At 40.5% G+C, this 72,089-nt stretch overlaps 3 protein-coding genes and 2 long non-coding RNA genes across 6 annotated transcripts; 3 read left to right on the top strand and 2 right to left on the bottom strand.

Annotated features, from left to right (window-relative positions):
• Positions 1–16,686: 16,686 nt before the first annotated feature.
• LOC144716176 (uncharacterized) lies at positions 16,687–18,049 on the bottom strand. The gene is made up of 3 exons (XR_013584834.1): positions 17,655–18,049; positions 16,947–17,049; positions 16,687–16,824 (listed from the first exon to the last, which is right to left on the bottom strand). It is a non-coding gene; the product is annotated as an uncharacterized LOC144716176 (long non-coding RNA).
• A 1,156-nt stretch (positions 18,050–19,205) lies between these two features.
• On the top strand, positions 19,206–24,971 carry LOC144716250 (arginosuccinate synthase family). Of its 2 annotated transcripts, XM_078591355.1 has the most exons (10): positions 19,206–19,386; positions 19,511–19,569; positions 19,656–19,737; positions 20,677–20,833; positions 21,931–21,979; positions 22,129–22,311; positions 22,773–22,847; positions 22,941–23,126; positions 23,208–23,296; positions 24,231–24,971. In XM_078591355.1, the coding sequence occupies exons 1-10, from the start codon at positions 19,332–19,334 to the stop codon at positions 24,781–24,783; spliced, it is 1,488 nt and encodes a 495-aa protein (XP_078447481.1). In that variant the 5' UTR covers positions 19,206–19,331; the 3' UTR covers positions 24,784–24,971. The 2 variants fall into 2 exon arrangements, with proteins under 2 accessions (XP_078447481.1, XP_078447482.1); XM_078591356.1 differs by lacking the exons at positions 19,511–19,569; positions 19,656–19,737.
• A 1,362-nt stretch (positions 24,972–26,333) lies between these two features.
• LOC144716251 (cytochrome b-c1 complex subunit Rieske-4, mitochondrial-like) lies at positions 26,334–31,947 on the top strand. Its single transcript, XM_078591357.1, has 2 exons — positions 26,334–26,691; positions 30,998–31,947. Exons 1-2 carry the CDS (start codon positions 26,514–26,516, stop codon positions 31,648–31,650), a joined length of 831 nt encoding a protein of 276 aa, XP_078447483.1. The 5' UTR covers positions 26,334–26,513; the 3' UTR covers positions 31,651–31,947.
• A 22,742-nt stretch (positions 31,948–54,689) lies between these two features.
• LOC144715991 (uncharacterized) lies at positions 54,690–55,944 on the top strand. Its single transcript, XR_013584801.1, has 2 exons — positions 54,690–55,243; positions 55,845–55,944. It is a non-coding gene; the product is annotated as an uncharacterized LOC144715991 (long non-coding RNA).
• A 3,601-nt stretch (positions 55,945–59,545) lies between these two features.
• LOC144715990 (Sec14p-like phosphatidylinositol transfer family protein) lies at positions 59,546–63,326 on the bottom strand. The gene is made up of 6 exons (XM_078590962.1): positions 63,091–63,326; positions 61,364–61,622; positions 61,250–61,286; positions 61,049–61,154; positions 60,063–60,173; positions 59,546–59,968 (listed from the first exon to the last, which is right to left on the bottom strand). Exons 1-6 carry the CDS (start codon positions 63,205–63,207, stop codon positions 59,852–59,854), a joined length of 747 nt encoding a protein of 248 aa, XP_078447088.1. The 5' UTR covers positions 63,208–63,326; the 3' UTR covers positions 59,546–59,851.
• Between the last annotated feature and the right edge of the window lie 8,763 nt (positions 63,327–72,089).

Below are 72,089 nucleotides of genomic sequence, written 5' to 3'. Positions count from 1 at the left end.
AGTCAAAGCACTTGCTATTCTGTGGCTTTTCGTATTCCATGGCTTTTCATATTCCATGGCTTTTCGTATTCTGTGGCTTTTCGTATTCCGTGGCTTTTCGTATTCCGTGCCACATGTACATGTCAAAAGGACAAAAAACAAAAGAAAAAAATCTCTTTCTCGACGCTGACATGGCGGCGCATCGGCACGCCACGTCACCCTATGCCATAAAAAAACCAAAATACTTAAAATTTCATATTAAAGCAAATAAAAGCCCAAAAAATGCGTAAAAATACATATTTTGACTCTGAAAAATCATATCTTTCCAAATTTAATATCCAAAAATTCCAGAAAAAATCATATTCTGTCTCAAAAGTTATATTCTTTTAGAATATACTATTAGAAAATCCTAAAAAATACAGAAAATTCAGAAATTTGTTCTAAAAATAGATGTAATCATTTTAAGCTTGATAACATGCAAATATGAGCAATTTAATGCATAAATACACATGGATATAATAATATAAGTCACTAGAAATGCATGTCATCAGGTTCTTGTTCAGATCACCACTTCTTCAATCATTCAACTCAAAATACTAGAACAAATTTTAATTGAGAAAATCACTCTACTAATCACAATTAGTAAAAATATCTGAGGTGTTTTTTTATAAAAATTGGAGTCTATTTATGGATCCAAGGCCATGGATGGATCGAGGAGGTAAATACAGAGCTACCCTACAACTTTTAGCTCAAAAATCTTTCTAGATCGCTAGATACTGTGACTTGAAGTTGGAAGACATGGGCTGTTTGATTCTTCTCTCATTAGGATTGCCAGAGTGGTGTGGAATCCTGAGATTTCTCAAAGATGCAAAGTTGTAGTCTATAGTTGAGGAGACACTACAATAACACACTAACATGTGACCTTTGATTTATTTGAAAAAATCATCCAATTTCTTAATTTTTCAAGCTTTAAATCTGATGCGGACATGTGTCCTCAAACACATAAAGATTGATTAGCTTTAATTTCTGTGCAAAAATGACTATATTTAATTTTGTGCTTCCAATCCCTTGGTGCCACGTGAACCTGAAAAATGTGAAATGCTAAATGCATTTCAATGTATTAAGTACTCTTTTTAAATTTAGGCAATCACACAATTCCACATGTATCCACGTCGTTAAGAAAATTTGGTGCATCTTTAATTACTAAAGGGGATCTTTTTTCATTGGTTGCAAGCTTGCTGAGGTTAAAAGTAATATTTAAAATTACCTTGTAAGAAATGAGTTAATCATTAGCCAACTGCAATCATTAGCTGCAATCCTAACAAATTGGATTGCATTATGTGTAGGATCAGATTAAATAAAATAAATTTGGCAGAGGCAAGTTACGAATTGTAAAAGATTGTAAATATTTGCCTAAAATCAAAAAGTGAGGTCCTGGGAAATGACACCAATTTGATGGAGGCAAACTACTATGTTAATTTTAGTGTCATTGTAAATTTAATTCCCCCAAATAAAATACAATTTTTAATTATATAAACTCAGTCAAAAATATGTATAGTTTGAGTGAGGTTGTCTCCACATGGACTGGCCTTTTAAAAAGATGGATCTGTAGTTGAGCGAAGGCTAGGGGAAATAAGATGGTAATAATGATGACAAGAAAAATTATTTAAAACATGAATAAGAAAAGTGATAGTAATGATAATCAATAAAGTGAAATGGTGAAGATAAGTAAGTACAAAGAGGTAGCTAGGGAAATGGAGAAATTAAGAATATATATAATAATAAGTAGTGATTGAGAGTAGTAGTCAAAGGAATAGGTAAGAGAGTTATACAATAGGGTGTGAACTATATCATTTCTTAGGCTTAGTAGTTTTATGGATATTTGATATAGTAACTAAGAAGATAATGAAACTTATTAATAGTATTCTAATGAAGGGTTATGTTAATATAGGTAGTGGAAGAGTTAATTAAGATTAATAAGCTAGAGAGGATAATAATATTCTATTCTTAGTAGAGGAAAAGAAGTTTATTTACTGTAATAAATATGTTGGTTATATTTAAAATAAGAGATATATAGGAGTGTTTATTTTGTAAAGTCTAATGAAAAAGAATATCGTGAAATATGATGAAAGCAATTATAAATATTACGGGAGATAGTGGGAGGATATATTAATTTGATTTTAGAAAATATTATTTAATTTGATAGAGATGGAGAGGATAAGAAATGATAGCGAGAGGTAATAAAAGTAATTAACAGTTGAATGTTTGTAATATTATATGATTAATAGGTAGATTAGAATATTATAAAGCAGCTTTTTAATCTTAATTAACTCTTCCACTACCTATATTAACATAACCCTTCATTAGAATACTATAAATAAGTTTCATTATCTTCTTAGTTACTATATCAAATATCCATAAAACTACTAATGAATTTATAATATTTGATAAGTATTTTATAAGGTAAAATCGATAGTAAAATGTGATAAATCAGAGGAAATTCCTTAGAGTCAGATACGTGCTCAATAAAATGCCTCAAATAGGTGGTGCTATGGAAACATGATGAAATCAAACTCGGTAGATTATTTTAGCTCCATCCATGAATCTGAGTATGATAAACTTGTTTAAAGATACTAAATGGGGACCAACAACTTACCTGAATCAGCCTGATTCAGGCGGATGGAGATTGGGGATGCAAATCACCGCCCCCTAATATCGGTATTCACCTCTACTTGACTTTCTCCATGTGGCAAAAATCCACAACAAGATGGAGCTCCACCGGTGCTGTCCTGAGCTTCCCAAGCCTCAAGGGAGCTGTCAAATCCCTAGATGAGTAAGGAAAACCCAAAAATGGGTCTCCTGTCACCACTAAGTGTCTCCATCAGAAAATGAAATTTGGCGACTATAGACCCCCTTTTAAGGCTCCAACACGAACTCCAATGACCGTGGATGGCGTGGACCGGTCCTGGGGTTCTGATGTAATACAATTCCACCGGGATCGATGGTTCGTATTACGTCACAGTAAAGATAATGAATTGAGTTCGATAATTCTGTTTAGGTGAAATGAATGTCGATGGAAAAACCCCAATGAGCAATAAGAGACGTCTATGACGAGGGTGAACGGTCGACGGATTTCCGATGAGAGAGAGATTGATCAAGCTAGACTCCCAATGACCCTTCAGACCAATTTAAGACGGCTACGGTGTAAGGGGCATTTGACGGCCCTGAATTTTTCCAAGCCTAAGGATCAGCGAGTAATCGTTTACCCCAATGAGATCCTAACTCTCGACAAGTGGCTATCCTATATCGATGGTCGTCGTCGTCTTAGGCAGAGGAATTGATAGGGGAGGACGGCACTGCAACAAGTAATGATATTGAAATGTAATGGGGGGGGGGGAAGACGAGAAGATACCTGATTGACGGAAGTCCACAGAGGGGTATTCCGGTACAGAGGGATCTAGTCGATGGTGAAGCACTGACGGCGAGACACCGATGGTAGGACACTGGACAGCGTGCTGGAGGACCGGGAGTGCGTGAGCACAGAGCTGAGCACGCGGTTGTGTTGGCGCGGGGCGCGCGAGGCTTGAGCGTATCAGCGCGCAGATGTGGGCGCAAGCACGCGGGCGTGTGCGCGCGGGGCTGCGGGCGCGGGCGATGCGCGGGCATGGGTGTGGCGAGTGCGTGCGGGAGACGCGCTGGCTTGGGCGTGCTGGGAGACCGCGGGCGTGGCAGGTGAGGACGCTTGGGCACGCGGCGTGCAGGCGCGCGGTACGCGGGCGCACGGGCGTGCGGGGCACGGGTGCAAGCGGCGCATGCGCTGGCGCGTGCGGGCGCGCGCGCGGAGGGCGCGCGACGCGCAGGACGTCCGCAAGATGGCAGCGGGGCGTGCGGCTGAGGACCAGCGCGCGGGCGGGGTGCGGCAGTGTGATGACAGCTGATCGCGCTGGTGGAGCAGGGAGCTGGGAGGCAAAGCACTGGCGTCGGCGTTGTTGGCGACGGCGGCAGATCAAGAATTCTGGGTTACTTGAAAGTAACCGCTCAAAAACTCCAAGAGGGGAAGGCAAGCGTTTGAATCTTGGAGGATTTTGTTGGTACGACGACTGGCTTCTGGTGGGAAATGGCTGATGACGGCGGGTGACATCAACACGTCCTCGGAGTGATCTCGACGAGGAAACAAATATGACATCAACGCCCCAAGAGCTGTAAATCTTGATTCTTCAAGAACTGTTCCAGAGTGATCTCGACGGAGACGTGTGGTGACGACTCACGGAGTGATCTCGACGTGAGAACGTGGGGCGGAGACTCACGGAGTGATCTCAACATGAGGAAGGGAGCAACCACGTTGCCTCTACTTCTCTAACTTCTATCTGAATCTCCCTAACACTAAGATAGAAAGAAAACACAAAGTTCAATTCATCCAAAAAAGTCCCTTTCACTTGGGCATGCTATCCCCTTATATAGTGAGGATAGGTGCCAAGTGACGTCATTTAGAGGAGGAACCGTCGCAAGATGTGGTTCGTCCTCTATTCAATGGTTACAAAAGAAATGAAAAACAACATGGACAAAGCCCAAACACCAGCCTAGTCCGTAAGGTCCATAAACGAAAATACAACCAAACAAAATACAGCGCGAAATGAAATGATACTTACGTGGAGTACTTGAACCCTGGTTGGTGAGCATCGGCACGAGCAGCCTGGTGTGGTTGGACTCGTCCCGTCCTGGCATTGTCTGAACGGTCCCCCATCAGCTTCCACTTAGGCCGTTGGATCATGTGTGGCCAGTCGTTGGATCTGGTCTAAGAAGGGGATAAAGAGCGTGGTTAAATCACATCCTTGAACCCCGTGGAACTTATTGTGTACACTTCCTTGACACGTCGGCCGCCATATCAGCTGCCTTATCAGCGACCAACCTCCTAATTTGCAGATCGTGCGGCCACACCATCTTTATCAGCATCTGCTAGCAAATTATAAAACTGCGAGAAGAAGAGAAAGAGTATAAAGTTGTAATATTTTAAATATCACTGTCCAATCTTCATTTAAGAAGATCAAATGAATAAGATTACATCAAAAAACTTAAAAGAAGCCTATAATGACGTGGGCTTTGGGCCAGCTTGGCTCGAAGCGCGTACATAGTGTCTTGCCATATTTCTGAAGATCTTTCCCCTTTGGGCCTCGATCCTTGTATTATCTTTTGAATGACCCAGCCAGCCTGGGGTTTACAAAGCATATAAAAGTTAATCTCATATGGAAGAAATTTAAGACATGTATAAAAATATAAATTTCACATGTTTCTCTTATATGAATTGATTTTACCCTTCCCTGTGTGCATACATAGGCATTGTTGTCTATCTGTTGGGCCTCTGTGTGTTTGGGTTCTATGTGGCACACCTTGTGGGCTTCTTGTGTTGTGCTGATTGGATGGATGATGCTTGCACTGGGTGCTGGCGCTTGCCAGCTGCAGGTGAACACCTAGCGCTCGCGTGCCTCCAAGTGGCTTGAGTGTTGCCGCGCTTGGCTTAGTCCATGTGCTTCACTACAAACCAATTTTTTTCTTTCTTCTATTAGTTTTTTCTCTCTTTTTATTAATTATCAGACTTCAAAGCTTCAAAGTATAAACTAACATACTAGAAAGAAGAGTTAAATCCATCAAAATTAATCTTGCTTTAAACATATCTCCAATAAGAATTAATGGGTCTGTAACCAAATGGCTCATTTAATTTATGGAATGAGAATTAATATCAAAATCAACATAAAATAAAAATAATGCCAAAATAATTGTAAAATATGTATAATTTGATACTCCGTTTGAGTTCATCACATGCATAGGAGCAGTTTAAATCAAATAGAGTGCATTAAAAACTTTAGAATATTTAATATATTATGCTTTATAATTTTTTTTCAAAATATATATCGTGACTTATAAATACCAGAAATTTGGTAAAATATGGAATATCATTCTCAAAATATCATACACTAATAAAATTATTTACATTATATGAAAATTATATATTTGAATTTTTAATGTAAGAAAACACCATAAAACTATAAAATAGGGGAAATTAAAATCTGATTATTCAAACATAAACAATTCAAAACTTTAATAACATGCATTTATGATCATTTTAATGAAAATGAAAACATAAGCACATGAATTAATATGAACTAATATGTAATTTTGGAATGAGAAACTGCACAAATTCTTTATAAAAATTTCTTTTTCCCTCTTTTCTCCCTCGAGATTGGTGATCTTGAATATCATGCAATTTTCAGTGCTGATTTTATGTATTTAATTTTCTTATTTCATTAAAATGATTAGAAAATCATGTTATTAAAGCTTAAAATGATTTATCATAATTTTTAATGAATTTCTGATTTTTCTTGATTTTGTGGTATTTTAACATAATTTCGTGAATAAAATAGTTTTATAAGTTTGAAAATAGTTTGATTTATTTAATTTTAGGGTTTTACTGCTATGTCTATTTTTCTTGATTTTCTAATATGTCGAAAAAAGTATGTACTTCTTCTTGCACTCTATGGAATTTCTTGATGTGAAATTCATAGAGAAAATAATTTAATAATTAATAAAATATAATTTTGAATGAATTGTTTAACTTGTCCACTCCTTGAATTACTTGCGTTACAGGCAATATGCCACATAAATCAGAGGATACAGAAAATTTCATGTCTTAGATTTCTCCTAATTCAAGCAATGATATCTTCATTTTTTATTTCACAAATAGCAACATACCAAATTAGATCTCTTAAATTATCTATAATGTATTCTATCATATTAAGTCTTCTACTATTTACTCTCTTATTATAAGGCCGTTTCTCTTTTGAATAAGGAATCCAGTAATTTTATGGATTCCAGTGTGAATGTGCTGCCCATCACGATGACTTCAAGCTACATCATCAGGCAGTGGTGGAGTTAAAGGATTGCACGTGTTGTTCTAAAGCGGAAAGTCAAAGTTTTTGGAGGCCACCCAGAGAAAAGATCATAGATTACTTTCACTCTAATGGACAACTCGAATTACGCATGTGAAATATGTAGTGGCATAAACTCTGCAAACAAAGTTTACTTAGAATGAATTAGAGATAAGTACCCATTTTTCGTGAAACATCTAGAGAAAGTGCATCATAAGCTACATGATGAACTCAAAAGCATAGGGAATTCAAAAAAAATCTATTGCAGAATTATTTTCCAACATGTCATCGACAACACAGTACTACACTGGCATCACCTTGGAGGATGAGAAGCATGATATTCTACAAAAGCCCTCTTAGTTAGCAAATGATCATGATAATGTATTGCCACGGTCATTTGCTAACTTAGAGGGGTTTTGACGGGCATGGCAATTCAGAGCACAGGCAAACATAAAGAATTATGGAGGGTGGGTGACTGGTACGAGACTAATTAGACCAAAGGTGGCGCTTGCGCATTGGTTAAATGATATACACCATGTGCGCCTCACAGTGGAAGCTTGGGCTATGAAGAAGGATTATGACCTTTTAGGCATAACCCCCCATTGGATTGATGCCGAATGAAAATTTTAAGAGCATTACAGGAGACAATGACATGGCTCGTTGGTACACTCCTAGAATCTTTCAGCCTTCAATTGAAGGTGTGATCAAATTTATTATAATTATAGATCTTTATTTAGAAAATATGAATATCTAAAATTTCAATAACATTTAGGTCTGTATTTTCACCACCGACAACAATGTGAACACCATGAAAATGATGCATCTTCTAGCAACTAGATTATAGCCTATGAATTTGACATTCATTACTAACTGACATTGCCATGTGTGGCACACCTCTTGAACTTGATTGTGCAAGCGGGCCTAAGAAGCCTTTGTGTGATTCAAATGGACACACAATAGTATGTGTGTGTGTGACAGAGAGATATTCAATTGACACATCATATTGGCGTAGCGTGACCTCCCTTGGGAAGGTAGTGGCCCGAGTTTGTGACCATGTAAATTTTTTCTTTGACTCACCTTAGAAGAAGGCAAGCTAAGTTTAGATATGGAAGAATGTTGAAGTGCCAAACACCAAAAAAGTTGATGTAGACTCCTGATAGGCCAAAAATAAGGGTAAAATTTGCAATTTTATAATCCCTTGTCGTTGTTAATTTTAGCTTGTACAATAAAATTTATAAAACCTTAACTTAATATGTATAATGATAAGTAGAAGTACCGTCCAAGGGAAGCTAGCATGGAATTCAATTAGTGATCTACTTGAATAATTTGATCCTAATTAGAGTTAATTCAACCTTCAATGAAGATAATATTACCCTAATTAGATTAAGAATTTAGGAAGGAGGGTAGAGGAGATGAGAGAAATAGAAGTAATAGGGAGCTCTAGATTGAATTCTTTGATCTGATAAAAGGATCAAAGGGGTCAATTAGAGGGGATAAGAATAAAATCTGATTTGGTTTTATTTTCTTTTGGGGGGATTTGGAAACCAAATTCATTAACCATTATATCACAAATAAAATCTAATTTATCTAAGAAATTAAACCTTTTTATAATTTTTTATTAGTGTGCAAATGGAGTAGCTAGCTCACTTTCATGATCTCTCCTCTCAATCCTAGTAAGGGCTTGTACATGCCACTCAAGCCAAGCAATTTAGAAACACAGACTAAGTTCAAGAGGAAAAATCACAAACTTCAGCAAAACATAATCCAAATTGCACTAAAATTCAAATACAATAAATAAAAAAGTACCAACCAGGGTTGATCCAGGATGAAGCTCCTCTCTGTCTTGCAACTGTGAAAGACCACCTCTAGAATGACCTCCTCCTCTGGAAATTCGGCTTTTATACTTAGAGTACATGATAAAATTTACCAGTTATCCCAGTTAGTTATCAAGATTAATCCGTCAATGTAGGCTTGATCTTAATGAGCAAATCGTACAAATAGAAATAGGAAGTCAAGACGAGCAAATCCATAAAAATCACATCAATTGGACTTCAGGATCAAAAGTTATTAATAAATGAAAATCAACCAATCTAAGCCGTTGGATCAATTTACATTTATTTAAATTAATTTTTTGACTACACGCAATGTTGTGTCGCTCGTTGATTGGCTGATGCATTTTGAACTTCAAATGGTGGGTTCATTCTTGGCGCCACGTAACCCCTAGAGAAATTAGAGAGAAATAAAAAAAGGTAAATACATATCAAATGCACTTACCTGTGCGTTTTCATTACCGCTATCCAATCCGAAGCGTCCACATCACCTATTGTGCCCGTGTTTTGTATGCGTGTCACAAGCCGTGAACTTACCGGTCTCAAACCAAAAATTTCTCTTGGTGTTTTCTCTTAAGTTCTTCCTATAGATTGTATGCGGAGTTTGATGCCGTCAAAAAGTATTTATGTATATGCCCCTCCACTTTCTCTCTCCTCCATTTTTTCCTAAAAAAACCATTAAAAATCCTGGTTAATTTCAATAAAACCCTGCAACTAGTTTAATTACCTGCAACCTTGACTGAGAGCTCTTTTAAGGGCATAATTGCAACAAAAATTTAAGAAAAGCCCCTCCGACTTTAGAAATTGCTTAAAAACTCTTATTTCACTTATAAATTATGCTTTTTTCCATTTAAAATTTCATTTCTTCCTTTAATAAATTCCACAAAAATCCAACAGAATGCTAGAAAAATCTAGAAAATTCAGAAATTTGCCCCCGCATTAATCAACATTAAAATTAATTGTTAAAACTGGCATTTTCATTTAAACACAATTATTCCAAGCTTAAATAAATCTCAAATAATTCACATAATTAACAGAAAATTAGGGACAAATCAGAATTCACTTAGAAAAATTAATTAGCATGTAATATGATAAAAACCCTATTTTAAACTCTTTAATGCATTAAACTGTGCTAATTGCTTGAATTAAATAGAATTTAGGGTGGTATCAACTGCCCAACAAGGTGCAAGTCAAACATACACTTTATTGTGTGGTGCCATAAAAGAGGGAGGTTCTTGTTCAAATGACAAGTGAGATCATCTATATGAGTTCGAGAAATTACAACATTGAGCTTCAGGATTGGGTATGTTGGAGGGTTTTTGCAACATAATGGTGACATCTCTCGAGGCAACTTACGAAGGTGGTCACCCCGAAACCATGGATTCTTGTCGTGATCAGGATTAAATCAAATCATATCGACAATGTCTTGGACAGATTCAAGAAGGATGACATTTTTGCAATGATGGAGATGTTACCAAACTCAGTGAGGGAATCCATTCAGGATGCATGCACGGTCATGAAGCATAAATTTGACAAGTACGTGTCTGTTATACACCATAATGAAGGCGTGTCACGAACATGGTTCCTTGACCCATCAACAAAGCTAGCTTTGAGTGAACCCCTAAGCCACGAAGACACTATAGCATATATATGATCTTGTCTCTAGTATTTACTTAAGCACAATGACCATCCCACTGAAAATGGGAGAGAAAGTGTTCAAAGGTAGTCAATGACATACTCCTAAAATTACTAAGATGATCAAGGAGGTCAAAGCTTGTGTCAAATCTTGGCCGAAAGCAGAACCCATGTAGGAGCTTTAGGCCTACATCTTTGAGTTTTTAATTGGTGACAGCGAAAACCCTTTGAAATGATGGATGGACACCACTGTGAAGTGTGCGATCTTATCTACATCTTGCAAACTTGTCAATGGAGTTCCTCTCTTTGCAAACAACAAGTACGCTGACAGAACGGCCCTTCTCATTGGGTGATAACATCGTGATGTGGAGAGTATTGAGCTGCTGAGTGCATTGCACTAATTGGATGTACCATGATGTGTCTTCATCTGAAAATGTGAACGAGTTAATAATTATTTCTGACTGATTGATCAACATTTTAACTTTTATATAAATCCACTTCTCTTGGTCATGGAATTATACTTCTAGAAGGCATGCCTAAACATTGAGCTTCTGCAAGCATTCATATAAGCAGGACATCCTTCACAAATATACATTTTAATTTTATTATTTTGGGTGTATGACTTGTTTTCAGTTGTAACACTTTGATCACTATATGTCAAAATTTTAATTGTCCGCACAATTATTCTATCGCCGGGGTCGTCCTTAACGATAGCTGTCATCATTAGTCATTTCTAGCGACGACAGTCATAGGTGGTCATCCTCGTCATTGGCGGTCGTCATCCTAATCATTGGTTGTTGTCGCCCCATCTTTGCTGACCATCATCCACTTCCTTGCAGACCGTCGTCCCTGTTGTCAGTGGTTGTCATCTCCATCGGCTGATGTCGTTCCCATCCTCGATGGTCATCGTCCCCATCATCGAAGATCATCCTCTCCATCCTCGACATTTATCATCCCCATCCTCGGCGGTCATTGTCCCTACAATCGATTGCTGTCATCCCATCTTCGCCCGTTCTAGCTAAAACAGTAGTTCTCTCTGTCCTTAATGGTTTTCGTCCCCGTCCATGGTGCTCGTCATCCCTAATCCCTATAATCAGCGGTCATCATCCTCATTGATGGTGGTCTTTATCCCCGTCCTCTATGGTCGTCATCCCCGTCATTGATAATCTTCGTCCCCATCTTCTTTGTCTACGGAGATACTTTATATATTATTTTTATTTAACAAATATTTATTAAAATTTTTGTCATCCCAGACTGTCATCAGTCATCCTTGTCATCTGTTCGGTCATTTTTATCGTCAGTTATCCGTCATCTGTGACGGATGACTGAATGCAAGTCGTCTCATCATTCGTCCATTACTTCGGACAATGGCGGATGACGAATCGTCATCCGTCGAACAAGTAGCCCTTTGTCTCTATCTCTATCTATTTCTCTCTCTACTCTATCTCTTTCTATCTAGGGGTTATATCACGGTGTGGCCCGAACTTTTTCAAAAATTCGAGTTACAGCCCTTACTTTTTTTTGCCGCGACACAGCCCGAAGTCCCATTTGGTCCGCAGCCTGTGACGTGGAGTCTACGTGGCTTCCAGGTGGAGTTCCGGCGGAGTCCACCTAGGCGGAATCCACGTGGCAGCCACGTGGATTCCACGTCATAGCGCGATTTGAAGAAAGAAAGATTTTAGCCCGCCTAATGTGAGTCACCCGGGAGAGAGCTGAGAAAGGCGACGAAGGAGAAGGAGACGGTGGAGAAGGAGGAAGAAAGGGCGCGAGGGAGAAGGGGCTTCTTCTTGGCTACGGGAATCGTTGCGAGCTTCTTCCTGGCTACGGGAGTTCCATGAGGTAGGGTTTCTCTGTTCCATTCATGTAACTTTCTCTATCTCTCTCTAGATTTCATGGTTTACTGCTTTTTTAGCTACGTGTGGGTTGCTTTCTCTCTCTCTCTAGATGGACATACATTACTGCTTCTCAAAATACAGATGATCTTCTATCTTTATCTTGAAGCCCATATTTTATTGCTCTCTCTTCGATTCATGTAACTTTCTGTGTCTCCCTCTAGATTTCATGGTTTACCGCATTCTTTAGCTACATGTGGATTTCTTTCTCTCTCTCTCTCTCTCCAGATGGACATGCATTACTGCTTCTCAAAATACCGATGATATTCTCTCTTTCTCTTGAAGCCCATATGTAACTTTCTCTGTCAATTTTAAGATCTTGTTCAATGACATTTTAAAGTTCTTCTCTCTGTCCCTCTCTTAAATAAAGATTACCCAGGGCTGCTATTAATTTTTAGCATTCTGTTCAGTAACATTTGGAAAATTGTGCAGTCTCTCTCCCTTTAATGAAGACTACCTTGGGCTGTTTGGTTGTCTCTATGTAAAACTTTCAAACTCCATTCTTGCAGCTTTCTCTCATTTTTCACATCTTGTTTAGTGACAGTTGAAAATTTTACGATCTCTTTCTCTCTTAAAGGAAGATTTCCTTGAGCTGCTCTTTTGATTAACAAGACATTGGGAAATTGCAGTCTCTCTCTTAAATGAAGAATCGCTTGGGCTGTTGTTTTTTGTCTCCGTGTAAAACTTGCAGACTACAGTCGTGTAAATTTCTCTATCAGTTTTGACATCTTGTTCAATGACATTTGGATAATTTTAGTCTCTCTCTCTCTCTTCATCGAAGATTATTTATGACTGTTATTTTTGCCTTCATGTAGAACTTTCACACTCCACTCGTGTAACTTTCTCTATCAGTTTAAACATCTCATACAATGGCATTTCAAAATTTCAGTTCCTCTCTGCCATAAATGATGTTTACGGTGAGCTGCGTTTTTTGACTCGGTGTAAAAGTTAACTTTCTCTCTCTTCTTTTCATCTTACCATGTTTATTTTTTAAATTTGTGTCTTTCTCTCTCTTGCATTCGTATAAGTTATCTCTCCCGCATTTCCTTTCTCTCGCTTGGGATAAATGTTTTGAGTTCACTCGTGCAATTCTCTCTTATTATGTGTATCATTATTCTCTCTCTCTCTCTCTCTCTTTATATCTCTTGGATGAATAAGATTATTTTCATGACAAAGATGTTGGTGTTTCTCTATTGATCACGGAGGATATGGTGTTTCTTTCTCATACTTATTGGTGAGAACAAGAAGTGTGATCCCTATTTTATTTATTTTGAATTTGTTTTGCTTTCTGTTATGAAAAATATGAAGAGTTGTCCTCTTCTCATCATAGTCATCTATTTTTTGCGCTTTTAGGCGTTCTTCTCTTCTTCGACAGTGGACGCTTGGATTCAAGTAATGTAAGATTTTATTATCTATATTTTTCCTGCACGTCTTATAATTTTAATTTTTAATTATTTCCAATGTTATTTGAGATATATTTGTACATCGCGACACTAACCCTCTTCGCGTTGATGATTCAAATTATTTTTAAAATTGGTAATGTACTTTTTTTGGCGTTGAACTCTCTGCAGAGTTATAAATATGTCTGTGGGTTGTATAATCTTTTTATAAAACCTGCATGACGAAAATTTATGGTGTTAACGCATGTTCTATTACTATTTACCATTCGTCACTTAACAGGGCCGATGACGAGTGCAAAGTGTTCGGTTCTGAGTATAATAGCGATGATGACTCAGAATATGATATCTGTAAGGAAGTTGAGGAAAGTGACGTGTATTTAAGTGCACCAGACGAATATTCCAGTGAGGAATGGAATGACGAATTGGTAGATCATAGCGAGTATGACGATTCAGAGGATGATATGTTAACCCCCGATGGTACCGATGACGATGATGAAAATCGAAGGTACAGATACATGGGCAATACGTATGATCCGAGATGCCCCACTGAGAGTTTTATATTTCAAGTGGGCATGAAGTTTGAATCGGCGTTGCAATTTAGGGCAGCTGTGAAGGACCACGTTATTTGGAACGGATTCAACATCACTTTTTCGAGGTCCGGTGACCGGAAAGTGGAGGTCGTCTGCAAGGGAAATTGTCCGTGGAGGATATATGCTAGTTTGGATGTTAGGAGAGAGGCGTTTGTTGTGAAAACGCTTAATGATACTCATATGTGCAGCAGGACGCCGAGGAATAGCCAAGCTGATTATCACTGGGTTGCGAAACACTTCTTGGAGAAAATTCGACTGAATTTGGATATGAAGGTGACAGATATGATGCGGGAAATAAATGATCTGTTCGGAATCAATGTTTCAAAACAAACATGTTATAGAGCCAGAGCCGAGGCACGCACGAAGCTTCTAGGAACATTGGACGACCATTACCACATGATTCCCGCATATGTTGCCGAGTTAAAGAGGGTAAATAGGCGTGGTACTTTTGAGCTGGTTCTCGATAGAGCGACCCCAGATTCCTTGGTTAGGTTTAAGAGGCTCTACATATGTTTCGATTCGATAGCAAGAGGGTTCCTTGAAGGCTGTAGACGAGTCATTGGAATGGACGGATGTTTTTTGAAGACCGAACTGAAAGGCCAACTATTGAGTGCTGTTGGCAAGGACGGGAATAATCAAATGTTCCCCATCGCCTGGGCGGTAGTTGAAGGTGAAAATCAATCTTCGTGGACGTGGTTTATTCAGCTACTGATGAATGATCTAGGAATGGTGGACGGAAATGGCTGGACGATTATTAGCGATCAGTAGAAGGTACTTAATTTATTTCTTTGGACTCTTATCGCTTATTGTCAAACACGTGTAGTACATTAATAGATGTGTACCGTCTAACATTGTGCAGGGACTAGAGAACGCAGTGTCCTCCTTATTGCCCAATGCGGAGCATAGGAATTGTGCTCGGCATATCTACACGAATTGGAAGAAGAAAGGACATTCCACGGCATTTTTGAAGAACTTATTCTGGAAAGCTGCGAAGGCCACCACGCACGAAGATTTCCAACGGCTGATGAGGGAGATGAGCATTGTGAACCCACAAGCCGTGCAAGACTTCCAAGATATAGGTATAAAGAAGTTTTGCAGGGCGTACATTAATGAGGACAGAAGGTGTGAGGTGATCGACAACAACATTTGCGAGTGCTTCAACAACTACATCATGCAGGCCAGGTCTAAGCCAATCATCGACATGCTGGAGGAAGTCAGAGGTGCAGTAATGCAGAGGGTAGCAAAAAAAAGGGTGTTGTTTTCAAATAGAACTGATACGTTATGCCCTCGAATAAGGGAGGTTGTCGAAGAGAACAAGAAGAAGTCCAGGAGATGCACTCTTAGGCATGCAGGGAAGTATCAATTCGAGGTCACAGACTTGGGAAGCAGGTTTGTGGTCGCTGTACTTCACAGAACATGTAGTTGCGGATATTGGGAGTTAAGGGGCATTCCATGCCCCCATGCTATATGTTGCATTCATTGGGTCAAGGAGGACCCGTCATTTTTGTCAGTGAATGGTTCAAGAAAGACGTATACCAATTAGCTTACACTTATGGTATCCCGCCAATGAACGGCAAAAACCTATGGAGTGAAGTTGATGGGAACTATGTATTCCCTCCTCTTGTGAGGAGACAACCTGGAAGGCCCCCAAGCTGAAGAGGAGGATTGACGTCGCTGAGAAAGAACCCACGGTACATAGATTGTCGAGGAGAGGCCTGCACATGACGTGCTCCCTCTGCCACCAAGTTGGGCATAATCGGAAGACATGTACCCAACCAAAAATGGAAGCTGGAGGCCAGGTACAGTTTCAATTTTATGTCTAACTTTGTTTACATGTGTCATCGTTTTTTTCCGAACGTTAACCAATTAACTTGTTTCACTAATCATGCAGGGATCTCAAGAAGCTACATATCTGCCAATTGTCGAAGACCATCACCGGTGAAGTTGCAATTCGGCTACGAAACACAACGCGCTCAAGCTTATTAATCGCTCGCCCTAAACAAACATTTGTAGAACAGGATTCAGTTCTCGGTTGATGATACAAACTTTGTTATCCAATTCCAAAGAATTCTCGTTCATGTTCGCCGTTCTGAATCACCGTTGATTAATCCATGCATTTTGGTACTTATTTGTCCTTCCTGTTCGCCCTTCTTCTTCGTCGTGGCCCATGTTTTCACAGTAAAACAAAAGGTTCTTACGAACTAAATCGGCCAGTGTCATGCCTACTTATAGTACGTATTCTCCAATAAACCAAGAAATTGTCTTCCAATAAAACATATTTCATTATGTTCCTCGCGACCTCAAAATTGAGTCACAGAACAGAATATAATTCACAAGTCTGCGAAAATGGTACGTCCTCATTCACAATTCGATACAAGTGATCCATCATGCTTGCGAGATGTCGGAAAAATTGATATGGCCTCATTGAACGCCAAGCAGTCCACCTCCGGGCCACCTCCGGTCCGTGCTGGGTCAACCTCCAGGCATGGTCGAGCTGCATGCTCCCCGTCATTAGCTCTCTGATAAGCTGATAAGCTGCATGCTCCCCGTCATTTCAATGCCTCCTTCACCGTCCCCTGCTCTCACCCAGCAAGAACATATTTTAAATTCAAATTGCCAATCAAGAATAATGTTTAACTTTATTGAAATGCTGTTTATTAATAATAAACGCATGGTGCAATATAGTTGTTCGTCTCACCTGGCACAGAATGCAGCCCGGCTGTGGGGAACTCAGTCTCCTACGTTGGAGTTTTTTATCTGTGGGGAACACAGAATCCAGCCAACTCACTTGCTTTTCTTGCCTGAAAATTTCGGTATCAACCGAGATAGGAAATTTGAAATATGTTTTTCAATAAATTCTCAAACGACATAGGTGCATATCTAAAAGCGTTAAATGAAAGAGAATAAAATAAAGGCAGGTTCACATCTGTAGGAGGAAAAATAATGTTCAACTGTAATGCGCCTTGGCCAGATCTTGGGGCTGTAAAATTTCAATAGCAGAACTAAGTTATCGTTCATCGACCAGCTCAGAAATCTGCGACTGGAGAAAATCCTTAGTGACACTGCTCAAATAAAGATGAGATTTCAGAATCTCAATCAGATGTACATCATCAGTCGTCTGGGAAAGGCAGGATAAGTTATTCTAAGGTGTTTCTCCTTTTTTGATTGATTCTGCTTTCTTCTGGAGGGCTTGGCGTTCCTCAAGGTAATTTCTAGCAACAACATCTTCAAAGGTGCTCGACAAACCATGGGAGATTTATGATCTTTCTTTTGCCTATATTGCTGCAACTGAATAGAAATGAGGATAAAAAATGAGAAAAATAGCATGAAATATCCGTAAAGAGCAAGAAACTGATGCTTGGAACAATGAAAAAGCAACATGAAAGGGAATTGGGGCAAGAAAAACCTTCTTCCGTCCGGCGGCTAATAGATCCGTCGTGTTCTTCTTTCTTTCCATTAGATCTTGCAGCATAGGCCAAGAGGGAACTGGGGGGTCAACGATTCAATCCTCACAAGAATCTGCTATGCAAAGAGACCCACCAATTAAAGAAGCAAGAAATTGAATCCTGAAGCAGCCTAAATCCATGACGACCGCAAGAGAAAAGGCACAGATCTACCAAGAGAAAAGGCGACGCGGAAAGAAGGCGTCAAACCTAGGACGAATCAAACTAAGAAGCAAAACAGTCAAAGATGAATCTGTTCATCAACAAATCCATCCGCCGGATAACTGTACTGCTTAAAATAAATCTTGATTCAAATCACGAGAAACCAAATTTCCAACAGAATTTGACAAAAAAAGCATATGAAAACAAATTCGCTGCGTCTGGAGAATTGATTTCTTGGCAAATTGAAGACAATGCTCGATCCATGGAATTCTTCTTCCCCCCCTTCTCCTTCATGCGAGAGTTCTACAAAGAGAGAGATTGAAATTTGAGATCCAATCAGTCCGCAGTCTACCATCACTCGTGGATCAAAGCAAAAAAGAATCGGCGAGGAAGAAGAATTGAAGATCAAATTTCAATGAACCCTAGAACAGCAAGCGCAAATGAACGAATGGGTATGGAAGAGCATGAATTTAGCTCGCCCATCTCCTCTTTATCCCAAGGCACCTCCGTGGCCCGAGAGCAGGCGTTGATGACGGTGTTGTAGGTGAGGACCGTCGGCGCGACAGAGTAGGGCGGCCGCTTCAGCCGATCGAGGAGGGCGAGGGCGAGGGCGTGCTCGCAACGATTCCGGCGCCGATGGCATTGATCAGCGCGGAAGCCCCTTCTCCCTCGCGCCCTTTCTTCCTCCTTCTCCACCGTCTCCTTCTCCTTCGTCGCCTTTCTCAGCTCTCTCCCGGGTGACTCACATTAGGCGGGCTAAAATCTTTCTTTCTTCAAATCGCGCTGTGACGTGGAATCCACGTGGCTGCCACGTGGATTCCGCCTAGGTGGACTCCGCCGGAACTCCACCTGGCAGCCACGTAGACTCCACGTCACAGGCTGCGGACCAAATGGGACTTCGGGCTGTGTCGCGGCAAAAAAAAAGTAAGGGCTGTAACTCGAATTTTTGAAAAAGTTCGGGCCACACCGTGATATAACCCCTTCTATCTATTGGTGGACAGACGGATGACGCCAACTCAACCTTCCATCACTCTGGACAATGACGGATGACGAACAGTCATCTGTCGAACAAGGAGTCCTTTGTCTCTCTCTCTATCTCTACCTATATCTCTTTCTCTCTCTACTCTATCTCTTTCTATCTATTGGTGGACGGACGGATGACGCCAACTCAACCTTCCATCACTCTGGACGATGACGGATGACAAACAGTCATCTGTCGAACAAGGAGTCCTTTTTCTCTCTCTCTCTCTCTCTCTATCTCTACCTATATCTTTTTCTATCTATTGGTGGACGGACGGATGACGCCAACTCATCCTTCCACGAACACTATTTATCTTGAACTGAACCTCAGTAACAAATTCAGTCAAGATCTGAGATAAAATCTTAGCTAGAACGCGCGGTTCTCCAATCTCGCATCCGCGCAGAAACCTAGGGTTTAAGAAGAGGAGTTGTTCGTCGCGACTAGCGATCAGCATTCCATGGCGAGCCTTCAATCGGTCTCCGGCCTCCGCTCTGGATCACTCGGAACCAATGGTATGTCGATTTTGCCGTTTTTCTGGTAGTTTCTGATCCTTACGTGCTCTCTGCAATGATTTTTTTGGTTTTTTCTTGAATTTATGCAACGATTGTGCGTTTTTATTTGCATGTCGACTTCCAGAAAATGCTGCTACTCGTGATAGTATTTGCTTCTCGAGGATATCATTTTCGCGCGGAGAGGTTCTTCTTCCTTTATCCCTGTATCTCGTGATTAGTTATGTGCGCCGATCAAGTTCGGAAATTTAATCTAATTAGACACTCAATAGGCAGTCGCCAATTCAAGTGGACTTCATCGTGCTTTTAGAATTTGTTGTCCTGAACGCCAGTTGAGGGCTTCCCGGCGTCAAGGTATTGTGTTGTCTCTTCAACCGTCGCGTTTGAAGATATTTTTTCCCGCATGAAGGCTTTTTTTGCTCAAGTTCTGTTGTGTTCTACTACATTTCAGAAACCTCCTATTTTAAGTTTTAGAATTTCGAAAATTTTTTCCTGTCGTTGTCTTTTTCTCAACAAATCACTGTGGTTCTAACAATGTGCAGTCCCCGTTTTATTTATTATTTTCTTCTTCTTTTTCTTGTCAGATTTTGTTTCTCGCAACAGAGTAATTATAAAGTAGATCTTCTCCAGAAATTGGTGAAGCAACCTCGAATGTTTCCAGTGAATTAAGTCAAAATATTATTAAGGAGCACACGATTTAGACAAACTTTTTTGCCTTAATCTCCAAACGAGAAACCCAGAAAATGACTGTTATTTACACTTTACCCACGTCTGCTGCTGATTCAGAAAAGGAGAGTTGTGATGGACCGGTGGATAATATCTGATCAAGTATTCTAAGAAATCTGTCATTTGTATGAATTTTCCGTGAGAGTTTTATAAACCTGCATCTATCACCGTGGGGAGGATTTCTATGTGACACCTAAGTGGATCTGGGCAGACTTTAATTGAATGCATTAGTAGATTAAAGCTTTTAATAATTTCGATTTTAACAATTATAAATTCCTCAGTTCAGCTATGCCTTTTTTAGATACTATTCGTCCGTGTTTTTTGAGCGAATCAAGTTATCAAAGAATTTAATTCGATCATATTTTGATTACTTTTTTCGTAGTTTGTGAATCTGAGTAATGGACCAGTTTAAAAATAGAGTTTTTCCTTCGTGACCTTTTTTAGCTGACCGAGATATTTTTAATTATCATTTATGGTTATAACTATTTATTATATGCACCTTTTTGTATCTGTCAATCTTGATAGCATCATATTCTGTTTTTACTTATTATTTATTTAAAACTTTAGCCACCCAGAATACTCTCTTTGCGGAAAAGGACTCATCAGCAGCCAGACCTGATTCATTTGGGGCTTCAAGAAACCAAGGCCTTCGCGGCAAACTGAATAAAGTTGTCTTAGCCTATAGTGGTGGTTTGGACACATCTGTAATTGTTCCTTGGTTGAAGTGAGTCTCCAATCTTTTAACTCATTATTTTATCGTTTCCTATTCATACAGCTCCCTTTTCTATTATTTTAATAATGCTTGCAAGTCTTCTAGTCGGCATTTTTATGATACCCTAAGGTTCGGATGCTGTGTTTTTATCTTAGTCTTTTACATTCTTAGACAGATATGAAATTATCATTGAAAAGACAGTGAGAGCTGTCCCTATCCAGGGAAGAGGGAGAACCGATCAGGAGTCCTCATCATTATCTGAATTTCTTCTCTTTCATCTTCTTTTTTGTTACAATCTACTCCCTCTAGTAAGCCCACTAGGGGCATTACCGTCTTTCCCTTCCGTCTTACAATTCCCTTTAAACATGTAGCCCTCCTTGATGGAGGGCAGGATATGAATTTACATGTTATTGTTCCCTTTCGGTATCTCCTCTCTCTCTTGACAACGTCAAATCTGTCGAGCCCCATTCCCTCTGGTGACGCCCACTCTGCCGCGCCTCTGACGCCCTCGTCCCCTTGGCACCGTCCATTCTGCCAGGGCCAGCCTTTCATGATACAATCCCCGGCTGAGATCGTATCATTGGTATCAGAGCCATAGTGCGCTGCCGTTGCTGCACAGCTGATGTTTGCTACATGTTTAAAGGGAATTGTAAGATGGAAGGGAAAGATGATGATTCCCCTAGAGAATATCTTCTCTCTCATCTTCTTTTCCCTGCGACTTGTGATTTTGACATTGATCCACTTCGTCTTACTTCATTCCATCTCCATTGTTGATTCTCCCGTGGTGTTCCATTATACTCTTCTCAACAATTTTGATTGGCTAACGACCGATGTCAGGTTTCTGTTACACATTTCGTGGAAGATCTTCTTGGATCTGATCAATGCCAAAGAATGTTTGAATCGATATGCGTCTCCCATCTCTTGGTTGTTGTCTTTTTAGTTTTTCTTTTATGAAAATGTCCAATATATAGGTATAAGTCATAAAATCTAAAGTACTTCGGTTAGGTTTAACTTTTGATGTTCTTGCATTAGATTTTCACATCTCCATTTTCGAAAAATGAAGATTCAAGGATTGCTTTCTCAACCTTTCCTCCGATATCAAATCCCAGGGAAAACTATGGATGTGAAGTGGTCTGTTTCACCGCTGATGTGGGCCAGGTATTTATGCCTAGATAGGTTAAAAGTTTGTATTATATTTCCTTTTTTGAGATCGCATGTTTTGTGTCTTTGTCCTCGAAAAAAAATATTTCTTCTATTGGGGATTCTTTGCTTATTTTGTCTATCACTCTTTGAATCACGACCTGAAGGGGGACATGGAATTGGAAGGCCTGGAAGCGAAGGCAAAAGCGAGCGGCGCGAGTCAACTCGTTGTGAAGGACTTGAAGGAGGAATTTGTACGCGACTTCATCTTCCCCTGCTTGAGAGCCGGTGCCGTTTACGAGAGGAAATACCTTCTCGGGACATCCATGGCCCGCCCTGTCATTGCTAAGGTCAACAAAGCTCTCTCTTTCTCTTTCTCCTCCCATCTCTCTCCCTTACTCCTTACCACTCTCCCTTAAGCACGCACTTTCTCCCTTCCTCTCTCCTCTTCTCCCTTTCTCTTTTCCTCTCTCTCTCTTCCCTTCTATCTTGCTTTCCCTCCTTCTTCTCCTCTCTCCCCTTTTCCCTTTTTATTCCTCCCTCTCTTCCCATCTCCCTTTGTCTCTTTCCCTATCTTCCTCTCTCTCTCTCCCTTCCCCTCTCCCTCTCTCTTGTCCTCTCTTTTCTCCCTCCCCCCTTTCTCTCCTTCCCTCTCTATATCTCTTTCTTACTCCCTCCCACTCTCCCTTAACCACCCTTTTGATTTGCACACTATCTCTCTCTCTCTCTCTCACTCTCTACATTCCTTTCTTACTCCATTTCAATCTCTGTTGTCCGCCTTCCAAATGTGTTGATTTTATTGGGCGTTCAGGCTATGGTCGACGTGGCCAAAGAAGTTGGAGCCGATGCGGTGGCGCACGGATGCACTGGGAAAGGGAACGACCAGGTCAACCCAAACATTCTCTTTTTTGTTTTTCTCTTTTTGCCCATCGTTGTTGATGTGTTTTTGTGATACCCGTGTTGATGTTTGTCCCATCAGGTGCGATTTGAATTGACTTTCTTCGCACTGAACCCTCAATTGAATGTCGTGGCTCCCTGGCGGGAGTGGGACATCCGAGGGCGAGAGGACGCCATTGAGTATGCCAAGAAGCACAATGTCCCGGTCCCCGTCACGAAGAAATCCATCTACAGCAGGGACCGGAACCTCTGGCACCTCAGCCACGAGGTCTGACACTACAAATCTCGACAAACTCAGTATTCATGTTTTGGGGCAATTTTTAAATCACGAGCTCTTAATTATCTTAAGGGGGATATTCTGGAGGACCCGGCCAACGAGCCCGCTAAAGACATGTACATGATATCCGTTGATCCGGAAGACGCCCCCAACACCCCAGAGTAAGATCCTCTTTCCCTTGAGTTTAAGCCCCACTTGAGTCATAAAAGTTGTGGATTGAGTTGGAGGATGATAATGATTCATCATTCACCAATTTAACCGATTGATGAGAAGGGTGATGGTGCTGAGGAATTTGTCGATTTCAATGACAAATATGAAAATAGGATGCCGATGATTATGCTGATTTTTCATCGTCACTGTCTACTTTCCATCATTACTGTTGGCACGAAACTAGAGTTGGTGTGTAATGATGGATTCATCATCCTCATCGTCATCCGCTAACCTTGTCATCATCAACCCTATTTGGGCTGATGATAATTTGCCATTTCTTCGAAAAATTTATCATTGTCATCCTCATCATAGTCCACTTGTCATCATTGTGGTCGGTGCTGAACTAGGGTTGGTAGACGATGACAAATTTGTTATCGTCATCATTCCCAAATCTCATCATGATCATCAACATCATCGTCATCACGACACTTTATTCAATTATCAACATCCTCGTTTGAGCTGACACAGATGGGACCAAGGGATAGCAAATCACCATCATCATTACACTGTTGATGTCTAGCCGTGGTCGTTCTGTTCTGTTCGTTTTAAACAAACAAAAAATTCGCACAAAAGAACCGCACAGGGCCTTGTTCTTTGTTCTGTTCTTTTTTTTCAAAAACGAACAAAATTCGCACATTCGCACAAAACTAGAACAAAATTCGCACAAAGCGAACAAAAGAACCGCACACGGGTCTGTGCGATGTTCTGTTTGAATTTGTTTTTGTTCTGTTCTGAAAACAGAACAGGACAAACAATTTGCACAAAAAGAACAGAACGACCATGTCTATTGATGTGAAACCCAAGCTCTCTATCTCTCTCTTTCTCTCTCTCTCTCTCTCTCCCATGTAGAGAACTTGGGATTGATCTGGGACGGTGGATTTGCAGGTACGTACAGATTGGATTTGTGGCGGGCCTGCCGGTGTCGCTCAACGGGCAGGAGCTGTCCCCGGCGGCAATGCTGACGGAGGCCAACGAACTCGGGCGACGACACGGGATTGGCCGCATTGACATGGTAGAGAACCGGCTGGTGGGCATGAAGAGCCGTGGCGTCTACGAGACGCCGGGGGGCACAATTCTCTTCGCTGCCGCCAGGGAGCTCGAGTCGCTGACCCTAGACCGCGAGTCCGTTCAGGTGAAGGACTCCCTCGCCCTCAAGTACGCCGAGCTCGTCTACGCAGGTCGCTGGTTCGACCCGCTCCGCGAGTCGATGGACGCGTTCATGGAGAAGCTGACCGAGACAACGACCGGGTCCGTGACCCTGAAGCTCTACAAGGGCTCGGTCAACGCAGTCTCGAGGACCAGCCCATATAGTCTCTACAGGGAGGACATCTCCTCCTTTGAGAACGGGGATATATACGACCAGGCCGACGCGGCCGGGTTCATTCGGCTCTACGGCCTTCCCACCAGGGTTCGTGCCATGCAGTCGTCTGGCCTTTGAGCCGGCAAACGGGTTAGTCTCCCCCCTCTCTTTCTCTCTCTAGACTTTTTTTTATTTATCTGTGGAGGTTAATTAGCTGGAGGACTGTTAGAGTAGTTTGGAGGTGTTTTTTCTAGGGACCATAAATAATATGCTCCATTTTTCAGTATTTTATTTAATGCTGAAATCTCAGTTTGTTTGCTTGATTATGTTCTTTCTCTCTCTAGACTTTTCTAGTCATCTGTGTTGAGGAGAAGGTTGTCTGGTTCTTGGACAGTTTTACTTTTTCTCCATGGTATGGTTCACATTTACACAAAAAGCTGTTTGTCTTCTAATTAAATTGGAAGACCTTTAGAAATATTTTCTATAATTAATCTGTATATCATGATATATCTACTATAAATCTATAACAAGAGAGAGAGAGAGAGCAAGAGAGAGAGAGAGAGATAGAGAGCAAGAGAGAGAGAGAGAGATAGAGAGCAAGAGAGAGATAGAGAGAGTGCAAGAGATAGAGAGAGCAAGATAGATAGATAGATAGAGAGAGAGTTAGAGAGAGAGCAAGAGAGATAGAGAGAGAGCAAGATAGAGAGAGAGAGATGCAGAAAAAAGAGGATTATAAATGGAAATGAGAGACTGAGGAAATAGGAGAGAGATAGGGTTAAGAGAGAGGCAGGGAGAGAAACATGAGAGGGTTATAGGACAGAGTTAAAAAGGAGAGAAATAGATAATTTAGAGAGAGAAAAAGAGAGAATATGGAGAGAGGGAGAGAGAGGAAATGAATGAGAAAGAAGATTACAGGGGAATTCTGCAAGAGATGAAATGAGAGATAGACAAGAGTGAGAAAAAAATTGTAGAAAGATAATGAAATGTGAGGGAGGGAAGTAAGAGAGATATGATTAAGAGAGTTGGAGATAGAGTGAGCGAGAGAAATCAAGAGAGAAAGAGAGAAAGCAAGAAAGAGAAAGAGAAAGAAAACTAAGGGAGATAGAGAGGGAGGAATCAATTAAGAAAGAGAAAGAAATCAAGAGAGAAAGAGAGAGAGAAAGCAAGAGAGAAAGAGAGAGAAATTAAAATAGAGAGAAATCAATAGAGAGAGAAGTCAAGAATGGTCAAGAAATCATGAGAGAGATGTCGAGTGAGAGTGAGAGGAGTCAAGAGAGAGAAAGTAATAAAGAGAAACAAATCAAGGGATATAGAGAAATTTAGAGAAAGAGAAACTAGTAGAGAGAAGTCCAGAGAGAGAAATAAATCAAGAGAGAGATAGAAGGCAAGAGAGAGAGAAAAGTCGAGTGTGAGAGAGAGACAGAAGTCAAGAGAGAGAGAGAAGTCGGGTGAGAGAGACAAATCAAGAGAGGGAGAAGTCGTATGAGAGAGAGAAATCAAGAGAGAGAGAGTGAGAGAGAAATCAAGGATAGAGAGAAACAGGAGAGAGAGAGAGAGAGTGAGAGAGAAATCAAGAGAGAGAAATAAATTCAATACCATTAATAAGTAATAAACAGAACCAGGTCTTTTCTCTCACTACCTCTCAGAAACCCGTTAATTTGGGCCTCCAATTGCCCAAATTCTACATCCGGCCTTTCCCCCTCCACTTTCTCTCTCTAAATTCTAAACCCCCTCTTTCCTTCTCTCTCTCTAATTTCCTCTCCCCCATCTCTTCTTCTTCTTCCGGGCAGGGATAACCTAAGCTCGAGAAATCCAAGAACAGCAACAGGAAGAAGGAGAAGAAGAAGTCGAAGAAGAAGAAGAGAACGATGCAGAGGATCGCCGCAAGGAGGTTGTCCTCCCTTCTCGGCAGGCCGGCTCCCATTTCTTCCTTCTTTGGGAAGCATCCGATCCCCTCCGATGCCGCCCCCCAGATTCCTGAATTGTCTCCCGTCGCTCCTCCTTTCGGATTCGGGCGCGAATTCCTGTTTCCTGCTTCTTTCAGAGGTCTGATTCTGACCCATTTTTCCGATTTGTTGGTGTCTTCCTTCCTTGAATGATACGCTTCGATTTGGGTTCTGTTGCTATGAAAAATTCCCTCTTTTTGTGTTTCTGTAGTTAGTTTGGTCTTGTTGTTTCGCGACGAATTATTTTCTTTCTGCTTCGTTATAGGTTAAGAAAAACGTAGTTTTTTGTTTGAGAGAGAAGGGTTATTTTCCCTATTGATTCATGGGTCTCAGATATATTATTATCTTAGGAATTTCCATACAAATATCTGCATACCCTAAATGAGGAATTCTCCATCCCCCATTTTGTAATTTAATTTTGTAAGATTAGAAGATTCCTTCCGAAAAAGACGAAGTTATTCCAGCTTTTTTAAGCTATAAACTCTGACGGCCCAACGAGACTTCTATTAAAAGTTGGCCTTGATCTGAATTCATTTTAAGGGAGTTAGTTCCTTTGAGTTTCTCTTGCTTTGTTACTTTGCATACAAAAAATTTCTCTCTCGTTGGCGTTCTCTTTTGAATCATCTTCTTCCCTTTCGGTTTTCGTTGGGGGATTGTTTGCATTTTTTGGTATTTGTCTTTTATGCCCATCCATATGAGGGACATCAGCAATATGGAATCTAAGGAGATTTTCCCTCGTGAGAGTGTGTTTTTTAAGAAACTTGATGGAACTCTACCTCTCTATATAGTTTTGGGACACAACATATTGTTAAAATATGTAATTCTCGATTTAGATTCATAGGTGCTCTTTATGCCCATTCCTTTTGGCGACTGATTCCTTAGATAATAATATGTTTTTTACGACATACTGCAGATGCTAATAAAGATTAAATGCTAACGTATTAAAACCTTGTGACCATAAACATTAAAAGCTGATAATGTTATATGCGACTAATGAAAAGTATTATACGTGATAGTCAATTTTATGAGAGTTGTAATAGTTCTGTACGCTGGGAACGGGAATTTCGGTGTCAATCATTCATTTTTCTCTTTGTTTTTTAATTTTTCGTAATATGTATGTTCAATTCATGAGCTTGGTGATTGCAAAATCTGTAAGTATTATCTCAGTATTTTTCTGCATGATATTGCATATCTGATATATTCTCCAAAGAATCTGGCATGTACCCGTCTATAATACAACGTAATCTGCGTCTTTTTCCTTGCGTTCTTCATCATAGGTTTGCCCATCTTTTTGGTTTCTATCCAACAAGTTGGTTATTGGAAGGCTTTCCCATTATCAATGACTTCCATTGGCACTTGTTGGTGAGATCCCTTTTCATCCTCCTTGTTTGTTGTAGGATAACTCATAATTTTTTTTTTTATCTATAACAAGGCATGAACACCCGACGAATCGGTGAACCTCCCATCAGGACCTTACATGCCCTTCACCCTCCTTTCAATCATCTTCAAAATCTCCCTTCACCTCCCATGGCTCGCGAGGACCATGCTGCCTTAAGTACTTCCGCTTCATGTATAGCTCCATCTGTAGAAGCCCTTCTTCCTCTGAACAACATCTCGTTTCTATGCAACCAGATGGTCCACTACACCGCTAGTGCTCGACCACCTTGTTTCTTCTTCCCTCGCAATTCTGTGCCGAGTCCCAAAAAGCCAGTTCAGATGTCATCTTCATCCTTGAGAGTATCTGGGTGGCCCAAACCATGCGAGCAAAGGAGCATTCAATGAAAAGATAGTTGCAATCTTCTTTCACATTCAAGCATAACACACATTGCGACAAATTATCTGGATATATCCTTTTGCGGAAGACTCTTGTCATTAATCTTTTTCTTGCTCGCAGCCACCCAAAAAACCTCACCTTCACTGGGACTTTTTGGCGCCATATGAACCTGCATGTGCTGACTAATGCCATGTCTTCCTCTTGCCCCTCCCGGATCATCGCATGAGCATTCTGGACAGAGAAGGGGCCATTTGTCCATGCCCAACTATCTCGTTCCCCATCTTCTGGTCATAACTGGAGTATGGATTGCTGCATATCTATGAACTCAAACATGCGCTGGTCTGATAAGGCCCCATGTATGATCGGGTTCCACGTGCCCTCCCAGCTGTCACACACGTCGGTATTTTGATCCTGGGCAAGTACACACTGTTGGGGGAATATCTCACTAAAGTTGCCCCGTGGCAACCATGCATCTCTCCAGTATTGGAATGTCTTCCCGTCGCCCAACTTGGCCGAAAAAAAGCCTTGCACTCTTGGAAAGACCTGTCTCAGCACTTGCCAGAGCAGCGATACTCCACAATACAGATCTGCCTTTCTGTCCCAATTCTGGATAACTCATAAATAATTTCCAATAGGATTGATTTCGGGGAAAACAAGATTCAATCTATTTTTTCTCCTTGAGGAAATGTTTATCAAGGTTTTAATGCTGTATTAATGCCTCCCGAATACATGTGTATCTATTCGGGTCTCTTAAGTCATTTTTAGTTTTGAAAACTGCGTTCTTTAGAAAAAGAAATTTTGAAAACTGTGTTCTTGCAAAAAAAAAAAGTTTTCAAAACTGTGTCTTTAAATGATTTTAGAATTTCGGGTTCTAATTGAATGATCAGTATAAAACTTTAGTATGCCATTCATGGTGGTTGCTTCGTGGGGAGTTCATGTTTTCCTAGTTGGTCTTTACTTTTGATTATGGTTTGGCACCCATCAATGTTGTCTTGTGGCGTGAATGCGATAATGACAATGGCGTTAACTGTTCCCGGGTGGTTGACAGTAACAATGATATTGATGGGGTGCCTTGAATAGTTGATGTTGTCAGTTGACCACGGCATCAACGCCATGTCAACATCGCATCAATATCCATGCCAGTGGGATGACCAAATTGGACAGAGATGGGCTTCAACCACCATTGAAGAGATGACGATGGCATTGCCATTGGCTATTCAATTTGGTGGTTGATGATGACTGGCAACCCTGGATAGTTGACAATGCAACAACGTCATTGACCCATGGTCAAACAGTAGTCAGCCGCGTTGACCCGTGGTCAAACAGTTGCCAGACCCTACATTTGATGCCCTGGGCTGCCATTAAAATGTATTCCAGAGTTAACTCCATCCAGTGACTGATCTTGGGAAAAGCCCTCTGCCCCTGTAGTAATGTTGCTGACATTAGTTATCACCATCTTTCTCAATACACGATTTGCTCCCATGGAAAATAGAGATAAAATGAAGAGTTTTATGAATGGTTGGATGACGGATAATTGGCGGAAGGAATGAGATACTGATGGGTCCTCCTCATGCCTCTCATGCAGCCCATGCTGACAGAGGTTTGTCAATGCTACTGAAGGCTGAACTTTTCAGATCGTAAATAGAGGCGGCTGTGGGGGCACTGGTGGAATGGCAAAGGTCACAGGTGGTGGTGTAGAGTGGAGTATTATTCTAGAGAAGGGGAAAAATAAAAGCTAGATGGAAATTATTTTCTTGTAATATTAAATTTTTAGTTGCAATACTAGATTTTGAAAATTCTATCTTCCGTGTATCCTGTCAACCCTCTCTAGATGTGGGATGAGACGTGTCAGATGCATCGCATGACTCAAAAGATCTGGGATGGGATGCAGCTGAGATGGGACATCAGTCTGCAGATGCTGGAGGGACACGGCTCATTCCATTCCATCCTGGGATGTTTCAAACTTTAACAACTTAATGTTTTACGTTGATGTCTTCAAACCTTGCTGTTATAGGTGGTTACCATATTGTTTTTAAAAAAAGATGGTTACCATAGTTCTTGCTTCTTAAAGTGCAATTTATTGTGAAGTTTACAGCATAACGACAAGCTGATGTCTTTCCCCATTTACTTCTTTAATTTATCATTTTTTATGGACAATTTTCCTGTATGTTCTAGTTGTAATTTGCATTCGTCTTCCTTTTTGATATCCCCCCACAGATGATACCTTAAATGATTCCTTGAATGAAATGCATGGACGCATAAGAGATCTCTATTATGATTCAATCATTACATGTTGGGGCGCCGGCGTTTCTGTCATTTGTTGTTTTGTTTGCTCAATTTCTTGCTTCAAAGTACTACTCAGGCCTAAAACCTTAGTGTTGTCGCTTTCATGGTGGCAGATTGGTTGAAGTTTTTTCAATTTTTTATTTACTGAAGAGTGTCCGGTGAGCCTCTAAAATATTTGTCAGAAATGTACCGTTATATTATCAACTGTTAAATTTTTTACAGAACAAGATGAATGTAAAGGCACTGTTATTAGCCAATCGTAATGACTCAGTCATGATCGACCTGTTCGATTGGAATTAAAAATTTTCTGCTCTAAACCTTGTTGTTCTATGTGGGGCTGTTTCAGGATTTGCAACTGAATCTTTGGTGCCAAAGCAAGATGATGCGGCGGCAGTAGTGCCAGCCGGGCTTCCGGCAACTGCAGTGGCTCTCAAGAACCCGAGCTCGAAGATTGTCTATGACGAGCACAACCATGAGAGGTTCCCGCCCGGGGATCCAAGCAAGAGGGCCTTCGCCTACTTCGTCCTCACCGGCGGCCGCTTTGTCTACGCCTCCCTGCTTCGCCTGCTCATCCTCAAGTTTGTCCTCAGCATGTCGGCAAGCAAGGACGTCCTCGCACTCGCATCCCTCGAGGTTGACCTGTCGAGCATCGAGCCCGGGAGCACTGTCACGGTCAAGTGGCGGGGGAAGCCAGTTTTCATCCGCCGCCGCACCTCGGACGACATCGAGACGGCCAATACTGTCGATCTCGCCTCGTTGAGAGACCCTCAGGAGGATGCAGTCAGGGTTAAGGACCCAGAGTGGCTGGTGGTGGTTGGAGTCTGCACTCACCTTGGCTGCATTCCATTGCCCAATGCAGGTGACTATGGAGGCTGGTTCTGCCCCTGTCATGGTTCCCACTACGACATCTCCGGCCGCATCCGCAAAGGTCCTGCTCCGTACAATCTCGAGGTACCCACTTACAGCTTCCTTGATGATGGCAAGCTCCTCATTGGTTGATCAAACCCATCTCTCTCTCTCTCTCTCTCTCTCTCCACCCCCTTTCTCTCTCTATCTCTCTATACTTCTTTGCCTCTTATTTCTTATTTCTCTAGTGGAGGTCTAGTGATCGGTCAAGTCATGAGAAAAAAAGGATCTCTTCTGGTTGAGATATGATGTTTTTGCTGGTTCTCTTGGGATTTGAATAAAATTTGTAGCCCTCTGTCACTCTTGGAGGAACAGAGTACACTAATGTTTATGTCCCTGCTTAACTGAGGAATTTCCTCTTTATCATATTTCTCATATACTTCCTCTCTACTTCTCTTGTTAAGCCTGCTCTCTTTTTCTCTTCCTGTCTCTCTCTACTGCGTTGCCTCTTATTTATTGCTGTTCTGGTGGAATAATGAGAGAAAGTATCTGCTCTGGGTGATGATGGTTTTGAGGCTTCTCTTGGGGTTTGAATACATTATGTGGCCCTCTCTTACTCTTGGATTAGAAGCATAACTCACTATATTTAAAGTTAGGGTTAGCTATTCATCATCCGTCTCATCATGTCCTCCATGGCTAACACATGAATTGGCCTTGTAATGTGAGTTATTCTGATAAAGGATGGCCAATGGAAACCTTAAGGAATTACCCTTATAATGTATTAGTATAATTGATAGAATTAGATTAAATTTCTTTCTGAATTGTTTCCCTCAAATGGTGGCACACAAATAATTTTCTATATTTAGAAAATAACATTTGAAAGTAATAAACCAATTTCGTGGTAAGTCCTTTCACTTGACTAGAACTTGAATCTCATCCGCGTGAACCTGTAAGATTAACTGCATTCTAGGGGATATCCGCCATTCCAAATAATCACTGAGGTTAGGAGGACCATCAAGAGCTAATTTGTTTTCACCAATTTCTCTATGAATCTTAGATATATGAAAAACATGAGGTATATTGGTTGAAAGTGGAATATTGAGTTCATAAGCCAATGGTCATATCCTCTGTGAGATTTTATAATGACTGAAGTAGTAAGGATCTGGGTTCTGTTCATATGATAAAAGCGTATTTTCAAATAGGCACTTTCACTCGCTTGGAGTTGAAAATCTTGTATACCTTTGTCTGCTTGCATCTTCATAAACAGTTTTCTTTTGACCAAAATAGATTTTAATATTTTCAGGATTTGAACTTGTTTGTGTAGTACCCTCTCTAGTGAATCTATATTAGGTGATGATGTTCCTCAACGTAATGGCAGGGGGGTGGTTCTTGGGCCATCGAAAGCCTTAAAAGGCATCATTTTGATAGCTGAGTACTATCACTTGCTCCATTTTTTAGGATATTCAGATCATAAGGTAATGACTTCATGTATGTATAGCTCATACTTCTGCCATAAGCTCACTATGCCAAATTTTTCTTGGTCTCTAGGTGACAGTACATTGCTAAAAAATTCAATTGGATGAATACATTATGTTGAGGTTTCAATAAATTCTTTGGGCCTCCCTTAATTTTTAAGAAATAGCAGAGTACATACACTATATTTAAAGTTCAGGCTAGCTATCCATCATGTGCATGTCTTTATAATGCGATAGACTTGATATTACAGGTTTGAAAATGGAAACATTTAGGAATTGTCCATATAATATTCCAATATGATCTGTATCCATTTTTTCCCCTTCTTAAATGGTAGCAAGCAAATAACTAAGTTCCAAACTATAAATAGGTAATTCAATTTTTTTTAATGAATTAATAAAATTATTTAGTGGAAAAATGAATTAATGATGATGGAAAGGGGTATCAAGGTGAGCAACATGCAAGGGTGAACCCAGCTGCATACTCCATCAAGATATTGTGCCTTCTCAGCTACTGTCGCATGGTGATACTTCAGGCGCAACATATGATCTCAGGTGTGCAGTGAGACATGAGAGATCAGGTGAGGGGGGAAGATAGTAAAACATATGATGATTAAGACACGTTGGGAAGACAAAAATTCTTTTTTTTCCCAAAAAGGTAAAAATGTCCTTGTTCCCAAGCTCCTAAACTCATCTATGCCCATCAAGGACGCGTCAAACATTGTAGACTCATTATATGGAAGGAATGATCCTAGTTGGTTTCAATAAAATTATTTAGTTCTAGATAATTACAAATTATTGGGAAGGAACCAGCGCACATTACTTGTGATTCTGACTCATCTTTCTCTTCATGGCGATCACAAATACGCTGATTCCCAGCATGAAGCCAACAATTTATAATCACTAGAAGTTTGATTCTACATAGTGGGATGCTCACTTTAAATGTTATGCTAGGACACCTGATGACAAACACACCTATAGGGGGAGCTTGTGCATAAAAAAGCCATCTCGTTCAGGGACCACAAACCCTAGGTAGTTATGTGTATCAACACATCTCCACCAAGTGAGCATCGTAAATTTTTCGTTCACTGATTTTTAGGAATTCTCCAGCTCTTTTGAAGGTGACCCACCTTATATTTGACTCCACTTAGTGACACACCCTTCAAGCATGGTGAGCTAGTCTTGTTGTCTATTACTTTACGACACATAATCTTGTAAATCACACCATTATTCAAGGGTAAAAGTTATTGCGGGAATGATGTTTCATCACTCCTAATGCTTGAATTCTTGTGATTCACGAAAAATCATCACCTCATAATTCTTCAGCATTGTCTTCATTCTCTTGGTGGCATCCCAAATGGGAACAATCTGAATGGGCCTCAAGCCATTCACGTGGAGAAGATATTGGACAGACCTAACCACAACATAATCACATCAATGTACTCAATTAACCCTGCCAACATGAGGAGACCTGATAACTGATGGATATTAATTGGCCGTCAAGCCAATCACTCCACCATGTTTATTTAAGCTCATTGAATAAAATATTACATACATTATTATTTCGGGGTGATGTTTATAATAAAGTTCATGAATACATGCAATGACATAATGAAATACGATGATATCATAATACAGTGATCACTAGTCTTTAAACCTGTATTCTAAATATTTCTATTCGATGGATAGTTGAGGCTTACATCGAATATTCCATAAAAATAGCACTAGCTGATCCTACTTATACGATAAGTATAGCTGATCCTTTGGCTAGTAGTGTGGCGACACTAAGGATAGATAGTGGGTGCATTTTGGAGAAAGAGTTCACTCAATTGATCCGTATGAATCCCTGAATGGTATTATACCTAGATGTCAATCATGTTGTTTCATGTAATTGTTGTATGAGTGATCCATTGATCTGAGACACCAATGACATCTTTTGAATGGACGACTACATTTTGACTACGACTTTCAAGCCTCTAATCATGAGATTCACACAAGTCAAAACTTGGATGCAGTAAGAAGATTACAGAGATGATTGAGTGGCCAAGACGGGATCATCCACCCTCAGTATAAGAGGATATCGACTCAACGAAGACGATGCCCAAAATCACTGGCCAGAGAGTGAGGATATTGGAGAAGGAGTTCTTCAATGATCCCTGTTACGCATCAATACTAATCGAATGGCAGATTAGGGTTTGACAATAAACCGTACCCTAAGTCATTTGAGAGTCTCACATGGATGATAAATTATACATGTACGGTAACTGATGACGATAAAGGTTCCATGAGAGAGTTTAAACACTATTTGGTATCTTCTAGAGCACAAGGTGTACCTTGGCACCCCATGGGCTAGAGACTTAACCTATCGATTAGATTAAATCAATTGTTACTTAATTAATCTATATGTTGATATAATTACTTAATAAGGTTGGTCAATAATTGATACTGGGCACTAAAGTAATTAACTAGAATGATGCATGGGCCTAGAGGGTCACCCGCATAAGGCCGTAAGGGCATATGATGGAGGATGTCGCCTAGGACGTCGTCTGTGCGTACCAAGTCGATGCTCGAGTACCAAGATAATGCTGTCGGACGTCAACGGGGTCATCGTCTGACGGATAAACCCTAAAGGGTATGTAACTACGAGTGAAATGAGGCACCCTACATGGTCGTACTTGCAGGCCCCGACTCGTTGGAGAGTGCTGAACTCCAATCTCCAAAGGGGTCGCTGGGTGATGGCGACGATGGCCTCTCGAGCCTTGTTGGAGGGGACGAAGGTGACTATGGTGCCGAACAGAATCAATCTTTAGGGCCCACACATAACGGACGGGCTCGTTCGTACCGATAAAGATGGTTAATGATTGTAGTTATCTCTCAATTTTCCTCTCTCACCTATCTAAGTCGAGCGCGGTAGAGATGATCGACCATATACTGCAAAGGATAATATAACGAGTGGGTGGGAGGATGTGTACCTCATCGGTGCGTGGCTCATTGGTGCAGAATCTTCGTCGATGATGAGAATCGGTGCGGGTTGCGGCAGAGAGAGGGCCGGAGAGGGTCGGCGGCGTGGCTCGACTGGCGGTAGGACATAGGAGCAGTTGGTGGAGTTTTAAGAGGAAGACTCGGAGGCGAGCTGCAACCCCCAGTGACCCAAGCAAGAGGACCAATTATGGCTAGTGAACGTTGCCATGTGCGACACCGTGTGCTGTGTCATGCACATAGTCAATCATCAGCAGAGGATGTGTAGACAATGTTGTTGGCGGATCAGCGACACATCCAAGGTAGTGACTACCTGCAAGACGACCTGTAAGGAGTTGTCGATCGGAGGATGTGATCCGCCTGGTCTGACAACAAAGGCTCACGGTAGAGCAAGTAGGGAGCGTCCTCAATGAGATAGTCGCGCAGGGTGATGACAACCAGATCGGGCGTGTTTGTCCTAGGGCTATGGCGGGAACCGTCGGACGCATCACTGACTGGTCGCATCACTCTTTGGTGCATGGACTGGTGCGCGAGACTGACCACGAAAGGAATTGCAGCCGGTCTAGAGCGTTGACTGGTCGCAGTCGCGCAAGTCCCAAACTAGACCAATTGCGGCAGAGAAACTCGTGATAGGGGCCAGATGCGTTGATGGGTCGCAATATAGGCAAGTGACGCGCTAGATCGACCGTAGCAGTTATGGACAGCGATTGGAGAAGGCACAAGGGGGAAGGTCACGATGACCCTCTTGTGAGTTCCCGACGAAAGGTGCATGTGCATACCTGTAGGGAAAGACTGCAGCGACGTCAATCAGCAGACGACGGGTGGAGTTTTGGGGATAGCAGACCTGCTTGTCCTTCTTCCCTGTCCGTTATCCTCTTCCTTGCTTCCTTTTTCTCCCTCCTTTTTCTCAAGGTGAGACCTTGTTCTAACAATGTAACTGTCACAAATTCAACCAGATCTGAGAACATGTGGTGCCCATCATGGCCTTATATAAGACCATGATGCACCCTTACTAGGTGGTCCATTGGCCCACTAAGATGGAAGAATGGCTAAAAGAAAGAGCGACACATAGAAGAAAGAACAATTCAAACGACACATACAAGGTGATGACAAAGGCGAAAATGATGAGGGTGACGGTGGAGACGAAACAGTAAAGCAATGATGAAGATGAAAACATTGAAAGAAAGACGAAATCAATACACGAGAAAGATATGGACGAGCTTTTCACCCCAGGTTGCATGAACCTGGGTGCCTTCGTGTGCGCTCTAGTGTGCCGGTCAAAGGGACGCAAGCTGGCTGGAGTCGATGAAGATGATGACAAAGGCTTCGAAGACACGATGACGATCTCGGACAGGCGATCTTTATCAATCCTCCTAAGGTGAGAAGAACTCAGCTCCGATGAGTTGGGTTAGCTAGTGGCGGCAGTTGAAGAAGACCCGGTTGTCAATGACGTAACTTGCTCTTCGTGATACACGAGTCATTCTCACTTGCACGTAAAAGCCTTTGCGATACCTCGTCCCCTGCATTGTTAATTACCCCATGCAGAATACGATCGATTGACTCGTGCCAATCGGCCAAAATTGTCAGGGGAGTGGTCGCGGTAAACTCATTCACACTAAAGAGGTTTAGAAAGGCTGGGCCAGAGGGAGAGAAAGGGATCGGTATGGAGCCAGGTCCACCATGTTAAACGTGGATCTGGTCTCCCGTTAGAGAGGGACTTCGACGACGTAGGCATGATCACCCACTCATTGGAGGATCAAGAACGGGTTGGCGCTAGGAACCTGTAGCGGTGTAGCCGATAGGGAAGAATAACTCTCTGGCCTGATTCTCACCATCACTCGGTCTCCCACATTGAACACTCAGAGTCGGCAATGCAAGTCGGCAGCTTGCTTGTACGTTGCATGGACATGCATGGTTATAACATGGGGATGTAGATGCAATGGCAAAACATGCTCGGCAAATGCATAATGATGATGAGCTACAGGTGCTAGGGTATGGGGACGACGAGGGACATGGCCATAAGTGATCTCGAGTGGACTCAAACTGGTGGTGCGAGACTCAGAGGAGTTGTGCACATGCTCGGCGCGCAGGGTGGAGTAACGATGATTGGCCGTTATGTCGTGATGGCATGACGGTCGTAAAGCATCCACCACTTGACATCTTTCTATAGGGAGAGTGCGCGGTCTGCATAGGATCAGGGGCTCTCTTGGACGAAACTGGTAGGCGCGATACGTGCTTGCTCCGGGCGAACGGCGCGGGTGGCCGGGCAAACGATGCGAGTCGCCAAGCGATTGGCATGGACGGCTCTTGTTTCTAGGCGAGCGGCACAAGCAGCACTATGTACGACGCGGGTGTCCTGGCTGATTGCGCGGGCGACCAAGCAGACTGCGCGGTTGGCGGGGCATGACCGCGTGTTATCACTATCACGTTCTGGCTCTCGAGGAAGAGCGGGGTTGCGAACGATCGTTAGCCCAACCATTTTGGTTGGGGCATTCTTCGTTGTAGATTTCATGGTGTAAGGGTACCACATGACCTGTCATCCCAGGCGCATGAACGAACATGTGTTTGCTTTGCCAGCTAGGGTGACGTCATGGTCATAGATCCAGGGGCGACCCAAGATGACACTTCCTACTTTCATAGGAAGGACGTCATGGAGGACAATCTCATCATACGTACACATCTTTAACGGGATGTGGCATTGTCGCTTCACCGGCAACGACAAAGCATCAATTCATGACACATCATTAGGGATAGGATGAGGTATAACTGCCAACCCTAGTCGAGCGACATTCGTGTCATAAATGGCGTTGAAATAGCTTTTACTGTCCACAATCAACTTGCACGATTTGTCGTTGATTGTGACAAATGTGTAGAAGACTGAGGTCCAGAGAGCCGTGTCGGCCATCGGGACTGTCCTCTGAGGGACATGCGCACGGTCAGCCTATGATGTAATGCCAGCTGGGACTCACGTCCCACTAGTGTTGGCCGGTCAGCAGCTACGCTAGTGAGTCACCAGACGCATGAGCGTGGAGGGGGTGCCAGGGTCGTACTGGCATCCACTATCTGGATGTACCCAACTTGAGGGTCTGGTGATTCGTACCCGTTTGTGATCTTGTCGTCTGCGCGACAATCGTCGTCAGCTAAAAACCCTATTTCTTCGTTCTGGCCCTATTCGGCCTCTCCTTTATCGATTAGGAGGGCCGAGGATGGACATTGGCTAGCTCAATGCCCTTTCCCTTGGCACTTGAAACACATAATTGGAGCTTGGCTGACGGTTGTGCTATGGGCTGGTGTGTAGTTCGTGATGGCCCTCCAGGTGGGGCGGACTCTAGTGAGGTGGCAAGGCCGCTTCCTTGCCCCCCGGTGTTCTGGGAAGCCCAAACAGTCGCGGGCAGTGTAGTTCGAGCAGGCGTGACTCCAGGCGTGGTGTGAGTGGTATGTGCGGTGACCTCCTCGCTCAGATGCTCCATATGCTCCACTAAGTGGTAGGCTTCGTCGACCTCTACATAGTGGAATGAGTTCCCCAAAAGGTACATCAATATTTTATTTTAAAGATAGATTATGAATCGATCAACATGCTTTTGCATCCACGAAATCATGTATTCCATGGACGAAACTAAACGTTAATCACATTGATTCATGTCATAGTTGTATAAGTGATCTACTGACCTGAGACACCAAGGATATTTCGTGGATGGATGGTTGCACTTTGGCTATGACTTCTGAGCCTCTAATCATGAGACTCAAACAAGTCATAGCTTGGGTGTTGTAAGAACCTCACAGAGGTGATTGAGTGGGCAAGACAGGATCATTCACCCTTAGTATAATTGGAGATTGACTCAAGGAAGAAGATGCATAAAATCCTTGGCCATAGTAATGAGGATATTGGAGAAGATGTTCTCCAAAGATCCCCCTTATGCATATATACTTCTCAAATGACGGATTAGGGTTTGAGTGTCTTGCAGGGATGACAGATTATACATATACGGTAACCTATGATGATAAGGTTCTATGAGAGAGTTTAATCACTACTTGGTATCTTCTAGAGCACGAGGTGTAGCTTGACACCCCACAGGCTAGAGACTTAACCTATTGATTGTATTAAATCAATCATTACTTAATTAATCTATACGTTGATATAGTTACTTAATAAGGTTGATCAATAATTGTTACTGGGCACTAAAGTTATTAACTAGAATGATACATGGGCCTAGAGGGTCACACGCATAAGATCATAGGGGATTGGTGAATATATTTACTTAGTGGGTTTTTTATAAAAAGTTAAGTGAAATATAAATAGGAGAAGGGGCATCCAGTCTATGCATCAAAGCCAACCAGAATAGGAGCCCACCTTTCTCCACTCTGATCCCATCTCTACTCAACCACGGAGAGTTCGAGGAGAACCTGAAATCTAAGAGCACCGTGATCACGTGGATACTTTTAGAGGCAGGGCATGTGAATGCCTTCAGAATGATCTGAAACTAAGTAGGCCAACGGTGAAATAAGTTCCCTACAAGGTACATGTGATGTATTTTTTAAAAGATCCATTGAGAATCGATTTACGCTTATGCATCCGTGGATAAACTCGTTTTCATGTTTGAACCAAGGTACAGTACCCAACAATATTATGCTAAAAACCTAAGTTTTTCTTTGTATTGTCTCTTTCTCTTTATATGAAATCTCTCCTTTCTGTAGTTTCATGCATCGATTCATATTTTTATAATTTGGGGCATTTTCAAAACTCTTTTTGTCATATAAGATTGTGAATTCAGATTAAGTACAATCCAAGGCTAACACTTTGATGTTATTTTATCCGGTAGGAACATCCAAATTTGGGATGAATATTAATGGTCTTATATTCTGGCACATGCACTTTTCTCACCAGGTCACATTTTAGTGGCCTTTGACTTTAGAACTTTACATCCTAATCTTCAAGAAAATATGGAAATGTTGGATGGAACATGACCATGCAAAATATTTGATTTTAATTTTCAAATAATTAATGTCCTAAAAAAATTAAATAATATTTGGGCCCACTCCTTTGTAGCATTACATGTACTCCTTGGGAAAATAGCATTTAGGCCCACTTAGGCTCCAGTTACACATCGCAACTTGCCCTATCTTATCATCAATATATTTAAATCTCGCATCTAGTAAGCCTAAAAAAACCATTATAATCTATGTTACTTCATCCCAGGTATAAAGAATATTATATTAAAAATTCTAATAGATTGGCCTCAAAACTCATAGGGAAAATTGCATAAAAACAATGGATAAAGAATCTGTCTTTTTGAAAAACCTATCTTTTTCACTTCCTTGTTTTTAGACTGGACCATCCAATTGGAGTATAAATACTGTGATTTGACCTGTAAATTTCCCATACTAAGTGTATCGCCAAGCCTTTTTCATTTCAACCACTCAGTTAAGATATGTATTTGAAAGTTTTAGAGAGAATGAATTTGAATCATTCTCAATTTATATTGAGTAGTGGGTCAAAAAATATACGACAACATTAATCCATTAAAAAAGAAGTTTTAACAAGATTCATTATTCATTTTATTTAATGTCTCAATGGTTAAGGACAGGGGCAAAAGTAAAAAACAAACTATCCTGTTAAAAAAATTGTTATATTTTCATTATCATTTCATACTCAACTTCAGATATGCATGAACCAAATATTCAGAACCAAATAGTTATGAGTCAAACCCAAGATGACTCATAATGATTTTTCATGGAATCTTATGATGCATAAATCTCATACTTTGAAATGACTCATTAAAAAGTGTATGCAATTATCTCACGAGAATTGTGGTTTTGAAAGATAATATTGGTTAATTCCATTAAATAATCATGACACATTAAAAATATTTTTATTCAAAGATAGTAAATTTATGTAGGAATAAAAAATTTAGGAATTAACCAATTTAGGAATAAAAAATTTATTCAGGAAAATTTACTAGTAAGATCAAGGATTGAAAAAAATAATAACATGAATAAAAAAATTAGGAAAAATTTTCAAGATGTACAATGAGATGATCATAATAAACAATATGAAGAATGAATGGCCCTTTGATGCTTGTGTGCGGAATTCAAGAGATTAAGGCTCATGAACGGAGATTAATGATGGTAGGGGATGGATGAAATAAGGATTGATATGTTTTATTTTTTCAAGTCATCACAATCCAATCCAGGTCATTCACGTCATTCGTTACAGGTCTTGTTTTTCATTCCATTCCAATCAGAAGGAATGACAGACCAGAGGCTGGAAGATTACATATTAGACTAAATGTAGGTATTGGATGATGGAACAGGACATGATAGGAATTGGTTAGGGGTTTTGTTCATTTTTTGTTCTGAGATCTAGACATTTGGTTGATGACTGATGAATGATTGGATATAGTGCTGTTCCATTTGTTCTCCACATGAATCTTACAATGGAGTGATCTTCACCCTTCCAACTTCAAGCTTTTCTTGTGGCTTGATTGTAATGGAGGAATGGGCTTTGTGGCTGGAGGATCAAGAAGTAATGTGCTGAAATTCCCAAAAAAATTCCCACATCATTTTTTTATCTCGCCATTTACTTGGTGTCTCTATCTTTCTTAGATCTCTCCCTTTATCCTTTATATATATATATCTCTCTCTATTTGTTTGATTTATTGCTCACACACACTCTTTATTTCTTAGATCTCTCTCTCCCTCTCTCTTTGTTCCCCCTATTTTTCTTTTATCTTTGTATCTTTTTTCTCTGTTTTTATTTTATCTCTCTTTGACTTTTATTTCTTTGTCTCTTTGTTGATTATTTAAGTTGTATGAAAGAAATATTTTTCCATAATTATTCTTGTGTGGTGTTTATATTGGCATCCATGAATATGCAAATGATTAGGTGAGTTGTGATGAAATGATACATCAATTATCACTGGTGTTCAAACATTATTCGAAATATTTATATTTATTGGGTACACATCCATAGTTATATTTGGTTCCTACTTATACAATAAGTATGGTTTATCCTATGACAATTAGTGCGGAGACATTAAATATAGACGGTGTGTGCTCTTTGGAAAAATATTTCAATGAAGTGATTTATATGAATCCCTAAAATATTTCAATGAAGTGGTTTATACAAGGTCCGTCAACCTGAGATACCAAATACATCTTGCATATGGACGTTCATATTTTGATTGGGACCTAAAACTGTCAAACCATGAGATTTCTAGATCTCAACTTGGAGATAACAAGAAATACATGAAGGTGATTGAATGGTAAGGAAGGGATCATTCACCCTTGAAATAAGAGGATATCAACTCAAGTAAGCACATATCCCTGGCCAGGTTAGTAAGGGTATCAAGAAACAGCTCCCAAATGTTACACAATGGTAGTATCTGAATGATGGATCAGGGTTTGACAGACAAGGTGTAATGGTACCCTATATGTCTCTCTACCTTGATCTACCCATATCTCTTGTCCGATCCATCCATCTCTTTCATGTTTTTACACCAATATTAGTCTCCCTATCCTTCTCTCTAGATTTTCATTGCCGCACCTATTATTTATCTGAACCAACCTATCTCTGGCTCCTTTCTGACATATTCTCTTTGTTTTATCCATTAATGAACTATATCTCTCTTTACCTCTATCTACTCATATATCTTATTTGTTCTATTCATTGTTCTCACTTATTTCTTCATCAATCTCAGTCTTGTAGTTATTTATTTCATTCTCTTTTTTTTCATCCATCAATAACCTATTCTCAATCTTACTGACCATCTCTTTGTTCCATCTATTGATCACTTCTCGGTCTACTTGTGCCTATACATGTATCTCCCCCTAATTTTATTTTTGGGCTTTTAGGGTCAGCTACAGGTTGAGAGATTCATGAAATCGCCAAGATCAGAGGAAAATGGATATATCATTAAAATGTGCATCAAATGCAGTACAGGTGGAATCACTCGACTTTTGAGTATCAAGATTCATAATTCATGATAAAAAGTCTTAGACCGTGAACAGTCATACCAACTACAACAAAGGTAAACTTGAACAATAGATATATGATAACTATACTCAAGTCATCAAATGGAAAAACGAGACCACATCAACATATCATAAGTAATAATAAAATTAAAGAATCCAGCTGCGAGTATTAAATCTTGAATATGATTGAATATAAAAAGGATTATATATGTCCTCTATGATCCAATGTAGAATAGGATAAAATACAACAGGTTGGATTACACTTTTACGAGGATAAATTCAAATATTATGATCAACTTATTAATTCACCAAATTATAACCCTCACCATTATGGAACCATCCTCAATAATACACTATTCTAATATTATTTTAGTGTTCCTCTCTCTCTTTCTCTCTTTTATTTTCCATGGCATTAGAGCCATAGCCACTTAATGGCATAGTCAACTCCTTTCAATACTACATCACAAGTAGGGATCGTCAAACATCATCCGTCACATCACACATCACAGTGACTGAAACGTGACGGATGACATGATGGTGATGGCGACGGTGACTGTATGCAGGGGGCGTGATGGTGATGGTGACGGTGTCATATGACGGGCTTTATGTGACGGTGATGGGATACCCTGGACGCGTGACGTGACAAAATCTGTCACGGATGACGAACGTGATGAATTTTTAATGCATTTTTCCAGCTACTGACTAGCCACATCGAACCACCCGGCCACGCCATCTTCCCACCCAACCTTATATTTATACCCCCCTTTTCTCTTCTGCCCAAACCGAAACCCGCAAGAAAAGGCACAACGAGCAAGCAAAGCGAGTGTTTCTTTTCTTGTCCAGCTGAAAGACACGCGAGAATGAGCAAAGGAGACCAGCGCAGGGCCACGCTTCTCCTCGTAGTGACGTTGCTCATCCTCGCCACTACCGCCGCCGTCCGGCCAGGCGCAACGCGGGCGGCGGCTACCCTAAGTTTTGGCTTCCCAGGCTGGGGTGGTGGGAACGGCTTCCTGCCGGGCTTTGCGGGCAACGGGTGGGGGAACTTTGGCAGCGGGTGGGGAGGCGGCTCTAGCGTCCCCGGCAGCGGGCGCAGCGGCAAAGGCGTGTGACGGTCGTCGGTGGTGTGCAAGTAGGGGGGGGGGGTACTTCTGGAAGAAGCTGAACGGGTGGCGTGGCCAGGCAATTTGAAGTGGGTAGTTGGTGGCCGACGCAGAGAAGTAGAAGTTAGATAGTGAAATAAATAATTACATAGTAAAATAAATAATATTATACTTCGACTATGTTTATTAACATAGTAAAATAAATAAGGTTCTTTCTGTTACCAGTGATGGTGATGACGTCACGGTGATGGTGACATGACAGAACAAGGAAGAAGGGACGCATGATGGGTACGTGATGGAATTTTTTAAAATCCTTGGATGCGTGACGAGACGGTGATGTGACAAACATTTTGTCACGTCACCGTTCGTCGTGCATCCTCATCTGTCCCGTCACGTCCGAGGCGTCATGTCCCGGATGTGTCGTTCCCTAATCACAAGTGGGATTCCACTGCATCAATAGTTTGACATCTATTCTCCCTATAATACTGATGCCAATGGAACTGACTGGTCACAATTTTGTGGTATGGAAAATACTATAACCCATATCTTTAGTTTCTTTGAGTTTATAAGCTTGATGAAATAAATAATTTTTTTATAAATGTCATGGATGAAAAAAAAATATCATGGAAAATCAAAAATATAAATTCTGACAATGAAGTGATCAAAAAGTCATTGGATTCATGAATAATTGTATTTATGAATATTTTTTGTCATCACTTGGAGGAAGAACAATTCAATATAATTATGGGAGTTATTCAAAAAATTTATCTTGCCATGCACAATATCGTGAATTAGTGGTCTAGAAAGAACCCTCCACAATGGTCTTAAAGGTAAAAAATCAACATTTAAATATGTAAAGATGGTGAGGTGACTATCTGAGGAATTTAGATGACCTTTCATGGGAGTCCTTTTACCTCAATATATTCCATCCAATATATGCATGGACATGTTTCTTGAGAGAATGACATTTGAGAAAAAAAAATTCCAATGTTAAATCTCATGACCAACAAGGAATTGGAGCAACAACCTTCCCTCCTGATAGAAAAAATGTGCAATACACATAATAAAAAACCAAAATTACAATTTTGAAAATAAAAATTAAACCCAAAGAATAGGTGGAAAGGGGAATAGATAGATACAAGGGCAAAATATACATAAAATTAAATTCAAATTCATATACTCCACGGTGTTAATTTTTTTTGGATAAAATTTCATGAATGTAGGCAAAGACTGAAGATGACCAATAATCTACCTTTGGCCTACTTTGTAGATCATTCAAATCCATCTGAGCCTTCAGTTTCATGATTCTATTACACATAAAGTGGACTCACTCATCCCATTAACCTTTACCATCACATATGAACGATCTGGTGAGCTTCAAATAGGTAACACAACAGGTTTGAAAATCCATTATCATGCTTCATATAAATTTAAATCTTATTATGGCTCTTGATTTATATGATTGTCATGTCCCTAAAATCAAACAATTTTACTTTGTATTCAGAAGTTAACTGATGATACTAAATAACTTTGAGCTTATTTCTTCCTTATGCCATGTGAAGGATAAGAAAGCTAATTAAACCATTCACAAAAGAATAACTAAAGATGGACTATATTATCTGGAGCATAATTTCAGCACATCAATTGCAATCTTTGGGTCATCCCCATTTTTAAACTTTGAGAGATGTAATTGAGAAATGTGGACTGAGATGTAGCCCATAAACCTATTTCGTGAAGCCTATTAATAGGTGATGGGCCAAGATGAATAATCTTCTAGAAGCTTGATAACATGGATTTTTGGTGCCTTATATGATTATATTTACAAGTTTTGTGCATTAAATTACTCATAATTTCATGTTATCAAGCTTAAAATGATTAAATCTATTTTTAGAAATTTTTTTTGATTTTTCTGTATTTTTGGGATTTTTCTAACAATAGATTCTAAAAGAATATAATATTTGATACAAAATATGATTTTTCTGGAATATTGTGACATTAAATTTTGAAAGATATGATTTTCTGAGTCAAAATATATATCTTTACATATTTTTTTGGCCTTTTATTTTAATTAATATGAAATTTGAAGTATTTTTGGATTTTTTATGGCATAGGGTGACGTGGCGTGCTGATGCGCCACCACATCAGCATCGAGAAAGAGGTTTTTTCTTTGTTTTTTTGTCCTTTTGTCATGTACACGTGGCACGTAATACAAAAATCCATGGAATATGAAAAGGCACAGAATACCAAGTGCTTTGACTTCTTAATAGGCACGAAACCGATGACATTGATGAGGAGAGAGAAGAAAATAAAGGCTAGGATTGCTTCAAGTTCAAACTGCCATGACTTTTGATCTACCACTCCTATTGAGCTGAAATTTTCAGCATTGCTTCGTCTTCCCCTCCTCTTTCTATCCATACCCTTTGATATATAAATAGAGGCCTGGATCATTGTAAAGAATTGATGTGTATGGATCCCTTAATAGTTAGGTTAAATGTCAATCAGGTTGATTCATGTCATGTTTGTATAAGTGGTCCATTGATCTGAGATACCAAGGACATCTTGTGCAGAGCCGGCTATGTTTTGACTAAGACAAAATTCTCTAATCATGGAATTCCTAATAGTCTTAGCTTTGATATGGAAAGACGTACACAAAGAGTTCAGTGTTAACTAACATTGGAATCTTGACCCATGGGATAAGAAGAGATTGAATCAAAGAAGAAGATGGTTTAATTTTTATTTCAATGATATTTTCACTACTAACAACCCTCTAATCTTAGTAGCCCATATATGACCCCATTTGGAACGTGAAGGACACAATTTCAAGTATTCTTTTTTCTCTGAAACCTCTTTCTGATCTCTGAGTGTTATCCTTAATATAGAGTGCTCAAGTTCTTTTAGATTCAAGCACCACCCGTTGTAGAGTTTTGTTTGTATATTCAAGACTTTGCCACTTAACTAACCAATGGAACTCAAGTATTCAGTCTTGTGCGGATCAGCTTCAATACTATCGCACCTTTATTTTATTTACTATCTCATATTTATTGATGGTTAATAAAAATTGGATAAAGCAGTTACCATGTGCATGTGGTAGAGGAAATATGAGGTTTTGATCTGTTATTTATAACAATTACTTCATCATGTGTGTTTGTGCTGACTCAAGATCTAGGTGTGTGCTTATTATGTTCATAAGGTTTAGATGACATAAGCTCCCAATTTTTTTTTTTAAAAAGCATGTTCATATATATGTTATATGCTTAAGAGAGGAGTTGGCATGTGGTTAAAGAGATTACTAAAATATGTTGCCTTGTCAGAGAACTTCTGGGGCATTTATGCTTATCTATTAAGAGATAGGTTGGTTTCAGATAAGTATTTATATGAGAACTTCTGGCCTAGGTGAATTTCATTCAGGGCCTTCCCATACTCATGTTAAGTTGGAATTTTTCATAAAACCCCAAAACTCTAAGTATATCTTTTGACATCCAAAATATCCTTTGCTTATGACCGTCTAGGCCCATTTATTAATCTATTTAATGACTCTAGTGGCCCAATAACCATTATTGAGATTTTAAATTAATTAAATATATCATCATATTGATTATTAAATGTTGTATCAATTTAACCTGATAGGTCAAAACTCCATCTTGTGGGGTGCGACGATATACCTCATGCCCTAGAAGATATCGACTCACTCAAGGAACCTGTTTGTCATCTGTTATTGTGTACACCCCTGATCCACTTGATGCTCCTTGAATGACTTAGGGTACAGTCAAATGTTAAACCATGCTCAGCCATCCAAATCAGTACTGATGCACTCTGAAATCATCGGAGAACTCTTCTATGATATTTCTGGGGCTTGGCCAAGGACTTCATCACTTCATATTCCTTGAGCTGTCTTACCTTATATGAATGTGAAGTGTCCATCTTGATCTCAAAATCATCTTTGTGAACTTCTCGATACAACCCAACTAAGACTATTTAGAATTCCAAAATTAGGAGCTAATATGTCATAATCAAAGTACAACTGTCCATATAGCATCTTTGATGTCCCACGTTTAATGAACACTTACACACATACATCATGAATCAAACTGATTGAAATTTTGATATAATACATTTCATGGATTTGTACAGATTAGGTTAGTCAACTCTTTTCGCTAAAGAGAACCCATTATATATATATGTATTATCTCATACTAATGGACTATTTAGAGGACTGGTCATTCTCATCACATGAGTGATATTAGATAGTGAAATTCTATATGGATAGTTTGATTTTCTTATGAAGTATCCTTTAAATAGGAACATTTAAAATACATGCTAAAAGAATAATGATTTATGTATTATGATCCCGTCATCATTCACTAAGTCTGACAATGGATTCACGGATCTCATTATACATATTTTATTAATGAACATGCAATGATATTTTTAATGTCTTATTGGCTTGCCAGTCACATATTTTTCCATCAATCACATGGATACATCTAGAGGTCAAGGACAAGAACGAATTGAAGACATTCTTCCAATGAGCAAAGCAAGACAAAAAGTGTTCCATGCAGTGTGATGAAATCATTGATAACACATACTTAGTAGGTTAATATGCCCACATGTACATGTTTACTTGAATTGTATTTGTTTACATATCCATGTTATCAAGCCTAAAATGATTAAAAATTTTATAACATTTTTTAAACACTTTGGAATTTAAGGGATTTTTAAACGTCATATTCTGAAATAAAACAATTTTAGAGTCGGGACACGACTTTTTCAAAACTATTTATGAAATTAAATTCACAAATATATTAGTTTTATTAGTCAGAAATTATAAGTTTTCAAATTTTTTACTAACATATATTTGGTTTTTTTATATTTATTAATCTTTTATGAATTTAATTTCCATGAAAGTACATTTGTTCGTCATTCAATTTGCCGATTGGGGACCAATAACTGCTTTATTCAATGATTAGCATATTTAATCATTGTGAAAATGCACCATAATGGTATCTTAAATTTCAGTGCCTTAACAACCAATCATTATTCACACATTTAAATTTTTAAATAGCATGCACCAAAAAGGAAATCGTAATAAAAGTGATGTGAAGGCCAAGGAAAGAATAAATTTAAAGGTGATTTGCTTTATGTTTTTAATTAATAAAAATGTACTCCCTGACATGAGTCACACACAAGCAAATCAACATATACTTACCATGACACGCGTATACATTGTGTCAATGTGTTGATTTTTTATTGGTTCATGAGATCTGACGCATGGAAGTGGTGCATGCTTACACACTATTTTAAGAATTAAATTCTAGCTATTTTCAGTCTCTTTTACACATAGACATGTAACACTTTGCAGTATGTAGAGGAAGAATGATGTGGCTGTATCTCTCTTAGTGAATCTTTCTAGAAGCAATGTAATAAACCCTAGACACAATGCGATGATGGAGACGAGGATGAGGATGAGGAGAGATACACACGTAGCTTAAATCAGCAACCATGATACATTCAACTTCAGGGTTTGGTATCTGATGACCTAAAACGCAGAGCACACTGAAATGTTAAGGGCAAATTTGTCTTTATCTCCTCTATCTATCCATTTTGTTGGATCTATAAGATGACCCCCCATATCCGTAAAAGAACTTATTCTAACTTGCTTTCTAACTTGGCAGGCTGATTGAAAGATACTGAGGTTTTCAATATTAACCAATTGTTCCTTGCAATATTTAGTGATTAGATAAGGTAAACAGAGGAAAGAAATGTTGTCTGCACATTAAGACAATGACACAATCATGGCAGAACCTATGGGTAAGTTTTCTCGCCTTACATTGATTTGTCTCTATCACATATAGAGGGTTAGATCCACGTCCTTCTCTCTTTATATTCCATTTCACTATAATCACCACTTCTCAGTTCATCATTTCCATATCACATCACCATCTCCTCTTCATTCAATCGTTTCTCCAAGTCACCCATTTCTTCACTTTCTTCCCTTATTTATTGTCTTTTTTATAATTACATGTGCATATATATCTCAATCTAAAATATTATGTTTTTCACATGCTTTGTTCACTTTCTACAACATACAATTTATATCAGTATTTTTCATGATATTATTAAATAGACAATATCATACTATTACATCGCCATTTCCCTAGCCTTATTATCTCTTATTTTATGGAAGTCACCTCTCATCTTTCTAAAAATGTCATTAAACGAGCATTAAATCCCTAATCCTTTTTCAGTGTCCACATGGTCTGTATTTATCACTAGATAGATTTAGTAATGTGAGTATCAGAATTCATAAATTTATAGATTAAAATAAAAAGGGTTAATAGCACAGTATGTCCCAAACTTTTTCAAAAATCTGAGATATAACCCAAACTTTTTTTGGCACGGTATACCCCAAACTCTCCAAGTGGATTTCGACATATCCCGGTTATGAAGTGGAATCCACCGTGGCTGACAGGTGGATTTCCGGCGGAATCCACCTGGAAGGAATCCACCTGGCAGCCACGGTGGATTCCACGTCATAAACGGGATAGAGAGAGAGACGTTCTATTAACCCGTGCGAATCGAATCGCCCAGGAGAGAGAGGAGGCACAGAACCGAGACATAGACAGAGAGAGAGGGGAAGGTGGCCCAGATCATCGCCGGCTCGAACTACAGCCTGGCTGTGGCCAGCGATGGGTCCCTCTTCTCCTTCGGCTCCAGCGCCAACTTCTGCGTCGCCCATGGCGTCCCCTGCGACCAGCTCTCCCCCCCGGCCGTCCACTCCCTCCGCCGGACCGGCGTTCACGTCGCCGGCGTCTCCGCCGCCGACGAGCACGCCATTGCCGTCGACTCCGCCGGCTGCGTGAGCCCTCCAGCCAGCCCCTGCCATCGGTCGTTCTGTCCCGGGGTTCGTTTGACCTTCTTCGTCACTCTGTGCAGGTCCACACGTGGGGCCGGGGGTATTGCGGCGTGCTTGGGCACGAGGACGAGCCGACAAGGTCGGTCCCACCACCGTGGCAGGCCTCAGATCCGCCCTGGCTGTGCAGGTCTGCGCGAGGAAGAGGAAGACGTTCGTGGTGACGGACACCAATCGCTGGCCACCTTCCCCTCTCTCTCTGTCTATGTCTCGGTTCTGTGCCTCCTCTCTCTCTCGGGTTATTCGATTCGGAAGGGTTAATAGAACGTCTCTCTCTCTATCCCGTTTATGACGTGGAATCCACCGTGGCTGCCAGGTGGATTTCGCCCAGGTGGATTCCGCCAGAAATCCACCTGGCAGCCACGGTGGATTCCACTTCATAACCGGGATATGTTGAAATCCACTTAGAGAGTTTGGGGTATACCGTGCCAAAAAAAAAAGTGTGGTTTATATCTCAGATTTTTTAAAACGTTTGGGACATACCGTGCTATTAACCCAAATAAAAAAAACACCCATGACAGCCTTTGCACATCCAAAGCAGAAACCTGTGCAGCTGCAAGTCTTCAGCAAAAGACGTAATCTTATGGCCCTCTACATCTATCACCCTAGGTATAGCATCCAGAGGCTGTGGTACCACCCCTGTCAAATGGTGTTACACACAACGCTAGCATCAACTCAATGTAAGTCGTCACCTATGACTAAGACAGGTGTCACCACAGAACATCGCACAGACCCTTGTGCGGTTCAGATTGTGCGAATTGAGCGATTTTTTTAAAAGTTTTTAAAAAACGCCACTCGATTTCTTCCCTCTTTCTCAGTCTCTCATCACTATGGAACGGCACATCCGAGACGTGACGCCCCGGACATGACGGGACGGTGACGGGTTGTGACGAACAGTGATGTGATGAAATGTTCATCACGTCACCGTCACTTCACTTGTCCGAGGATTTTCAAAACATCCGTCACCATCACGTCACTCGTCCTCCCGTTTCTTGTTTCATCACGTCACTGTCACGGTGACGGCATCAGCGTCACTGGTGACGGGAAATTCCCCTAATAGAGACAGAGAGAGTCAGAGAGGGGATTGAGAGAGAGGGGCTGAGAGAGAGAGAGAGAGATCGGGAGAGAGAGAGAGAGAGAGATCGGGAGAGGGAGAGAGAGAGAGATAGTGAAAGAGAGAGAGAGAGAGAACGAGAGAGAGAGAGAGAGAGAGAACGAGAGAGAGAGAGAGAGAGCGAGAGAGAGAGAGAGAGAGCAAAAGAGAGAGCGAGAGAGAAAGAGAGAGCGAGAGAGGGAGAGAGGGAGAGAACGAAAGAGAGAGAGAGAGAGAAAACGAAAGAGAGAACGAAAGAGAGAAAGGGAGAGACACTGTATTAAAATTCCGTCACGGACGTCAACCGTGACGGATTATTCGTCACGTCACTCGTCCGGACCACCCCGTCACCGTCACGGGCGATCCGTCACCGTCACGGGCCCTCTGATTCGTCACTGACACCGTCACGTCATCCGTCACGGTGACGCGTGACGTGACGGATGACGATTGCCGATCCCTAAATAGTCTCATCAGTGCTATCTAGGGATCGGCAATCGTCATCCGTCATGTCACGCGTCACCGTGACGGTCTCGTGATGAATGACGTGACGGTGATGGTGATGAATCAGAGGGCTCGTGACGGTGACGGTGACTGTGACGTGACGGTGACGGGGTGGTCAGGACGAGTGACGTCCGTCACGGATGACGTCCGTGACGGTATTTTAATAAGTCTCTCTCTCTTTCGTTCTCTCTCTCTCGCTCTCGTTCTCTCCCTCTCTCGCTCTCTCTTTCTCTCTCGCTCTCTATCTTTCGTTCTCTCTATCGCTCTCTCTCTCTCGCACTCTCTCCCGATCTCTCTCTCTCGCACTCTCTTCCGATCTCTCTCTCTCTCGTACTCTCTCTCCCGATCTCTCTCTCTCTCACTCTCTGCCGATCTCTCTCTCTCTCTCTCACTCTCTCTCCCGATCTCTCTCTCTCGCACTCTCTGCCGATCTCTCTCTCTCTCGCACTCTCTCTCCCGATCTCTCTCTCTCTCTCACTCTCTGCCGATCTCTCTCTCTCGCACTCTCTCTCCCAATCTCTCTCTCTCGTACTCTCTGCCGATCTCTCTCTCTCTCACTCTCTCTCCCGATCTCTCTCTCGCACTCTCTCTCCCGATCTCTCTTTCTCTCACTCTCTGCCGATCTCTCTCTCGCACTCTCTCTCTCGTACTCTCTGCCGATCTCTCTCTCTCTCTCTCTCTCCCTCTCTCTCTCTCGCCCTCTCTCTCCCTCTCTCTCTCTCTCTCACTCTCTGCCGATCTCTCTCTCGCACTCTCTCTCTCGTACTCTCTGCCGATCTCTCTCTCTCACTCTCTCTCCCGATCTCTCTCTCTCACACTCTCTGCCGATCTCTCTCTCTCGCACTCTCTCTCCCGATCTCTCTCTCTCTCTCGCACTCTCTCCCGATCTCTCTCTCTCGCACTCTCTCCCGATCTCTCTCTCTCTCACTCTCTCTCCCGATCGCTCTCTCTCGCACTCTCTCCCGATCTCTCTCTCTCGCACACTCTCCCGATCTCTCTCTCTCTCACTCTCTCTCCCGATCGCTCTCTCTCGCACTCTCTCTCCCGATCTCGCTCTCTCTCTCTCGCACTCTCTCTCTCTCCCGGACGTGCCGTTATGTGAATAAAAATACATAACCTATAAAAATGAAAAAAATTCCGTCACGGTGACGGTGACATGGCGGTGATGAGGGTCTGCGGACGAGTGACGGTTTTCCTGAAAATCCTTGGACGAGTGACGTGACGGTGATGTGACGACCAGTTTGTCACGTCACTGTCCGTCACGATTCGTCACCGTCGCGTCACGTCCGGGGGGTCACGTCCCGGACGTGCCGTTCCCTAGTGCTATCCCAGTCCCCTCTCTCTCTCTCTGTCTTTCTGGTCTCTATGGTGTCTGCGGCCAGTCTCGCTATGGTCTTCGATTTCTCTCTTCAGAAGGCAGATCAGGCGTCCACGAGAAAGAACAAGGCAGCCTTAGTCGCCTTGAATGCTGATTGCTGATATCTGGATCGTGGCCTCGCTGGAGGAGACGTAGACCAGGTGCCTGATTTGGGAGGCCGTGTGCACCCATTGGGTTAGGCAGGCTCGCACCGCCTCGGTCGCCATATGGGTCACCACGGCCTGGGCTAGCTTGAGCTGGCGAGCCACCGTCGGCTCGGTCTCAGTCGGTAGCGACAGGTTCTTCCTCAGGATCTCCTCGTTCATCACCACGAACCTCCTCTCGCCGTCGCCGACTTTCCTGGTACGTCGGTCGTGCATCCGTTGTGAGAGGAGATCTTCAGTTTTTGCTTGTTTTTTTCGGAATTGGCGATCCTATTTTTTTTTAATGGGGTTGGGTTTTTTTTTAGATCAAGTGCTGGTTTGATTCAATGATGGGTTTTTCAAGAAATTCAGTACTGTTTTTAAACTTTTGGTTTTGGTTTTTAGAAATTCAGGAGTGTTTTATTTGAGAAATTTATTACTATTTTTAGTAACGTGATTGGGGTTTGGGTTTCTTTTTTGAAGAGTGAGAACTGTTTTAAACGATGGGTTTAGTTTTTTTAGGGAGCTTAGTAAGTGCTGAACCATGAAGAAAATTCAAAATTGGGAATGTTAAGAACTAGGGTGTTGGTTTTGAGGGAGATTTTGTTACCTGATCGGATAAAACAAGGAAATTTTTTTAAAAAAATGAGATTTTGGGGATTCAAATTTATGTTTTACTCTGACTACAGTGTACTCATGATTGAATATTTATCTCATGGAACCCTTCAGGTAAATTGTGCACTTGAGGTAGTCATTAGAAAGGATACAGATTTTACATTGACTGATTCTGACTTTATTGATTCATCATGATTTTTTTGTAGGATGCTATAAATTCCTATTTATTGTTGCAAAAACATATGGAGGATTCTAGCAACGTTGATTCTAGTTCTTGTGTTTTATGTGATTTTTTTGTTCATTGTCGATGATTGTGGGTCAACCTTTTTTCACTCTTCTCTTATTCATTATCTTTCCACTGAATTGTATTTTTTCTCATCATTGAACAAATTCTTTCTTTTTTATGATTTGTGTTCTTTTTTCACTGGATTTAACTCATGTTCAATGACTGTGATTCTTTCTTCTCATCATTTTTAAATGCCTTGCCGATGACTCAAATTATTTCTGTTCACTGATTTCACATTAATTTCTCAAGAAAAACATTTATTTTACCAGTATTAAAAGAGTTTCTCTCTCAATTAAATTAATTGAGCGAGAAAATAATAATAATAATTAAGTGGAATAATATCTTAAATGGGAACATCACAAAGAATCTATTTTTAAATGACAATTCAAACTCTATAGGTGCCTTTGAAAGCTTCCCCACTTCATCAGGTCTTTAAGATTCCATACCCCATTTCTTAATCTTTCTTATTGATGTAACACAACGGTCGGAATTGACACTTCGTGTCACATCTAGAGAATAGTCACTAAATGTGATATTAATGATGTGGAATAATAATATGATTTTGAGAAAATAATAATAATAATAATAACAAGAAGTATGTCAGTCCTTGAATGATCCAAGACGTAGCTCAATTGGACAACACGTGATGGGTTTTTGTCACGATCGAGCTCCCAATGATCCATGTAATCGGCTACAAGGGATCAACATGCTGGAGGACGTTCCTCGTCCAATAATTTCCACACCGTCGACGTGAACGAGCTAATCCAATACCTTTAAAGAAAATATCCTATCACAATGGCGGTGGCTAAATCCTGTAGATTTTGCAACCCGTCACCGTTCACTCCAGGCAGGGAGCCTGCTCTATGCAGCCCTGTTGACTTGGACTGGCGCACAATGCAGAGCCCGGTTGTCACAGAATGAGCAGGTCAAGATCAGGCTGAATTCATCTTTGAAGCAACCAAATCGTCTCCGGTCAGATGGGAAGCACCCAATGTCAGCGTAGTAAGCGATAGAGACTTTTTGGGCCTTAGATGTAGATGGAACGCACAATGCCCTCGACCAGACACGTCTGTTCAACAGGACTACAATAAGCTCTGAATTCACAATTGAAGAGAAATTTAGGCTTCGGCACAGACCGTCGGCATGGATTATCTTCGGTGGCATGATGAAGCATTCAAGAAACAGGAGTCAACGACAAGAAATGCCACAGTCAGCTTGAATTCCACCGCAAGGGATGGTTGCTAGGATGATCGCGCGAGAGGGGCAGTGATACTAACGATACTGTAGAAGAAATAGCAGCGCCGCAGCCAGCGGAAGAAAATCCAGGACAGTCGAGCGATGACAAGGGGGCGGCGCATTCATCACTAGCGAGTCATAGAGATGTTTGAGGAGAGTTTTTTTTCTTTTCACCATGCAATATCAGCAGCCGATGGGTCGTCGATCGGGTGGGGAGGGCTAAAAAATGCTCGCAAGCGATGGTGTGATTTCCGGTGACGGAGCGATGGCGTCGCGTGATGCAACACCAGGAAATTGGCAAGGAGGAAGTGTGAGGGATCAAACGATCGCTAGAAGCCATGTATCAACACTGGCAACACCAAAGGAAATCCTGGAAGGTACAAGATTCTGATTGATGAAGATAGCCAGGAATATGATCCTGTTGGTGACCGCGAGTTCTTCTCCGTTTTCTTGCTTTTTGATTTCTCCTACAATCTATTCTTCCTCTTTTTCATCGAGGACTTCTTCTTCTTCTTCAGAAACAAGCACAATTGAAAAAATAACTGCCAAAAAAATATTAAGATCTGGAATTGTTTTACAATGACTAAGCCTGACTGCTCCCACGTCCACTCCTCCCCCTCTTATAAAAGGGAAGCAGCAGATGTGGGTGGCCCAATTGGACCCCCTTTTACGGGGAAAGCTTATTGGGCTTCCCCTTAAAAGGGCTCTTTAGGGGGAGAAGAAGTTCAACATGGATTTCCTCCCCCAAAAGATGGCACTAAAATAAAATAAAAAAATGCATGCAGGAGGCTGACAATCCAACAATGCAAGAGGGGCCTCCCGACAATCCAACAACAACGAAAAAAGAAAATTACATAAAGGCACATGACACAAAGCGAGACAACGATGCCGCTTCTCAAACCTGATAATGTAAGTATAGATTCTTCACGTCGATTCCGGCTCCGCGACGTGGCTGATGACGGGTTGAGGCTTGATCCACAAGATGGTCCTCCATCACTTATGGTTCATTTCTTTCATCTGGTCATTAACCCTTCTTATTGTCTGCCTCGTTTTAATTTTTGGATCCCATTTGCAGATATTCTTACGGACGACGAGGGAGATTCAAGGAACGATGATCATCGCCTCCAACATCTAGATTATTCTGGGTTATAGCCAACAATGGGGCATCTGCATTAGATTCTTTAGCCCTCTTGGGATGGCCTCACTTGCCTTAATGGAGAATTGATTATGCTTTCTTTAATAAGAGCTCACATTCTAGGAATTTTACTCTGTATTAGATTATTACAATTCCTGATTCAGGAATTTTACTTTAGCCCTCCTGAGAATAATTTTTTGTATGATGTATAATGGTGATTATTTAAAATATGTCTATGCATTACATGTGGTCCTATAATGCCACCTCGCACGTGACTGCATATATTTCTTTATGTTGAAATACAATATGCCTAAACAACACATAAATAAAAATTATTCAAATCCATCAACAGTATACATGATCGTGGAAGTCCTTGAGAATAGTCATCACTAAATAATTGGAAGAGGATTTGTGAAACATTTTCAGTTTTGTTCCATTGGCCTTTAACCAAAGTGCACCAATCAAGGCTTCGATTCTATGCTTCCTCAACAAGTCAATTTGAAAGTTTAAGTCAATCTCATCAGGATACCCAACAATTGATAATTGACAGGAGGGATTCATAAACATGAAGTCATGAACATATGCCAACCTTAACATTATCACGTAAGACAATACATGCCCATTAAAAACTTGTTATTAGGATCATTTGAATTACTAATATTATTTACTTAATGTTAATGTTACTCAACATCCACTCTTAGTAACAAAAAAAATACTATAAATATTCTTCCCAGAGAGTTAGATTTAATTATGCAAATTCAGTGCAATTTTGTCTCAGTTTGTACAGATTTTAATAATTTTAGAATTTTGTGCGAATTTTGTTGCCGTGTGCAAATTTTGTTCTCTTTGTGTGTTTTGGATTGTGCGATTTGTTCTAACTGTACGAATTTGAGCAAATTCCATGCACTATGCGAAGTTTGTGCGCAGTGTGCGAATTTCGTTCGGATTGTGCGAATTGTTCGAACATCTGTTCTAATTTTTACACAAAAAAAGAACAGAACAACGAACAGGGCCCTGTCCGGTTCTTTTGATCGAATTTTTTGTTCGTTTTAAACGAACAAAACATGACACCCATGTCTAACCGGCGTATTCCTGAATTCAATTGTGGCATGTTCGCTGCGTAAGCATGTCAGTTGCGGCACGCTGAGCAGAAGCTCAGCTGGCTATGCTAGGGGAAGTTGAAAATCCAAACCTCACCTCACAATCTCTATCACAGTCCACTTCTTTCTCTCTTTCAAAAGAAGATTCAATGGAGCAATTATTAGGCTCTAGATAATAAAACAGACTCAGATCAGGAGACCCAATCTCTATGAATCTGTCACACACACATACCTATAATTAAAGAGAGAGAAAACATTCTCTCACTATAATGCTCACTGGAGCTGTTGCACTCTCACTATCTCTCACTAGGAGGGTCAATGACATAAACAGGACATGGATTAGGTAATGTATTAGGCGGCTCTCCCTGGGCCCACTCAGATCTAGAGAGGGAAAATGAGTAATAGAGAGTAAGAGAGAGAAACTCACCTCCCATTGCTTTCCTCGGTTCATGTTCTTCACGTGTCTTGAACTGGAACCAGCGGGAGTTTGCCGCCGTAGATTTCCGGGAGTTGGCTCTCGTCGATCTCCTCCAGCAGCGTCGCCTTCAAGTTCTTGTCGTCCACGAACACGTACTGCCCGAAAAATTCGCATTTTCGGTTAATCGAAAATAAATCGAGGTTGGGTCGTTTTATTCTTATTTTTTTGTTTTTCTTTCTTTTTCCTTGCCTTTTGTTTCGTGTTATCGTCGATGAAGGGGTAGATGATCTTCCACGCCCTCAAGAACATGGACGGCACGTGCACCATGAACACCTTCTTCAGCCTCTCCGGATAATAATTCTGCAGAGTTTTCGATTTCGATCTGTCAGAGAAATTGAAATTCGCAATCCAATCGGCGGATCGAAATTTTGATCTATCAGCTTATGCATCGGTGTTATTTGGGAAATGGAGAAGTTAATCTACAGGAGAGTCGAAATTCCGAAAATATCGGCAAATCGATCCGTGTCCTTGCGGAAACGGAGAGTTTGGATTTAAAGAGTGTCGATCCGTCGACGAATTGATCGGTGTTCCTGCGTGAATAGTGAACTGATTTGCGTTCTTGCGGAAATGCAATCGTAGATGCATCGGCCAAACGATATTTCCATCTGTCGACAAACCGATTGGTGTTCTTGCGAAATTGTAGATTTTAAATCAATCGGCGAATCGCTTGTTGTTCTTGCGAAATTGTTGATTTTTAATCAATCGGCGAATCGCTTGTTGTTCTTGCGAAATTGTTGATTTTAAATCAATCGGCGAGCCGATTGTTGTTCTTGCGAAATTGTAGATTTTAAATCAATCTGCGAATCGATCCGTGTTCCGGCGGAAATGGAGAGTTCAGATAAACCTCCGAATCGATCGGTGTTTTACGAAATTGTAGATTTTTAATCAATAGGCAAATCGATCGGTGTTCCTGCGGGAGTGGAGAGATTATAGAAACAGTAGAATCGATCGATGTTCTTGAGAATTTATGGATTTTAAAATCAATCGGCGAATAGATCGGTGGTCTTGAGAAATTGTACAATTCAAATCAACGGCAAAATCGATCGGTGTTCTTGAAAATTGTTGATTTAAAAGCCATCGGTAAATCGATCGGAGTTCTTCCGAAAGCGGAGAGATCGAAAAAATCGGCGAATCGAGTTGCATTATTCCCCAAAAAAAGAAGAATTTGGAAGAACCTGCATGATCTCCAGCGCAGCGAGGTACGCGCGGATGTCAGAATTGGCATAGCACCAGCCCTTGATATCTGCGATGAAAACGAACTTCTCCTTCTCCGGCGGCATCCTACGGCAAGAACACCGCAAGAAAATTCACTCCCCGATCGCGAAGATCACGACACCAAAACCCCTCCTCAATCGGAGGATCACGCACGGACGCACCTGGCGATCAACTTGTCCAGGCCGAAGACGACGACGCCTGCAAATCACGCATCGAATCAGAGACCGGCAAAGTTTTGAATCTTGGATCGCCGTCGGGATTTCTTTGAATCTCACGGCGGAATTCGTCGATGTTCCTGGTGGAGTAGTCATGGCGGCCGCCGAAGATGACGCCGATGGGATTGCCGGCCTTGTCGAAGCCCTGCGAGAAGAGCTTGTTTTGGGAGAGTTCGTTCTGGACGTCTGCCTCGCAGATGAATCCCCGCGGGACTTGCGTCTTCCGCCATTTGAAGTACTTCAAGAACATGGCGGATCCCTTGGCGATGTCCAAATCTCGCGCCCGCAGGAACCTCCTTAGCATCAGATCGTCCACCGCCTGCCAATACCAGTTCGACAGTTCGTCGATCGCGTCAGTTTCTATTCACGATCCAAAGTACAGATCCAGATCTTCAACTTCTTATCGAAAAAGGCTCGTAAATCGCGATTCCGTCGTGGAAATCTGAGATCGAAGCCAGGTCTCGATTGGGGAGCCGCAATCCGGAGACCGAGGTATGAATTAGGATCAACATGGAAAGAAAATCTCGGATTTCAGGCGGAATCGAGGAGGAATTTAAGATCTGCGATACAGATCGAGATATGAATCAGAATCAACAACCGAAATTTCTACTTCGAGAAGGGAATCATAGATCGAGGTCCGTATCGTGAACGAAAAGGAAAATCGTGTGGTAAATCGACGAATCAATCAGGATCGACAGCGAGAAATCTCAGATTTGAGCCGAAATCAGAGATCGATCTCTGGATCGCAGTAGAGACGGAGTCCGAAATCACGTTATCACTCTAGGAACGAATCAGAAACAACAAACAACTGCAATCTCAATTCAAAACCAAAATCAGAGTTCGAGCTGCGGATCGCGATAGAGACGGAGTCCTAAATCACGTTATTACTAGAGGTACGAATCAGGAACAACAAACAACTGAATCTCAATTTCAAACCGAAATCGGAGATCGATCTCCGGATCGCGATCGAGACAGAAATTGAAATCACGTTGTAAATCGAGCTACGATTCGGCAACGACAAGCAACGGAAATTTAAAATTCGAGCCGAAAATCAAAGATCGAGTTCTAGATCGCGACCGAGACAGAATTTGGAATGACGTCGTGAGTCGAGCTACGAATCGGCAACAACAAGCAACAGAATTCTCAATCTCGAGCCGGAATCCAGATCGCGATCGAGGTAGGAATCCAAAATCACGTTATTACTCCAGGTACGAATCATGAGCAACAAACAACTGCATTCACGATTTCAAACCGAAATCAAAGATTGATCTCTAGATGGCGATCGAGACAGAATTTGAAATCACGTAGCGAATCGGCAATAACAAGCAACGAGCCGAAATCAAACATCGAGCTCTAGATCGCGATCGAGAAGGAATCCAAAATCACGTTATCAATCGAAATACGAACCAGGAACAACAAACAACAAAAACCACAAATTCGAGCCGGAGTCAAATATCGTACTCCGGATCGTGTCGAGATACGATCCAGGAACAACAAACAACGAAAACCTCAAATTCGAGCCAAAATCAAAGATCGCGCTCCGGATCGTATCCGAGCCGAAATCAAAGATCGAGCAACGGAAATCTCAAATTGGAGCCGAAACCAAAGATCGAGCAACGGAAATCTCAAAGTCGAGCCGAAATAAAAAATTGTACTCCGGATCGAATCCGAGCCGAAATCAAAGATGGAGCAACGGAAATCTCAATTTCGAGCAGGAATCAAAGATTGAACTCCGGATCGCGAAAGAGCGATGAATTTTGAAGGGGTGTTGGAGACAGAGGCGAGACCTTGGCGTCGGGATCCTCCATCTCGACGCGCTTGCGCATCAAGGAGACCTTCTTCCTCTCGGGCGATCCGTTCCAGCCGGCCTTGCCCTCCATCCTGGCGAAGCCGAGTTCCGCCATGGCGGAGAAATGCAGTAGAGGAAGAGTGCGAGATTTCAAAATCGCAGGCCCCGCTGGTATTTTAAACCGTCCACAGGAAGGAGGAGGTTGGAGCGGGGAGGCCCCCCCGTAGTTACTCCGACGGAGACTGCCTGTGTCTTCTCTAACCAGTAGAGAGAGAAAGACTTGGAGACAGAAAGCCAATGAGACATGGAGAGAGGAGAGAGAGTTAGAGAGTGCCAGAGTGGAGACAGAGAGAGAGAGAGAGAGACTTGGAGAGAGGAGAGAGAGATGGAGAGTGGAGACACAGAGAGAGAGAGAGAGAGAGAGATAATTGGATAATGGAGAGAGAGAAAGAGTTTGGTGAGGGGAGAGAAAGAGGAGTTGGAGAGTGGAGAGAGAGTGTGTTGGAGAATGGAGAGAGAGATAGAGTTTGGAGAGGGGTAAGAGAGAGAGAGAGATAGAGTTTGGAGAGGGGTAAGAGAGAGAGAGAGAGAGAGAGTTTGGCGAGGGTTAAGAGAGAGAGTGATAGAGTTTGGAGAGGGGTAAGAGAGAGAGAGAGATAGAGTTTGGAGAGGGGTAAGAGAGAGAGATAGATAGAGTTTGGAGAGGGGTAAGAGAGAGAGATAGAGTTTGGAGAGGGGTGAGAGAGAGAGAGATAGAGTTTGGAGAGGGGTAAGAGAGAGAGAGAGAGAGAGAGAGAGAGAGAGAGAGATAGAGTTGGGTGAGTTGGAGAATGGAAATAGAGAGAGATAGAGAGAGTTTGGAGAGTTGGAGAATGGAGAGAGAGAGAGAGAGAGAGAGAAATAGAGTTTGGAGAGTTGGAGAATGGAGAGAGAGAGAGAGAGAAATAGAGGTTGGAGAGTGGGAGAATGGAGAGAGAGAGAGAGAGAGAGAGATAGAGTGTGGAGAGTGGGAGAAAGGAGAGAGAGAGAGAGAGAAATAGAGTTTGGAGAGTTGGAGAATGGATGAGAGAGAGATAGAGTTTGGAGAGTTGGAGAATGGAGAGAGAGAGAGATAGAGTTTGGAGAGTTGGAGAATGGAGAGAGAGAGAGAGATAGAGTTTGGGGAAAGAGAGAGAGAGATAGAGTTTGGAGAGGGGAGAGAGAGTCAGAGAATGGAGAGAGCGAGAGTTAGAGAGTGCAGAGAGAGAGAGAGAGAGCTGGAGAGAGGAGAGGGAAAGAGAGAGGAAAGAGAATTGGAGGGGGAGAGAGAGGGGAGAGACTTAGAGAAGGGAGAGAGGAGAGAGACTTACAGAGTGGAGAGAGTTGGGGATTGTAGAGAGAGAGTGGGAGAGTGGAGAGAGAGAAATACTTGGAGAGGGAAGAGAGAGGAGAGAGAGATAGAGAGAGAACTACTGTCTCCAGTTCTTCCACGAGGAAGATAACACCTCTCTCTCTCTTTCCCCTTCTTTTATTTCTCTTTCTCTCTCTAGCTTGGTGTCTTCCACTATCTCTTTCTTAGAACTTTCTTGAGACTGATGGGTCTTCTGAAACGAAATTCTCTCTTTCTCTCTCCACTTTTTCTTGCGAAATGTCTCTCTCTCCCTCTCTAAGTTGGTCAAACCTTTATCTCTCAGACTGCGATAAAAGGGAGAGGAGAAAGAATTCTAAATGAGATCTATTTATTCTCGTACTTTGGCTCTACTCTCTCTATCTATCTCGTTAAGCGCGTTTCCTTCTCCCTCTGTTTATTTTGCTCTCTTCTCTCACATTCTCGCTCTATATTTTGCTCTCTTCTCCCACATTCTCTCTCTTTAGTTTGCTCTCTTCTCTCACATTCTCTCTCTTTAGTTTGCTCTCTTCAGTTTTCTCTCACATTCTCTCTCTATCTTTCTCCATCTTTTTGCTCTCTTCTCTCACATTCTCTCTCTATTTTTTGCTCTCTTCTCTCACCCTCTCTCATCCACTCGTTCTCTCTCTACCCGTCGCTTCCCCATTCACACAACCTCTTAGCCTCTTTCCCTCTATCTCCATCTTTCTCTCTCTATCTCTATCTCTCCGCCACTCCCTTTGCAAATTCGCTCTCTATTTGTCCACCTCTCTTATTACCCACTCTCTCTCTATCTCCATCTTTCTCTCTCTATATATCTCCCCCATTGCCCACTTTCTCTCTATCTCTATCTTTCTCCTCTATATCTCCGCCACTCTCTCTTTACCTATTCTCTCCATCTCTCTATCTCTCTCATTGCCCACTCTCTCTATCTTTATCTTTCTCTCTCTATCTTTCCACCTCATTTATTGCCCAATCTCTCTCTATCTTTCTCTCTTATAAGTCAATATTGAGACGTGTCAAGCTCTTATTGGAGAGAAATATTTTACTTGTCACGGCAGGACTGCGTTTCCTTATTCAACGGCCGGCCTTCATAAATGCATATATAATAACGCAATATTACGGGAGAACATAAAAATAGTTATTTTGACAGTAATGCTACAATTATATTAATAATATTCTGCAGCTAATGAAAGTCTGAATGGACGGCCATCAACAAGGCGACAAAATATGGTTAATGGAATGACATAAATGAGTAAAATATCCCCTTGGCTGGTCCATTAAAATGGGCTGGCTTAGAGAAGAGAGAGAGATAGATAAAGATGGAGACAACGAGAAAGAGATAGAAAGAGAGATAGATAGATATGGACACAGAGAGAAAGAGATAGAGAGAGATTGATAGAGATAGATAGAGATGGAGACAGAGAGAAAGAGATAGAGAGAGAGAGAGATAGATAAAGATGGAGATAGAGATAAAATTATAGAGAGAGAGAGAGATAGATAAAGATGGAGATAGAGATAAAATTATAGAGAGAGAGATAGATAAAGGTGGAGACAGGGAGAGATAAAGAGCTTGAAATAGCATTTTCTCAGAGCTGCCCCCTCTATTGCTGCGGTGGGAATTCAGGCATGTGGGCTACCAATAAATAAATTGAATTAGGAATAGAGATAGAGAGAGGTAGAGAGAGATATCATGAAAGATGATTTTCCGGATGGTGGGTGATCTTTAGATGGATTCGGTTAGATATTGTTAGGTAGATTGACAGCTGGAGTAAGAGATAGAGAGAGAAGAAAAAAATTTAAAACAATAAAAATGTTAATGATTTGAAAGAGAGATGTTATGGAATTTAGAGAGAGAACATCATTAAGAATTTAGAGAGAGGGATGCATTTTAGCTCTTAGCATGGGAAACAGACGTTGCACAGCGCTGATGCTAAAAATGTATGATAGATCAATTTTTTCTTTTAAGCGAGAGTGTAGATGGGAATTTAGAGAGAGATTGAGAGAGACGGTTAACAAGTGTTATTTTTAGAGACAAAAATAATTTGCTGAATAATTTTTGATAAAGAATCTGATGGATCATCATGTCCTTACTTGAGACAGTGGGCTACTGATTGGTGACATTTTTTCTTATTTAAACATATTGGCTTATTTAAACATGTACGTTACAGGCCTTAATAAAAACATTAAATCAAGTCAGGATAGGGCTTGACAGAGAAAATTAGGAAGAAAGATAGGAGAAGTAAAATGATCTAAACGGTTGTATGGCCATCAGGCTAAGTAAATTAAAAATATCAAGACTCAATTAAATAGTACACTGGGGAAAGAAACAATTAGAGAGACAAGAAAGGGAGGACACTAATCTCCTTCCTAATCAAGCCTCCCCCAAAAAAAGTTGACTATACTAGGATATTTGCATTAAAAACAGAGCTACCTCTTTATTGAGCCGCAAATCTTTATACCCTCTGAATCAAGAATTCTCAAGGTTGTGAACCATAATATATCATATCGGCGATCACCGGTCAAAGAATATTAATACTGGCAAGATTACCTGAAAGATATGTGAGAAAATCTTCTACCAAAAAATAAAGATTTGTTGAAAAGGCTTCTGTTTCCCCATCACAGAAGACTTTGGTGTCATTATGAAAGGATCCTAAGGGCCTCTCCATAGAACAAAATGTCAAACCAACTTCAAGGTTGGTACAAGTTGTCTTGACCTATGTGAGTCAAGACCAAGAATAAAGGCATAAATTGAGTAAAAGGAGGGTTTCAACCTTTAAGACTGTATTTGATCTTTTATTTTTTTTCAAATCTGGGGTTGCATAAGCAGCAAGCTATGACGTGTAGGTCCGCCTGGACCAAAGTAGGGAAAGCTTGTAGGTCTGTTTGTCTCTTGGTTTCTGTCTCTATCTCTATTATCCTCTCATCTCACTGCTCTCTTGAGACATTGTTCATTTGAGCATTGCTGATCAGGTATGAATCATAAATTTATATTCTTACAAATTTTTAAAAATTTATTTTGTATCATTCCTAATCAATGATATGGATAAGATGATTTTAGTATAAAATTGAAAAGCAGCGTGGCCAAGTTCAACAGTCATCAACACAATGACAACAACCGAAATCTTCAATCCAACAAAGCCATGAAAATATTTAATATATGCGTTGTTGTTACAAGTCTCCTAAAACAATGTATTTTCACGTGCATATCAAAGAAAATTTTAATTAAAAAAAATAATTTAGTATAAAATTGAATAATCATTAGGAAAAGTATACATAGGCAAACATGATTTTCGGGTTTGGGATGTTTTGAATCTCTTCCCATACATAGGCAAACATGATTTTAATCAAATTTTAACACTAAGGTAATATGCGGATTTGTTCAAGTAGCTACAATAGAGTATTGGCTTCATAATTTTCACAAAGACATGTTGCTGACCAGTTTACTCTGGAATAATACTCCATTAATAGTGTATTGTGTTATAAAATAATCATAAATTAATATGCATTAAAAGTTGAAATAAAATATTTTAAAATAATTAAATATTTTGTCATAGCATACATCTTAGTAAATTTTAAATTATTTTTTACAATACATCGCTATAGAAAGTACGAACTTAGGAAATATCGTTACTATAAATGTTTGAAATATAGACAGACTTAAAATTCATGTAATTTCCAAAATTGAACCAAAATAAATATATAAGTTCCTCGATTATGATATACAGATTTGAACTAAAAAAAATTAAAGGAGAGCTATTCAAAACACACTGTAAATTACACAACCCACACCATAAATCACACAAAACTCAAGCCACCCAAGCGTTCATGACGATCACAATAATACATAACAGCTGACACCAGGTACACATGCAGATTATGATTCTAGATTTCAGTATTTAGAGATTATGAATTATCATGATAATTAAACATAAATATAAGTCAACTGAGATATTTAATAATGCAATGATTGAATGGAGTTCAAAACTTAAGAATTCAGAGTAATGGTGATGGGAGTGAAAATAGTATTTGTTGACACTCCTCATTAAATAAAAATTTTATCTTAGTATATTCTAACCGCTTTTATCGAAGATTGATCTCTGGCAACTTAACATGTTGAGTTTGATCTCCAAACCATGATCAAAATATTATCAGGAAAGAATGATAGAATTTATAAGGATAGATGATATGTTTGAAAATATATATTTGCTTCAAAAAAATATTAGTCCAATTCAAAAATCTGTCTTTGACTCCTAAAGGTTAACTGTTTATTTTAAACGGACTTTGAATTATTATGTCACCAGTATGTTATATACCACCATTAAAATCATTGTGTTAATTTGCATTTTTGATAAGCTAATCCAACTTAGTTTATCAACTCAGAATGATGATAAATGCCTAGAACTGAAATATTTTAAGATATAAAAGTCAATTGTTCAAATTTAAAAGCATCATATGCCTGTATAAGTGCGCTCATGAATCATGTGTCATATTTTAGAAACTTTTGGTTAAGGTTTGAATGAACGATCATGTGATCAATAGTAGAATTGATAATAAAATGGGTTACTTTACTATCTAATATACATTTACCTTCATGTATGATGTTTTATCTTCACCAAATGGTATGAAGTAGGCATTCAAACCCTCCCCCTCCTCCCCGCTTAGGCCACATCCTTTGGGAAGCAACACCTCTTATCACAAAGGTAGGGCTCTTCTTGAAGTTCGTGATGATCTAATCCATCAGAGTTTACATAACATGTGTCATTTGTCAATCTCCATTGACTTCTATTGACTTAGTTGCGACAATTATGACTTTATAGCTACTGATTGGAACCATGCTGATGAGAAGCTAAAAATTAGATATTTGAAACTCAATGCCTATGTCTACCATACTTAATTGGTTTATGAAGGTTAAGTCAAACATTTGGAGTAAAATATTTATTATATATATAGTATAGTAACTTAATGTATACAACAAATTTGATTTAAAAAACTATATTCCTCATTTATTGTCCTTCGTAATCCCTTTAATCTTTTTCATCGCTCTCATTGTTAATCCTAAAAGTATTCTTGAATGGGGAGAAAGAATACAAATCACAAATCAAAATTCTCCTCGTTTCGCCATTTAAATTCATCTAATAGTGTTATACACTGATACTAGGCTTCCAAAGCTGGGTGGATACCATTTCCTTATCTTATCTTTTTCTGGAAACTAATACCTGCCCAAAGTACAGATCTTATAGATAGCTTATTTAATCTCATATTGCCTTTGAGTCTCTTGAAATGAATATTGAATAATATCATAAATTAAAAAAACCTGTTTAAAAAATTCTTTAACTTCATTTATGGGATACACATTTTATGGGGGGATATTTTCATTATTTCAGTTTTATATAAACTATTGTTTAAATTTCTAGCAAACAAAATATTTTTGAAAATCCAAATTATGTTTAATGATGAGTTTTGGTCGTCCAAAGAGAGATTTGATCAACTTCAATCTTTTTTGGATGCACCATTTAAGTTTTGTTCTTTAAAAAGGAAGATTTGTATATCAAGAAACCATAACATACCATGAGATTGAAGGTATTTCAATTGCTTGAAAGTTTTAAAACTAGAAAGGATTGAAATAACAGAAAATATTGAATTAGCATCTAATATAATATGTTTTAATCTAAAATATGATTCAAAAATGATAATAAGTGGGTTAAAAATAAAAATAAAGTTTTTTCCCTTTAAAATTTAATGGATCAACACTGGATATGAACTATAACCGATTCAACAATGATGCATGACATTTTATTCAACCTCAAATATCTCCCTCATTGAGCATGAGTGCATGTCGAATTTCCTTCAAGAAGTATGGATCTCAGTTTTCCACAAATAAAAATATTTATCTGACTCAGTGTAGATGTTTAAAAGGTCCACTTAAAATATTTAGTATCACTATGGTGAGAATGAAATAGGGACATACATTTCAGTCTAAAGAAAAATATATTATTGTTATATTCCTTGATCATGGAGGGGATTAGTTGTGTTTTTGTGTGTATGGCACTATCCTCACCCTATGAATCTTGGCCACTTGCCCACATTTACTGGATTCATATTTGAGTTAGCCCAAGCTAAGTCAACTCAAATGATTTCTGCATCTTTCCCAGCCGTGTCTGCACAGGCAACCCAGATTGCACTGTGTATGTGCCCATGGTCTACTGGTCTCTATGAGCATGCTGCCCGGTCCACCCTAATGATCCATGATCTATCAGCCTGTCGTCTATTCAATACCATGTTTCTAAGGCTCAGTCCTATGTTTTGACTTGTCATCCCATAAGCTAATCCACTAAACCTAATCTTGAACCAGGTAAGTCATACATTCATTAAATCATTATATTAAATATTTATATATAGACTTAGATAGAAAATTTATCTGTGAAATAAGAGCCAAAAATCTGGAAAATTCCTTAAAGTCTAGAAAAACCATAATATCATAGAATATTCAAAACTAATTTTGGGATCCACTTTAATTTATAATATTTTTATTAAGTTATCTTACAACAAAACTGCACTTAACAATCATAATGATGAGAATATGAAATATAATAATCATTATGTATAAAATGAAAGATAAGATGCATCATTTGATTAATTCAGATGTATCCATGATAGATATGTACTGTTATCAAATGCCCACCATCTTATGAACGAAAATATATTGATGGATATTCATTATGTTCCTTACTGAATTGATGTAATCCCTTCTGTAATGAATCAGAAAAAATACAGCTATAAAATCCATTATGTATTAGTTGTGGTAGGCTAACCTTTTCTAAATAACTTTTCACGGCACTTTGTGAGAATTATATAGTATGGAGTAAATATATATTTTTGGAATGGCCTATAGTTGCAGAGAATACCTTATGTAGTTATAATATTTATTATATAGTTGATATATGTATTTTTATGTTTTTTATACCTTTATATAGTTATTATGTATTTTGTAGAAAATCGGGTAAAGGAGGGTTGTTCTGTTGAATACCTCTCCGGTGTTCGACAGAATGCCTGAGAGAGGTCAGAGTAAGGTTAGATATATTTTTATATGATTTTTTTATAATATGAAGCTATAGGAACTTAGGAAACTCTTGAAAACCCCAAGAAAAATATCGAGTGTTTGATAAAATGCCCCAAAGAGGCCACGGTGACGAATCTTGATGAAACTTGATCGGTCTCTACTTGTGAATGAAATCAAGCATCCAGGATAAATGAAAACATAGATAAAAACTGAAAAAATCATAGACACCTGAATCACCCTGATTCGATGAACAAGGGTGACGGCACCGATCGCCACTACCTAGCTTTGATGTGTGGTCTCTCTTGTTCTTCTCCTCCATCTGGCACGAATCTAGGCTACTCCAGACTTCCTTCAGAGCTGCCTGGAGCTCCAAGAGTGGTCGGAGGGGTGTCACACTCCTGCTTTCATCGCCGCTGAATGGGGTCTCCGTCATTTCTGAGAGGGATGGATGAAAGATGGGAAAATTAGGGGCCCACGGGCCACTTTAACGGCATGGGAGGGGCCTCCCAGGGCCATGGATGGAGGGGGACGGTCCTGGGGATCCTCCCAAATTGTCGGATGGCTTGGC

This window comes from Wolffia australiana, chromosome 20 (assembly GCF_029677425.1).
Source record: "Wolffia australiana isolate 7733 chromosome 20, ASM2967742v1".
Classification (NCBI taxonomy): Eukaryota; Viridiplantae; Streptophyta; class Magnoliopsida; order Alismatales; family Araceae; genus Wolffia; species Wolffia australiana.
The sequence above is the reverse complement of the archived record's forward strand: the minus strand, read 5'-3'. Positions and strand labels throughout refer to the sequence as shown.

Bases quoted from the DNA above. Each gene is read 5' to 3' on its own strand.
- LOC144716251 (XM_078591357.1), top strand. From the start codon at position 26,514: ATGCAGAGGATCGCCGCAAGGAGGTTGTCCTCCCTTCTCGGCAGGCCG. The intron at 26,692-30,997 runs GTCTGATTCTGA...GGGCTGTTTCAG, and splicing joins GTTTCCTGCTTCTTTCAGAG to GATTTGCAACTGAATCTTTG.
- LOC144715990 (XM_078590962.1), bottom strand. From the start codon at position 63,207: ATGGCGGAACTCGGCTTCGCCAGGATGGAGGGCAAGGCCGGCTGGAAC. The intron at 61,623-63,090 runs GTCTCGCCTCTG...TGGTATTGGCAG, and splicing joins TGGAGGATCCCGACGCCAAG to GCGGTGGACGATCTGATGCT. The intron at 59,969-60,062 runs GCAAGGAAAAAG...TTTTTCGGGCAG, and splicing joins ACGATAACACGAAACAAAAG to TACGTGTTCGTGGACGACAA.
- LOC144716250 (XM_078591355.1), top strand. From the start codon at position 19,332: ATGGCGAGCCTTCAATCGGTCTCCGGCCTCCGCTCTGGATCACTCGGA. The intron at 22,312-22,772 runs GTCAACAAAGCT...TTGGGCGTTCAG, and splicing joins CCCGCCCTGTCATTGCTAAG to GCTATGGTCGACGTGGCCAA. The intron at 22,848-22,940 runs GTCAACCCAAAC...TTGTCCCATCAG, and splicing joins CTGGGAAAGGGAACGACCAG to GTGCGATTTGAATTGACTTT.